The sequence below is a fragment of the Pogoniulus pusillus genome, chromosome Z, assembly GCF_015220805.1.
Source record: "Pogoniulus pusillus isolate bPogPus1 chromosome Z, bPogPus1.pri, whole genome shotgun sequence".
NCBI lineage: Eukaryota > Metazoa > Chordata > Aves > Piciformes > Lybiidae > Pogoniulus > Pogoniulus pusillus.
This window is the reverse complement of record NC_087309.1, coordinates 61,432,594-61,504,682: the sequence shown is the minus strand read 5'-3', so window position 1 is coordinate 61,504,682 and position 72,089 is coordinate 61,432,594. Positions and strand designations below refer to the sequence as shown.

Here is a 72,089-nt window from a genome sequence, read left to right as displayed (position 1 = left end):
TAGTATTAAATGGTAATAGGATTATTTATTAAGATAAGGCTTTGTTATTAGTATTGAACTAACATAAAATGAAACTACCATACATGGTGGTAGAACATAGATCATGGAGAAAATTACTTATGAGAATATGTCTGCTTCCTTTATTCTCTTCTGAGGGTATTGTTGAAGAGAGTGTTCTAGACAGATAAGCTATACATCTTACAAGAAATGGAGTTGCCCTTGCTCCTTTATTAGATGGCTATCAACAAAAAGCTATTACATCAATAAATAACTTTTGATTTTCCCCTGAGTTAAGATGAACAGCTTTCATAAGATGTCCTCTAAAATATTATTTATCTCATCTTAAGTATGTTTATTAAACTTAGAACAAATTGGCAGCAAAAGTTTTGTTGTTCCTTGCCAGTGTGTCAGTAGGAAACAGAAATATTTGTCTCTGTGGAAGCCAAGGTAGCTGATAACATAAAGAATTATTTCTATACTGTTTATCATCTCATTCTGCATAAGATTTTTATTTATTGGAGAGACAGATAAAGGAAATGTGACACCAATCCAATTAAGAGAAACAGAGCAAAGATAAACCTTGGGGGGGAAAAGAAACACACAAGACTGCATTATATACTTCTGTGTCCACTCCCTGGTGTAAAATGACCTTGCTTAAAATCATGGCTTTCAACAGATTAATAAACTCCTAGATAGGACCTTGAAAAGTAATGTATCTTATTTGTTTAGTTTCTTCACCTGCTACTAGGTTGCCAGCTTTTGATAATCATTAATTGGTGGAAATGTCTCCCTAATGCTCCCTGAAAAACAGCTGTGATAGCAGCCTCATGAGATCACCATTCTCTGCCAATCCTGTCTGCTTTCAGTGTTCTTGTTTGTAAGTAAAGATCTGGTCTACTGCCTTGAATAACTGTAGAATTAAATATCAGAGAATAGATAGAGTAAAATGAAACTGTAGAATCAAATATCATAGTTTATTATTTTGAAGCCAATGAGAAGAACATCTGAAGCCACAGCCAAATAGAAATACAATATTAATTCACTATGTTATTCATTCCTTCCCTTTACATTGTAAAATTAAAATTATCTATGGCTTTAAACCCAATATATTTTAACAGCAATTCAATAACTCTTAATAGTGTTAGAAAAAAAATTACTGTCTTCTAGTCCAAACTGTTATAAAGAGAAAACCTTATAATATAAATATACCAAAAGAGGATTAGAAACACAAACTTTTAGATAAAACATCCATACTAATGGAAAATATGTAATGATTTGTTTTTAATGTGCCTTGGCCTTGAACTATTGCCTTTCAGAACATTTTTTTTTTCAATTGAGCAATTTAGAAATGGATTAAAAGAATTATACACAAAACTGATTTATCAAGACTAGTTCACACGCAGAGAATCACACAGAATGTCAGGGGCTGTAAGTGACCTCGGAAGATCATCTAATCCAAACATCCTGCAGAGCAGGATCACCTATACTAGACCACACAGGAACGTGTCTAGACAGGTTTTGAATATCCCCAGAGAGGGAAACTCCACAACCCCCTTGGACAGCCTGTTCCAGTGCTCCATCACTCTCATTGTGAAAAAATTCCTCCTCATGTGTACATGAAACTTCCTGTACCTTGTGTGGCCATTTGAGCTAGATTTCAAGCTCAGATATCACCAACATGATCTCCTTTTATGATCAAGTTACCCACCTGGTGAATGTGGGGAAGGCTGTGGATGTAGTCTACTTGGACTTCAGCAAAGCCTTTGACAATGTCTGCCACAAGAAGCTCCTAGCCAAGCTGGCAGCTCATGGTTTGGACAGATTCACTCTGTGCTGGATCAAGAACTGGCTGGATGGCAGAGCTCAGAGAGTGGTGGTGAATGGTGCCACATCCAGTTGGCAGCCAGTCACTAGTGGTGTTCCCCAAGGATCAGTGCTGGGCCCAGTCCTGTTCAATATCTTTATTGATGATCTGGACGAGGGGATCGAGTCCAGCATCAGTAAGTTTGCAGATGACACCAAGCTAGGAGCAGGTGTTGATCTGTTGGAAGGTAGGAGAGCCCTGCAGAGGGAGCTGGACAGGCTGGATGGGTGGGCAGAGGCCAATGGGATGAGATTTAACAAGGCCAAGTGCAGGGTTCTGCACTTTGGACACAACAACCCCAAGCAGCACTATAGGCTGGGGACTGAGTGGCTGGAGAGCAGCCAGGAGGAAAGGGACCTGGGGGTACTGATAGACAGTAAGCTGAAGATGAGCCAGCAGTGTGCCCAGGTGGCCAAGAGAGCCAATGGCATCCTGGCCTGCATCAGGAACAGTGCGGCCAGTAGGACAAGGGAGGTTATTCTTCCCCTGTACTCAGCACTGGTCAGGCCACATCTTGAGTACTGTGTCCAGTTCTGGGCCCCTCAATTCAAGAGAGATGTTGAGGTGCTGGAACATGTCCAGAGAAGGGCAACAAAGCTGGTGAGGGTCCTGGAGCACAAATCCTATGAGGAGAGGTTGCGGGAGCTGGGCCTGTTTAGCCTGGAGATGAGGAGGCTCAGGGGTGATCTTATTACTGTCTACAACTACCTGAAGGGGCATTGTAGCTAGGTGGGGGGTGGCCTCTTCTCCCAGGTAACCAGCAATAGAACAAGGGGACACAGTCTCAAGTTGTGCCAGGGTAGGTATAGGCTGGATGTTAGGAAGAAGTTCTTCACAGAGAGAGTGATTTGCCATTGGAATGGGCTGCCCAGGGAGGTGGTGGAGTCACCGTCCCTGGGGGTCTTCAAGAAAAGCCTGGATGAGGCACTTAGTGCCATGGTCTAGTTGATTGGATAGGGCAGGGTGCTAGGTTGGACTGGATGATCTTGGAGGTCTCTTCCAACCTGGTTGATTCTATGATTCTATGATTCTATAAAAATATGCAGAACAGAGAAACTTAGAAGTAGAAGCTCTGAGTGGAGAGGTGAACATTGTAGGGATAGGCCATATAATGGCAGCAGTGGATAAGTTAATACAATTTCATTGGAGCATCAAGAGCTTTGTGTCTGGAAGCACAGCTTGTACCTTCCCCTTGTGCTTCTGCTGCGCCCTCTGCTATCTCCCCCAGCTGCTGTTTTGTCTGCTGCTGCTTTTGCCACTTCGCCCTCACCCTTGACCCCTTACTTAAGGTTATTATATTTCTGTAGTAGTTTATTCTGCTTATACTGTTATATTTAAACAGTAAGAAACACATTAATTTTCCCCTGACTTTCCAAAAATCCATGCTGTAGTGAGTTTTTTCTACCAGGGGAGGGATACACCCTTACCTGGGACACCTTGACTTCCACTCATTGTCCCTTGTCTTGTCACTGGGCATCACTGAGAAGAGCCTGGCTCCACCCTCTTGGCACTCATACTTCACATATTTATAAAGACTGATGAGTCTCCTCTACTCCAAGATAAAGAGCCCCAGCTCCCTCAGTCTCTTCTCATCAGAGAGATGTTCCATTGCATTAATCATTTTTTGTGGCTCTGCACTAGACTTCCTCAAGCAGTTCCCTGTCCTTCTTGAACTGAGGAGCCCAGAACTGGACACAATACTCCAGTTGTGGCCTCACTAGGGCAGAGCAGAGGGGCAGAAGAACCTCTCTCCACCTACTAACCAAGGCCCTTATAATACATCTCAGAATGGCATTGGTCTTCTTGGCCACAAGAGCACATTGCTGGCTAATGGTCAACCTCCCATCCACTAGGACCTCCAGATCCTTTTCCTCTACACTGCCTTCCAACAAGTCAGTCCCCAGCCTATACTGATACCTGGGGTTGTTCCTGAGTGTGAGATCCTACACTTGCCCTTGTTGAATTTCATTCAATTTCTGCCTGACCCACTTTCCAGCCTGTCTTAAGTCTCACTGAATGGCAGCACAACCCTCTGGTATGTCGGCCACTCCACCCAGTCTGATGTCATCACCAAACTTGCTGACAGTGCACTCTGTGCCCTCATCCAGGTCGTTGATGAATATATTGAATAGCACTGGTCTCAGTACTGACCCCTGTGGGACTCCACTACCTAAAAGCCTCCAGCTGGATTGCATTCATTGATCACACTCTCTGACTTCTTTCTTTCAATCACTTCTCAATCCACCTCACTACTTGATCATCCAGACCACACTGCCTTAGTTTAGCTGCAAGGATGCTGTGGGAGATGGTGTCAAATGCTTTACTGAAATCAAGAGCAAATGGCATCCTGGCCTGCATCAAGAACAGTGTGGCCAGTAGGACAACAGAGGTTATTCTTCCCCTGTACTCAACACTGTTCAGGCCATGCCTTGAGTACTGTGTCCAGTTCTGGACCCCTGAATTCAAGAGAGATGTTGAGGTGCTGGAATGTGTCCAAAGAAAGGCAATAAAGCTGGTGAGGGGCTCCATGAGGAAAGGCTGAGGGAGCTGGGGTTGTTTAGCCTGGAGAAGAGGAGGCTCAGGGGGGACATCATTGCTCTCTACAACTACCTGAAGGGATGTTGTAGCCAGGTGGGGTTGGTCTCTTCTCCCAGGCAACCAGCAACAGAACAAGGGGACACAGTCTCAAGTTGTGCCAGGGAAAGTATAGGCCAGAGAGAGTGATTTGCCATTGGAATGGGCTGCCTAGGGAGGTGGTGGAGGCACCATCCCTTGAGGTGTTCAAGAGAGGACTGGATGAGGCACTTGGTGCCATGGTCTAGTTGTCTGGGTAGGACTGGGTGATAGGTTGGACTGGATGATCTTGGAGGTCTCTTCCAACCTGCTTGATTGTATGATTGTATGATTCTATGATTCTAAGATAAACCACATCTACTTCCTTACCGTCATCTATCCACCAGGTTATGACCTTATAAAAGGTTATCAGGTTGGTCAAATATGACTTCCCCTTGGTAAAACCATGATGACTGCTCCTAATGACCCCCTTGTCCCTGATATGCCTAAATATTTATTTGTATAAGACATCCATGACAGCAGTTGCTGAAGAAAATTATTACAGAGCAGCATCTTAGTCTTCAGAAATATACTTTAGGACCTCTATTTCCCTCTACTGATAAAAAAACCTGTAATGGGTGATATAGTAGCTATTCTTGTAACAACAATGAAGGCTATCAAACATCAGAAATGTCTTAACTGTGAAGGAAAGACTCGATGGCAAATCCTTCTGGAAGTCAGTCAGGACCTGATATGGGAAAAAGGGATAGAGAACATAGGGTGTAGGAACCTAGTTAAATATTAACTGTATGAGCATTGATATAAAGCATCATCAATCAGATAAACACAAAGGAGGTGAGTTAAGCTTGAGAGGGTCTTGAAACACTCTCATGGAGAAGAATAATACTGTATTCAAAGATGAGAACATTGGAGACTCCAGCCAAGAATGTGACCCACAGCTGGTGGATGAAAGGTAGAGAGGTCAGATTGAGGAAGAGGTTGTCCTTCCTCGAAAAGACCCTAAAAGGCAACCAGCAGGTGGCAATGAGCTTGCATAAAGAGGTGGAACATTATGGAAATGAGTTCCAGGAACTGATTGCAATAACTCCACCTATTCTCAGAACTAATTGTACTAACCCTACCTCTGTACCAAATATGTATGATTTTGTAGCATAAATATTTTACCTGAACAAGGCGAAGGTGTGCAAGGGCTGTGGAGGATGGCTTCCCCTTGTCACCCAGTGCTGATTAAGCATATATTTCCTGATAACACTCTGCATGTTGTGAGGTCTCATTTTCCTTAAGTCAGTTCTTAAGGCTGTTCAAAAGCTTAAGATATGCTAAGAAGTTATCCATTTCTATGGAAATGAATAACAGTTTGGGAAGCAAACACACTATTTAGAAGAGGAAGTTGTCATCTATGCAATCCTGGAACACTCTGGATTGCTGATGCCTTGCTGTGTTGTCCCTCCAGCAGATGTCAGTGTGGTTGATAATCCCCCATGAGGACCAGGGCTTGTGACCTGGAAGCCACTTCTGTTTGCCAGTGAAGGGCCTCATCTGTTTGGTCCACAACCATGGTTTGCAAAATTGGTAAAGACTTCTGGTCCACAACATTCTGTTGCCTCACACCGAAAGTAAATCTCATACACAGGTAAGGGAACAGACTAAGCTCCAAAATACAGATTGAAACATTCACAGTTCACAAGGAAGAAATGAAAATCTAAACAACTGCATAATACTGGTGAGTTTGCACTAAAGCCATCATTTCTGTTTGGATTGAATTATAGCATATCTTTTAAAAAGACAGCTTGTGTTGATTTAATAGTTTTGTGTGGCACAGAAACCACTCTGCTGTTAATACAGTGCTTTATTTTTAGTTCACATTCACCTCCACCATCTTCCTTCTCTTCATATCTCTATAAGTTTCTTCTGCTAGAATCTATAAATCTCTTCCCAGTAGATACTTTGAAGATGAGATCAAGTTGCAGGCTAACCTCCAGTCGGATTATTAGATGGATTGATACTTAAAATCTTCCACAGTAAAAGGGTCTTAAATCTTACCCTAGATAGTCCATTATTCAGACTTCGAACCACCTCAGAAGACCTTTTTCAATTTCATATATTACTTTTAAATATGTGTCTCAGACACAGTAACAGCCCCACTGATGCTATAAAGAGTAAGAGAATTTTCCTTCTCCTAATATTCTCCAACTACTCTGTTCTTGGACTATATTTGAAATATGTTTCTCAAGTTTCTTTTTAAATCAAAGAATACTGTTTATGAAAATGTGAATCTTTTAAGAATATATGCCATCTTTGAATGAAATTTTCTCATTTGTCTTTTGACTGAATTTGTCTGTTCAAATGAAGCTCGACTGATTTTATGTTATGTTTTTAAAATCAAAATAAATGAAAGCCAAAAATATTCTTGATTGTTCTTCAATGTACAGGGAAGATATCATCTTACTGTGCAGCACTGTCTTAAGTATTAAAAAATATGGTCTTAAATCTGTAAAGGCTACTGTTACTCTGAAGCATTTCCCTCTCAAGCAGGCTATATTTCTGCAACGCCAGACTAATGTGAGCCACAGAAAGATGTCATAGCATAACACTTACTGAATACATAGTAGTCAGTCCTTTGAGGTGGAAATGAAACTGTTGAACTAGGCCACACATTGAGATTCAAACAAACAAACAGGAAAAACGAAACACTGGGTGTCATTAAGCATACCTAGCACAAACTGTTCCCTCAAACATCAATCTGTGCTAAGACAGACACAGGATTTGAAAGCACAAAGCACCGGGCCCGTGTGGTAGAAGGTCCCAAATTACTCTCAAAATACATATTCAGGACATGTCCTTATATGTCCCAAACACGTACATACCTTACCCCTCCTCTCTCCTTTCTTTGGCTGGGACAAGGCAGCAAAGAATACAAAATCCATGTCGCCTGTCAGTCTGAACAGTGACACCATGTTTAGACTTGTTTTGGAGCCTGCTTTGTGTTCTGGCAAATCATATTTTTACCTGTGAACCACTGATGCTGAATATGTGCATCTTCCATCGTTTGCATGGATGCCTATTGGCTATTTGTGGTATTTTATCTATTCCTATTGGACAAACGTTCCCTTGAAAACATACTTAAATACAGATTTGCTAAGCAAGAGCTAGCTTGCTTGTTTGCTTGGGGTTTTTGCTTGCTTCCTGCCCCTGCTGGATTGCTTTCACACCATGTGCAGCTGAGGTCCTGCCTCTGCCTGTGAATGGAAGACACTGGTACTGCCCATCTCCCAAAGTCAGGGTCTGGGACTGCTTGCATCTTTCCAGGAAAAAGCTCTCGGCCTGAGCTCAACTGAGCCTGGATCACTCCAACCCAGCTGTAGCCTGAGGGCATTGGATTGTGAAATCAGGGACCACTCCTCTTAACTGCAAATGGAGCCAGCCTCACCTGCAGAATCACAGAATCACAGAAACATCTACGCTGGAAAAGCCCCTCAGGATTACCCTATCCAACCTATAACCCTACTCTACATGATTCACCTTAAACCATATCCTTAAGCACCACATCCAAATGACCCTTTAACACATCCTGGGCAGCTCATTCCAGTGCCTGATGACTTTCTCCATGAAAATTTTGCTCCTAATGTCCAATCTAAACCTACCCAGCCTCAGCTTGAGGCCATTCTCCCTTGTTCTGTATCCAATTACCTTTGAGAAGAGACCAGCAGCAGCCACTCCACAACTTCCCTATCAGGTAGCTGTAGACAGCAGTGAAGTCTCCCCTCTTTTTCAAACTAAACAGCTCCAGTTCACTCAGTTGCTTCTCATAAGATTTATTCTCTAGGCCCTTCAACGGCTTTGTTGCCCTCCTCTGCACCCGCACCAGCACCTCCATATCTGTCTTGTATTGTGCTGCCCAAAACTGAACACAATACTCAAGGTGTGTCCCCACCAAAGCCAAGTACAAAGGGACAATCACCTCCCTACTCCTGCTGGACACAGCATTTTTAATACAAGCCAGGATCCCATTGGCCTTCATGGCTGCCTGAGCACACTGCCAGCTCATATTCAGCTGCCTGTCTTTTACAGTCCCCAGATCCCTTTCTGCCAAGCAGCTCTCCAGCCACACTCTCCCAGGCCTGTAGTGTTGCTTGCGGTTGTTTTGACCCAAGTGCAGGACCTGGAATTTGGTCTTGTTGAAACTCATCCCATTAATGTTGGCTCATTCATCAAACCTGTCCAAGTCTCTCTGAAGACTCTCTCTACCCTCATCCAGATTGACACAGACACTTAACTTGGCATCATATGCAAACTTCCTGATGACACTCATTATGCCTGAATCAAGGTCGTCCGTAAAGACGTTAAAAAAAAGTGGTCTCAACACAGGCTCCTGAAGAACACTACTAGCGAGATTCTGCCAACTGGATTTAACTCCACTGATTGCCACTCTCTGGGTCCTCCTGTCCAGACAGTGCTTTATCCAGAAGACAGCATTCACCAGACAGCCAGGGCCTGTGATCCTGGATCCTGCGCCAGGTGGCTGGCTGATATGGTAGCACTCTGAGAGCCATGGAGAGAGTTGCCCTTGTGCTGAGGATGTCTCACCATGCCTGTGGATGCTGGAGATGATGTGCTCTATTTAAACTGCACAAGCCTCTGCAGCACTCCCCACCACCACCACCACATGGAGCACCCTCCACGCACACAGAACTATCTTTCTTTGGTTTTGTGCGGGCAAATATTACTTGGATTACAAATATTGAAATCTCAGGACATTGAGTGTGAGTAAATTGACTTTTTTTTCTCTAAAGTTTATCAGGTTTATGCCTACTGTTTAACTTTAAATGGGTGAAAGTTTCTTTAAGGTTACCCTTAAGGGCAAGTGGCAGATTGCACCTCAAGAATCTTTTCAAACTGATCACCGTTTCTAAATTTTCTAATGTTGTTTAAATCATTCTGATCACACACATATATAGGTTCTACAGAGCTGTTTTTTCCAAACAGATAACCTAATCTGTGAGTGTATTGACTGTAAAGAAATTTGGAGAAGTTTAAAAAAAAATTAAAAAATAGTATTTTTACATCAGCCTCATCATAATTCATATTTAATAACAATACTACCACAGCCTGAAATTTTACAGACTTCACTGTCATAGTTGAAATGTCACAGGAAGCAGTGTGCACTCCTGTTTCCTTTGAAAAAAATGGCAGAACTAAACAAACCTTATCTTCTCATGGGTGAGAAGCAAGACTTAAAAGATTATGACTGCAGTTGTGCTTGTGCTGCATTGCTGATGTGACTAAAAGCTTCCTTCCTCTGCCTATCAGACAAAAGCCCCTCATTAAATGCACTAATATGTTTTATTTTCCAAGCCATAGTGCTTCACTGCACATGTACAACAACGCTGAAATGTCAACGAGTGTTTTCTTGAGGCCAAGAAGAGAGAAAACAATGAGGAAATTTATATGTAAATGTAACAAAAAGTGTTTTTTGAGTTTTACCACATAGTGCTTTATACACACTCTTATACATGCATAGATCACTACATTGAAGCTCTAGAGATAGAAATTCTTGTCAAAAATCTGAAAAAAGTAAGGAGAGAAGTGGTTATGCAAACATTCAAGCCTTATTCAGGGCCTTCCATTAGGAGCTGTCAGCAGAAATGTGAATTAATCAGTTGTAATTCCTTAAGAAAAAGACCATTGTCCTGGGATATTTGAAAAAAATATATCCAACATATATCTAACACACTTTGGGAAAAGAATCATTATGTTTATCTTCCATAACAAACACTTAAATCTATGATATGCAATATAGCATGTAAACCACATATCACACACAGTGAAGAACTAAGCAAAATCACATTAAGTGATTAAAAAGAGATATCTCCATTTAAGAGGAAAATGGTTACAAAACTTTCACTGCAGAATTCTTGAATCAGCAACTACATCCCACAAGATTTTCTGTAGGTGGTTGGATTTTCCCTATCTTGCCTCATTCTGGAATCAAATGTAATTTATTATTTGGTCTGACCAAACATTTTCTCTTGAAGAACTCTGTTGAAAAACACTGTAGTTTGAAGCTAGCTAGAATGTTTGGGTGAGAAGGACTAGATTACAGGCTGTGAAAGGAAAACAATGGTGATGTCTACCTCCCTCATTGGCTTGCTCAGATGTATAAGAACAAGAATCAAAACATAGATAAGGCACTTCTCCTGCTGGGGAGCTTCGAGCTGCATCTCTCTCTCTAACCTCTCTGCCGTTTTCTCTGATTAATCCACTTTGCTTCCTACCCCCCTGGCTGAACCTCCATTCTTCCTTGGGACTGAGGTAAGGTTGAGAGGGGAGGGCAGAAGGCGGAAGGGCAGTTGGAAGCCCCTCCTGGGGACTCAGGTTTCTGGGAGGGGAGTTGTGTTTCTGTATTACCTTTTACCTTGTATATTTCTGTATATATACTGTAAATATCTGCTTGTATATTGTGCTAGCTGTAAATATAAGCTTCATTCACATTCCCAGAGCTGGCTGAGCCTAGTCTGGGTGATTTCCAAAGTATGGGGGGGCGAGAAACACCCAAACCATCACACTGAAATATTTTGATTCTTTGAATTCTTGCTGAGCAGGAATTTACTTGTTTTCTGGGTTAGATTATAAAGCCACCTTGTTCCCAGCTATGTGCCACAATTGCAGCTCAGACCAGTGGGTCCTGCAAAGCAGCCAAGCAAGATTATACATTGTTGTTCTGATATTTCTGTGTCTACATAAACTTTTGCAGGATTGGTGTATTTTGGAAAACTCTGTTTCCAGATGGTCTTTGGAAAGAATTCCTAATGTATCTCCCAAACAAAAAAAAAAACAACAACAAACAACACAAAACCAAAACAAAACAAAAAAAACCAAAACAAAAAAAACCCCACCAAAACCCAGAACATGTGAGATGATAGGATAAAACAATATACAACAGTTTGCTGCCACCATACATGGAGGTGTGGAATGCTATCAATAATATATGTATGTAGTGTCTATGTACTAAGAACACACTAATATCTAACTGCCAGTAAGTAATGTCTTTCAAGGAAAAACAATATTTATTTTCCCGCAGTCCTTTTTGACGTTATTTTTGCCAGTATCTATGACACCTCTGATCAAATTTTATGGTAGCTGCTAAGAAAAGGTTTCCAAACTAGTTTTTAGAAGTACCACTTTTTATTTCCAAGTCTTTAACTTTTTGTTTTCCTCCCTTTCCTCAAATAACAAGGAAGAAAAACAAAATTAAACAAAAACCTCCACTTCCAAATAACAAAACCCCTTGTACAATAAATAAGCCTGCACTTTAAAAAAAAATATTTTCAAGCAACACTTCTGTGATGGTTTGGGTGTTACCCCCCCCCCCCCGACCCCGTACTTTTAAGAAAGTCACCCAGACTAGACTCAGACGTCTGTAAATTAAAGAATGAAGCTGTGTTTTACAGCTTAGCACAATATACAACCAGACATGCACAGATATATACAGTTATATACAAGTTAAAAGTAGTACAGAAACACAATACCCCTCCCAGAAACAGTCCCCAGGAGGGCCCTCAACCCAAGCCCTCCTTCCCCTTTCCCTCTTTCCCTCCCTTCAGAAATAACCAGGTCAACCCACGTACAGCTCATGTGATAAAACTGGAGGTCTGAGGTGAGATGTCAAAAAGCTGACAAGGAAGTCAGAGGAAAAAGGGTTAGAGTTAAGGCAAAGGCAGCCACAGAGACCAGACTGCCAGAAAGAAGGCACATAGAAGGGAGAGATGAGCAGTGTGTGAGAAGTGAGGGTGTCATCTATATTTTGACTAGTTGCATTTCTCAGCAGAAGACTGGTGATATAGGTTACTGTTGTTTTTCTTGTTTCAGTTAAGGATTTAATTTCAGTAAAATATTCCAATTAGGTTAAAGCCAGCACAATCTCAACACCTTTTTATTTAATGATGGCAACTATTCTTTGCTCATTAAGTAACTCTTTACAACATTTGGGAGAACATTTCTCTATCATTTTTGTAACAGATGGAGCAAGCACATTAGAGTCCTTCTTAACTGATTCAATCTTGGCATTGTGGTGGTTCCAAGATGGTGAATGCCCCCAGTATTCTGGGTGACTGCTGCTTCAAATTTGTGCAGACTCAGTTGTCTTGTAAGGCGGCGGCAACTTTCCTTGAGTTTATGCAGGTCTAGATAGCCAAATAGTGTCTAAACTGCACTGTCCTTTTCCAGGGTTAGATTAGAGGACTGTAACAGTTGCTTAAATATGCAGAAAAGGGAGCAGAGAAGCAGTTTTGTCTGAGAGAAACATCTATGGCAGCATAGCTTCCACAACTCAATTCATAGCTAGTCCTTCATTAACAAGAAAGTGAAACCCAGACTTGTATTTAATAGAAGTGACAACTTCCCACATTTAAAGTAAAGCCGTATCAGCCACCCCTCATTCCTTAAAAATTAACAAATCTTTTATGAGGTTAATCCTAATTTACAAAGTCTCTGCAAGTTCTGTTACTAAACTTCTTTTGATGCTTTCTCAGAGTAGCTCAGACAGCAGTGATTGTGCATTGTCTCCTCTGTTTTCAACAACAGAGTGATTATGGAGTAAATACTTTGAAGCTAGCTTTGGGATTAACTTTCCTATGGGCAAATTAAACCCTTTTGTAACACCATCTTTTTTTTCCTCCTTCTCTACATATGAACACATAGTTTTTACCTCACCAGGAACGTATACCCTGTAACTGGAATGGAAGATATCTTCATTCTTGCATTTTCAAGGATATATTTTTCAACATTGCTATTATTTTTTAAAATTAAATCATGTAATCTGTTCTCTCAAATAATTTAGATTTCTATGATGTTAATGTACAACAAAAACTTCTAGTTCATTCGTACAATGTAGTGGTTAGGATCCAAGCCTAGCAAACCTAGAATTCATGTTAATCATAGTTTCAGTCTTCTATGTCCTAGTTCTGCATTTACACTAGGACTGCACCTATGACAAGTTAGATAAATTTGAAATTCTGAAGTTCTCATATGAAGAAGTAAAATGTACATAGAAATTACTAAGATGAAGTGCATTAACACAGTTATACTTCTAAGTTCCAAAGTAATTTTATTAATCTGTATTATTCTTTTACCAGCTACCACAAGAAAGAAGTTGGGGAAACAAACAAACAAACAACAAACAAACAAACAAAACCAACAAAAAATGTGTTCAGACTTTGCTAGGAGTTGTAGTAAAAATATATTAAAAAAAAATGTTATAAGTGTCAGTTGAACCACTGAAAGGGAGAGGGTAGTGAACACAAAAGGAATTAATTTTGTGTTCTGTTTGACTTAATTTGCAAATCAATGAATTGAAACCAATAAGAAACAGACTGTAAATCAGATATTGAAAGGCTTGATATGGTAAAAAAACACTAAAGCAAGAAGAGAAATGAGAAAGATTAGAAACTTGGACTGCAAGTAAGAAAATCTAGGGGGAAAGTAACTGGAAACACAGGTATTTAGCAGCAGAGGGATTCAGCAAAAATCCCTCAGGGAGATGCTGGATAACAAATCGTAAGGGAATTTGCAAAGAAACAAAGCAACAGAGAATGAAACTGTAAGTTCAGGCTATACATGTAGAGGTGCAATACTATGGACTAGGGAGAAGATAGCTCCTGTCAAAGTAGTATAAAGAAGACCACATCACAGCTACTGCTTTTGGTTACAAGCAGTTCTGTGCCAAAACGTTTAACAAACTGGAGGGAGTTCAGAGAAAGCAGCAGAAATAAGCATGTGGTTGTTGGATCCACTGGACCCTTTCCCCTGTTCCTCTTGAACTGGGGAGCCCGAAACTGGACACAGGATTCCAGGTTTGGTCTCACCAGGGCAGAGTGAAGGGGGAGAAAAACCTCCCTAGATCTGCTGGCCACACTTTTCGTTATGCAACTCAGGATGCCATTGGGTCTCTTGGGCACAAGGGCACATTGCTGTCCCATGCAGAACGTGCTGTCCACCAGGACTCCAAGGTCTTTCTCCACCAAGCTGCTTTCCAGCAGAGCAGCCCCCAACCTGTACTGGTGCCTGTTGTTATTCCTTCCCAGATGCAGGACCCTGCACTTTTCCTTATTGAACTTCATAAAGTTTGCCTTCACTCAGCTCTCCAGCCTGCCCAGATATTGTTGGGTGGCAGCACAGCCTGACAGGCTCTCGGCCACCTTCCCCAGTTTTGTATCATCAGTGAACTTGCTGAGGGTACACTCAATGTCCTCATCCAGATCGTTGATAAAGATACTGAACAAAACTGGACCCAGTACTGATTCCTGGGGAACGCAACTGGCTACAGGCCTCCAGCTTGAATCTGTGCCACTGATGACAACACTCTCAACTCTGTTGTGGAGCCAGTTTTCAATTTGAAAAAAATGTTTTGGGTCAGAGTAAAAATTTTATCCAGCTTGAAATACTATTTTAATTTTAGTTCCCTTGACTTAGAGCAGTGTGGTGGAGGGCCTGTAGGCCCGTACAGAGGCTTCCTTATGCCTCTGCATGCCTGGACTTGTTTTTCTGCCAGGACCCATGGTAGTAAACAGGTTGTGTAACACACACACACCCAGCCCATGTATCCCTGGGGTCCACCCAGGTGATCCCCATATTTGGGAGAGTCCAGGCAAACAGCTTCTGCCCATTAAGGTAAAGTTTGGCTTACTGCCAGCCTGATTGGTCACTTTGGATGGCCAAAGGGCCACGAATCTCAGCCCACAGTCTATGAAGAGGGGTGCAAAGGTGCACCACATGTTCAGACTCAGCTGTTCAGACTCAGCTCTCGTCAGACCTGTTCAGATTAAGCTCTCTGACCCTGCCTGCAGCGCAGCTCAGCTCTCTGATCGACATCGCAGCATCCTGCTGCCCTGACTTACTTGCAAAGGCCCAGACATGGAGTCTGGCCCTCACTTGCATGCTTTCTGAGGCTCAGACCTCTTACTTTGATTTCAATTAGCAGTTAATCTGTCTGCATACCTCAGAAGTAGAGCACATTCAAGCTTGCACCTGATACATATGTGGGGAGCCGATAGCCCCTAAGTCTAGAGCCAGCTGTGCATACTGGCCAGCTACCTTGCATTTATCTACAAAGCTCAGACTCCCAGCTTTATCCTGGAGAACCAAGTCTAAAGACCTTTTGGATTGTCTGCAAACCCACAAACACAGCCTGCTAGCTGTGAAAGGACCGTGCCAGAAGCTGCACAGACAACAGGGTGCTGAGATAGCTGGCAGATGAACTGGCCAAGCCACTCTCCATCATTTTCCAGCAGTCCTGGCTCACCGGTGAGGTCCCAGGAGACTGGAAAATGGCCAACGTGGTTCCCATCCACAAGAAGGGTCGGACGGAGGAACCTGGGAACTACAGAACCATCAGCCTGACCTCAGTGCCAGGGAAACTGATGGAGCAGGTTACCTTGAGGGTGATAAGAGCGCACCTGAGGGATGGCAAAGAGCTCAGGTCCAGCCAACATGGATTTAGGAAGGGCAGATCCTGCCTCTCCAACCTGATCTCCTTCTATGATCAGGTGACCCGCTTGGTGGATGTGGGGAGGCCTGTGGATGTGGTCTATCTGGACTTCAGCAAGGCCTTTGACACTGTCCCCCACAGCAAACTGCTGGCTAAGCTGTCAGCCCATGGCTTGGATGGCAACACTCTGTGCTGGGTTAGGAACTGGCTGGAGGGCCGGACCCAGAGAGTGGTGGTGAATGGTGCCACATCCAGCTGGCGGCCAGTCACTAGCGGTGTCCCTCAGGGATCTGTGCTGGGCCCCATCCTCTTTAACATCTTCATAGATGATCTGGATGAGGGCATGGAGTCAGTCATCAGCAAGTTTGCAGATGACACCAAGCTGGGGGCAGATGTGACTGGGTTGGAGGGCAGAAGGGCTCTGCAGCGGGACCTTGACTGCCTGGACAGAAGGGCAGAGTCCAATGGGATGGTGTTCAATAGCTCCAAGTGCAGGGTGCTGCACTTTGGCCACAACAACCCCATGCAGAGATACAGGCTGGGGTCGGAGTGGCTGGAGAGCAGCCAGACAGAGAGGGAACTGCGGATGCTGATTGATACTCGCCTGAGCATGAGCCAGCAGTGTGCCCAGGTGGCCAAGAGAGCCAGTGGCATCCTGGCCTGCATCAGGAATGGTGTGGTCAGCAGGAGCAGGGACGTCATTCTGCCCCTGTACTCTGCACTGGTTAGACCACACCTCGAGTACTGTGTTCAGTTCTGGGCCCCCCAGTTAGAAGGGACATCGAGATCCTTGAGCATGTTCAGAGAAGGGTGACGAGGCTGGTGAGAGACCTCGAGCACAAGCTCTATGAGTAGAGGCTGGGGGAGCTGGGATTGTTTAGCCTGGAGAAGAGGAGGCTCAGGGGTGACCTTATTGCTGTCTACAACTACCTGAGGGGTGGTTGTGGCCAGGAGGAGGTTGCTCTCTTCTCTCAGGTGGCCAGTGCCATAACGAGAGGACACAGCCTCAGGCTGTGCCAGGGGAAATTTAGGCTCGAGGTGAGGAGAAAGTTCTTCACTGAGAGAGTCATTGGACACTGGAATGGGCTGCCCAGGGAGGTGGTGGAGTCGCCGTCCCTGGGGCTGTTCAAGGCAAGATTGGACGTGGCACTTGGTGCCATGGTCTAGCCTTGAGCTCTGTGGTAAAGGGTTGGACTTGATGATCTATGAGGTCTCTTCCAACCCTGACGATACTGTGATACTGTGAACATCCTTCTCCTGTTCCTGGAATCCTGCCAGCTGATCATCCCTGAACATGCAGCATCCAGAAGAAGCAGTAGCATCGAGGCAGAGACCATCCCATGCTAGGAGAACAAAAGGTTAGAGAAATCTGTTTACCCCAGAGATTGGGAAGATTTATCATCCCTCCTCAAGCTGGGAGGATTCACCTAGTTTCCCTCTCAAGCTGGGAAGATTCCAGCCCCTGGAAGTCCGAACACTGGGCACAGGCTGTGACACAACCCCGGGAGGTGATCAATAATTAAGAGCAACACTTCTAAGTAAGCTTCAGTTCTTCTGTAATATAAGTTATCTCTGCCTTAGAGCAGACAGTTTTCAGCCCCTGCTGGGCAAGCAGCATTAAACCTAAGGGAAATCTCTCTCTCTGCAAATAGTTTATTATTGGATGTTTTGACAGTTATTAACCAGATCCCTGTATATATCATATCCTAATTGTTTTCATAACTTTGCACAGAACTAAATATTAGTGCACAGTGATTGGGGGTGGCCAGAGTTTGTAAATATTAATTATAATAGATATATTTTTATATAAAATTAATACTGCCTCAAATTAATTTCTCACCTCCCCCAAATAAGGGAGGCATAGAGAAACCCCCTCTATAACAAGCAGGCATTAGGACAAAGATTATCTGTTTCACAGGAGAATGGCCTTAGAAGAAGCTGAGGAGATATTCTGTATGTGCACTTCAATTTATTCTGATGATATGATTCCATCTTGTACAAAATACATATCTACCTGTTGATTACAGAATTGAACTCACAAGATTGTCTTGCACTATAAAGCATGTCACTTCACAAGGACGTACCTAGAGGCTAAGTTATTGAAATCAGGAATAGAATGGATCTGAATCAGGACTTTCATATCTGAAGGGTAGGTTTCAAGAAGATAATCACAGTATCATACAGTATCACAGTATTATCAGGGTTGGAAGAGCACTCACAGATCATCAAGTCCAACCCTTTACCACAGAGCTCAAGGCTAGACCATGGCACCAAGTGCCACGTCCAGTCCTGTCTTGAACAGCCCCAAGGACGGCGACTCCACCACCTCCCCGGGCAGCCCATTCCAGTATCACAGTATCACAGTATCACCAAGGTTGGAAGAGACCTCACAGATCATCAAGTCCAACCCTTTACCACAGTGCCCAAGGCTAGACCATGGCACCAAGTGCCACATCCAACCTTGCCTTGAACTGCCCCAGGGACAACGACTCCACCACCTCCCCAGGCAGCCCATTCCAGTGCCCAATGACTGTCTCAGTGAAGACCTTTCTCCTCACCTCCAGCCTAAATTTCTCCTGGCACAGCCTGAGGCTGTGTCCTCTCGTTCTGGCGCTGGCCACTTGAGAGAAGAGAGCAACCTCCTCCTGGCCACAACCACCCCTCAGGTAGTTGTAGACAGCAGTAAGGTCACCCCTGAGCCTCCTCTTCTCCAGGCTAAGCAATGTTTGGTGGAAGAACTTCTTTCTTATCATTGTAATTTTAGTCTACTTTCTAAAGCTGGCTTGGGGACAGGATGTTCACAAAAAGTGAAGAAGAACTTAGGATTTCCAAAATAATTCTGCTTTTATTTCAACTGAAACTTTTAACTGAATTTAGGCTGAATTTATAAATTACTTTATTACAGCAAAGGTGGCATTTCTCAGTAAAGATGACTACAAAACAAGCCAGAAAACAAAAATAGTTCTCTATCATAGAACTCATTTAGACTGTAAATATGATTTGTGCAGATCTATTAATCCAACTTATTTCCATAACTTAACTGATGGTCATAAAATCCAGGTCAATTTTGTGGAGTTTAATCATTAATGAAACTGCTCAATCATTTGCACGTTTAATCGATTACTATGAAGTTAATGGGCAATCTGAATTTGCATTCTCCACTGGGGACTTAGGGCAGGTAAAAATCAATCTTTCTTAATTAATGTATCCTAAATATGGCTACAAGTCATGCAACTAGTCACAGTTAAGTAACTATCCAGAGTCACAGTAGCAGGACTCCTAAAAACCACAGCATTCCACTGAGTGGTGGACAAATATGGGAGAAGTGAGAGGCAGACACCTGTTGATCTGGCTTTGCAGTTAAGCATCAAACTGTCCCTCCAAATAAGATGTGAAATTTGGGTAACAGTTATACATCATTATTTGCCATTGTGCAGAGTGCATGAGTAGGTCTGTGGTCAAGCCATCATTCCTGGTGATCAAACTGTTGTCCCTTTGTTATTTGCAAAAGACATTTCCTATTTTTGCTGTGTCACCTCTGGTCAGCAATCTTGCAAGTGGTAAGTGGAAGAACGGAAGGCTGGGCCTCTACTTTGCCCCTCTGAATTCATTGAGGTAATTAATGAGGCAGGAATTATAAAATATGTAGTTATTTTGTTTCCAAAAAGCCCTGCCCACAAACTATATACAAACTATTTAAATTTGGCTTCTAATTCAGTAGGGAAAGTCTTCACACAGATGTTTATGGGCAATTCATTAATTTAGGAGAATCAGAAAATTAGAAAAGGTTTAGCCACAAAATGGTTCAGACCCACTTATAAATATCCAGCCTAGAGCCCTGGGGAAAGACTGTTCTACTCATGGTGGTGGAGTAGATTTCAGAGATAGTCACTAGCTCCTTTGTAGCAGTGTTGGAACTGCTTGACATCTTGATAGCCATTGAGAGGCTGCTAGATCTTCCCAGGGTCTGGCAGAGTGCTGGGAAAGAGGTAGATGACCTCTGACCTGATCTTGTTTCCTCTTGGCATGGAGGTTTACAGAGGTGCAAACAGGATCTCTTGCAAATGTGCACAGAGCATGACATCGGTTGCATTTCTCACTATGTCATGAGTCAATGTCTTCTTCTGGTAAACTTGAGGCACTTAAATTTCCACGTAGTTCAAGCCCAAAACATCAGGGCTAAGCTGATCTGATGCATGAGGCAGATCATGTTGTCTGGGCAGAGCAGCAAGGCAGGGCAGAGCAGAGCAGCACACACCGAGGCAGAGCAGTGAGGCAGAGGCAGAACAACTGCTTGCAACTTAGCTCAATTTATATTATTTGCCCGAGTGTAATGGCTTCTTTAGCCATAGAGATTTACCAATAAGAATGGCATTTGCAAAACTGACCATATTAGACGAAAACAGGGCTTGCTTACCTTTATTTGGGCAAGACACTCCCAAGTGGACAAACACCTGCAGATACCTGTTTATCACTTTGGGAGGGGACATAATGGACCAAGCCTTTGTTTTCCTCCCACCCTTGCTCCCCCCATCAGCAGGAGGGTGGGGCAAGCCAGGACGTTTTAGGTCTATTAGCCTTCCATAACACCCTCTGTTCTCCATGGTACCATGGCAACATAGACAATTGTGTCTTCACCCAGCCTCTGTGTCTGCTCTGACCACCATGTTTCTCACCAATATTTGGCTTTGTAATTTTCCACTGTATAATGCTTCCAACACATAGTTGACCAAAATCTTCACGCTTACTGGGAAGCTCAATCATTTTGGCCTGTTTTACAGAATTCAAGGACTTCTTTGTATGCATCTCACTTGTGCACTGCCTATACGTTTCCAGATAGAGAGAATTTAAAATGTTAGTACATTTCTGCTAAGATGTTGACAGTATTTTCCACGAAGTAGAAAGTGCAACTGTGATAAGCATGCATTTTCATATTGCAACGCCATGCTTTGGGAAGCAAGACCACTTCTATGCATTTCAAAACCTGTATTTACTTGCTTATTTTAGTTAACACAGTTTTAAGTTATTGACTTTTATTTTAGGACAACTTACTCAAGTTAAAGGTAAATTCTCACTGAATTCAATAGAACTAGAGAAACTGTATCTCGTAGTATTGGAAAGAACATCAATATTTTTTTTAAACTGCATTTCATAAAGATGCCTAATTCTTTAAAGTTAGCCTGACATTGCTTACCTTGGGATAAGATGGTCTCAGAGAGGAATTGATGAAATTATACTAATACTGTCAACCATAAGATAAGTGTCTACTTAGATAACTGTTTTCACAGCACTCTTATCAATGGCAAAAGGTCACAGATTCCCAATCCTAGAGGTTTGACATTGGTAACATGAGCAAAGCCCTGTAAACTGCTGTTCTGATGTTGAACTTGCCTCATTATGATATCATTAGACTGTAATAAACATACCTCCTAACTAGAGAAGCCCCTTACCCACATGAGCCACTTACCCTCTGAGCATGCACAGTGAATTTAAAAGTAACTGTATCTTTACAGCAAAGCAAGGAAGAAACTAATTTGTTTATCTGTTTCCATTGACAGTGAAGCAGATCAACAATATAACAGATACACATTAAAAAATAATTGCTTATAGCTGCACACTTTTTTGAAAGCACCAGGTTACATAATTTTGACAGACAAAATCATCAAGGGCACTATCCTGCCCTTTAAGATGGTATGATAGTTCGGTTTTCACCCTTTTTGGCCATTCAAATTTTGTTTTGTGTATCTGCACCGATATTGTTTATGATTTAGTCCTACACTTCTGTGAGATGCAGATCCAATATACTTCTGTGTTCTTCCCCAATGATTTGGAAGCTGTTTCTGTGTAATCAGCATTGAATCCTCTCGAGTCATTTTACTGCACAGCTTTTCAAAAAGAAATAAGTATAAATTGATGGATTTGTCCCAGTTTGGTGGCAAACATCCTTGCTCTTATTAGGCAGGATCAGACCCTTGTAAGCATTTAGACAGTTCTGAAAGAGCTGATGCCTCCCATAATTTTTTTCCATGAAAATATTATCATATTTTGAAAAAAATAACTGTCCTTATATTGCTTCTCCTTCCCAGTGAAAGCAACAAGCAGATTATATTTCTTTCCTTTGTTGGGCTCCAGTTCCTAAACAGAACAAAGCTCCATGTGCTCAAACATTTGAATGTACTTATATGGTTATGCCCTGGGGATGCAGTCTACCATAATAATTATTTTATTCAACAGTCATCGATGTCCCCTGCATCGGTCAATACTTATTTAATTCCACAGCCTATTATACATTTTTTTCGGTTCCTGAATTCTGCTTGGTGTAATCCATTAAATGTGATTCAGCTGACCGTTTGTTTGAATGTCCTCGAGCCAAACAATGTCCAGCAAACCAAACAAGCTTTCTCCAAACAGTCTTGCATTTCCACTTAAAACAAAATAGATACAGATTCTGTTAAGCATTAATTATATTTTTAAAAATAGGATTAAATACCTGGAACTTTCCTTGCAAGATGGTTTTCCATTTAAGAATGAACAAACAATGCACAATAGAAATTAGTTTAATCCATTAAAAAACAAAAAAAGGGCTTGGTCTCCTTGTTCTTTTCTAAGAAGACAGACAGCTCCAAGTTTAGCAACAGCTTCTGGATTTAAAATAATTAATCTGGTTATGCTGCCAGATTACAGGTTGCTTTCACCTACCAGATCTATGGTTTCTAGAAGTCACAACACACACTTGTCAGGAGAAGATATTATAACAGAAAACAATAATTTATTCCTGTCACCTTGTGGAGCTATGATTTGTTACGCTGTGTACCGTTCATTGTCAGATGTGGAGTCATCATCCCTGGAGGTGTTCAAGAAAAGACTCAACGAGGCACTTTGTGCCATGGTCTAGTTGATTGGATAGGAAGGACTGGGTGATAGACTGGACTGGATGGTCCCTTCCAATCTGGTTGATTCTATGAGATACAAGCTGTTCTACCACAGTCCCTGAGATTATTCATATAAAATCTGAGCAAACGTGTATCTGTTGACAGAAAGAGGGTTAGTCCTCAAGCATTTTTGAAGGGTGTAGTTCATGCTAAGTTCTTATTCTCATATTTTAATTTTAAATGTCATTTATTTTTATTTCCTTATCCTTAGAACTGCCAAGTCTACCTGCTTCCTGCTTGTGGGGTCTACGAGAAAACATGAAGATAGCTAGGACATATCTATCTTTATCTTCTCATTTTAAGTTAAAAAGGAAATCTACTTTTTTATTATTATTATTCATACCCAGCTCCAGAGACACTGTATGATCATTCCAATAGCATACCCTAAAAGATACATATACCCCTGCACAGTGACATTGCCTCTCTTTTATATCACTGGCTTGAAGGATACCTTCTGTTGAATTCATTTTCTCTGATAACCTCATGCCTTCATAGGCTCTTTATGTCTTTTTCCCATGGCTACCTAAGAGCTAATTTTAAATAGAGGCTTTTGTTGCTTCTTTTATGTAGGCAGACAATGGAATTAGCAGCAGTAAAAGAAGAACTAACAAAAATATAAATAATTAAAATAGTCTTCGTGTACACTCTGACCTAATTCACTACCAGTTAGCAATTCATGGAATTAGGATATAATTAAAAAAATAATAGAGATGTAGCAACACATGTCACTACATGTAGTATGATACATGTAGTATCCATGCACAGCAGTAAGAGAAATACAAATTGGCTTATCCTTTTTTCTCCTGATCTCAGTTTTTCCTGAATTAATTGTAATTACACATATAATGTCTTCAGGCATGGCACTACAGTATGTCAACACAGAAACCACATGAGTACATACTAGCAATGTGTAGGATCACTCTTTGGTGAAAGAAACAAGAACTGTAGTCTCTACTCCATGCAATAAAACAACTTCCCTCATGCTTTGAGAAAAAGCCAACCAAATTCCCAACCCAAACGAACAAGCAAATGAAACCTCCCAGAAAGCTACTGATAGTTCTTAGCCTTGTGGGATAATCTGAAGATACCTGGCAAGCTTACAAAGAAATCAGAAATTTTAAGCATTTTAAGAAAGTGCCATGACAAAAAATATCACTGATTTAGCTATGACTGAATTATTAGCATTTTCCTCTACTTTTGGTCTGATGTGTATTTTCCATTTTTTAAAGAAAGACATCTTGAAAAGTTTGCCTTAGTTTATCACACCCCTTAACACAAGTACTGGCTCTTAAAAAAAGAAAACTAATTCATCTTTTGACTAATAGAGTCTCTACTGTTTGACTAAACTTTGGCATGGTCAGTTTCAATGATGGCATTATCAGAAAATATTGCTTCGTGATGATCTCTTTAAAGATGAAGAAAGAAACAATGGAAAGTTGAACTATATTCCAGTAATGTGATGACTACAGAGGCATTTCAGAGGCAGTGAAAACAATGAACTGTGGATACCAGTTGAAACTTGGCAAAGTTTCATTTGGAAAGATTCAGTGTCTGCAGAGAGTCAGCTTTGCACAGGCTGAAAGGATAACCAGGAAGATTTAATTCCTGATTCAGCCAGGCATTTAAGGACATGAATAGTCCCACTGAAGTCAATCAGATTACTCAGTTACTTGAAGGTAACCACATACTTAAGTATCTTTCTGAAATGGATGCCTCCACTGCAGAATTGTAATAGAAAACTGGTTTGCCAGAGACTGGCTATGAATTAGTTATGTAATGTTTGTTTGGAAAGTCTGTCAGAGCTTTCATATGAAAAAGGTGCTTCTCTCCAACCCATTGAACTGCCAGAAAGCTACAAGCAAGTAGGTAAAAGAAATAAAACAGCTCTTTGCCTTGTTCTTTAAGAAGATGATGCTGGGACATAGAGTGGCTTCTTTTCCTTCTGCCTTTTGAATCAAGAAAGGCAACTTTCACTGAACTTGATTTTCTCATATATAGGAATCATAATGAGTAAGCTTATTACTATAGCAAATCCTCCTCCACCTTGGCAGCAGTTCTAAAATTAAATTAAAGAACAGGTGTTGAAAGATTTGCAGAATGTTATTAATGCTGGTTTGTTGGGTTTGTTTTTGTTGTAAAGGCCAAAATATCCCAATAGCATTACTCTAGAAATGTGAAAAGAAGTTCCCTGTCACTTTCAATAATCAGCTTTCTCATCTGGAAGGAAATAGAAGCTGAAAGGAAAAATGGTACTTAAAAAAAAATTTATTAAACTTCAGTTGCATCAATAAAAGAGAAACCAGTGTCCATGCTTTAGCTATATGAAAACCTGATGCACAAAAAATGTAAAATACTCTAAAGTATTTTAAATACCAAAAAGGATAATGAACCTATACACAGAAACAAACCTGACTAGAATGCAAAACAATGCTAAGAAATTACTATGACTTGCTCATCTGAAAAAGGAGGAGAACGTATATCGTAACAATGAAGGATAAAATACTTAGAAAACATAAGATTTATACACTATGTATATTTTTATTATTTTTCCACTTAGTGGATAAATTTCACAAACCATGTTAGAAAATGAGATATTTACAGCAGAGAGCAGTATTTTTTGGTGAGAACAGGTACTCCTTGATAAAGCTATGTAACTTCAGGTACTCTGGGCTTTATTCCAAAGTGTACTTTGAACTTCTGGCATTATCAGGAAAAAGTGACAAACCTTTGTACCTTATGGCTCCATATGAAAAAACATACGCAATTCTTCTCAAAAAAGAAACCAAAAACCCCAATCCAAAACAAACCAACCCAACAAAATAATCCAAACAACCCAAAATCCCCCCACTCGCCTCCCCCCCCCCCCAAAAAAAAAAAAAAAAAAAAAAAACCCACAAAAAGACCCCTCAGCCCACCACAAAACCAACCAACCAAAACCAAACCCCAACAGTTATGGCAAATCCTAGTTTTTGTTACTTGCTATTATGATGTTTGTATACAATAAAGCTGTATTTTCTACTCAAGCTGCTGAAACATAAGCAGAACATAGACTGTTGCTGAATTAAGGAATTACTAAATGTACCAACTTTGTCCATTCACTACTACATTTTGGCTATTAAAGCTGTGTTTACTCTACTGGTTAACACAAATCAGAAGCTGTCAAAGCCTGCAACACAATTCTGAGAACTGAATAGTGGGCAGTCCTCTGTCTGCCAGGATTCCTTCCCTGAATGTTAAAAGTTATTGACTGAGGTTCTCCCAGGTTCTTCCTGTTGTGGAGGGGGTTCTCTTGTTCCTCCTCTGTTAGAGGGAGGTGAGAAATTAACTTGAGGTGGTATTAATTTTTTTATTAAAATTAATATTTACAAATTTGTGCCACTCCCAACCACTATGAAATCTAGGTTCGTTTGCAAAGTTATGAAAACAGCTTGGGATATATTTACAGGGATTGATAATTAAATGGAAATATCAAATTATCAACAACTATAGACAGAGAGAAAGATTCCCTTAGGCTTAATGCCTCTTAACAACTGTACTGTTTTCCCAGTAGGGGCTGAAACTGTCTGCTCTTAAGGTAGAGGTAACTTATATTACAAAGGAATTAAAGCTTGCTTAAATGTGTTGCTCTTAAGTATTAATCATTAATCACCCTCCTGGGATTGTGTCACAGCGTGCCCAGTATTCGGGTCTTGGTGAAGCTGGAAATCTGTCCCGGCTTGCAGGTGAAATGATAAGGTGTTCCCAGTCTCTGGGGTAAACAGGATTTTCTGACCTTTTCTCCTGGAGTGAAGTGGTCTCTGCCTTGTTGCTATTGCTTCTCCTGGATGCCGTGTCCAGGGATGATCAGCTGGCAGGATTTCCAGATGCAGGAGAAGTATTTGTCCGTGTAGCTTCTAACACGGTCCCACAGCTAGCAGGCTGTGATTGCAGGTTAGCAGACAGTCTGAAAAGGGGTCTGCTGGGCCTAGAATTTTTCCAGACTTACAGAACAGCTGATAAGCAGTATATGCTGGGCAAGCAGGGTCTGCCGGGCTGCAGGGAGACTTGAGCTCCGTAGATAAATGCAAGGTTAGCAAGCCAGTGTGTACGGCTGCTCTTGAGCTTAGGCAGGGGGCTCTCGGCTCCCCAGATAGGTACCACATGCAGGCGTGCATGCGCTCTGCTTCTCAAAGGGTTTGCTGACAGCTTAGCTGCGCCTTGAGATCAATGCAAGAGGTCTGAGCCTCAGTAATGTCTGCAAGAGAGTAAGGCCTGATCCTGTGTCTAGGCCATGCAAGCAGGTCTGTGCTGCTATGTGGATCAGAGAGCTGAGCTTGGTCCTCTGAGTCTGGACGCTCTGAATGCTCTGAACTTCTGAACACGTGATGCATCTTTGCACCCCTCTTTATAGACTGAGCTGAGATTCGTGGCTCATTTGGCCATCTAAAGTGACCAATCAGATTGGCAGTAAGCCAAACCTTACCTTAATAGGCAGTAGATGTTTGCCTGGACCCTCCCAATAGGAGATCACCTGGGCGGACTCCAGAGGTACACAGACTGTGTGTGTGTGTGTTACACAACCTGTTTACTGCCATAGGTCCTGGCAGAAAAAACATGTCCAGGCATGTAGAGGCATAGAGAGGCCTCAGTTTTGGGGCTGCTGCCCCTCCACCACACTTCCCAAGGTGAAAATGAAAAAAAGTTTGACATGAGAGGCAAGAAAAGGCAAACAAGCTGTAGCATTATAAGAATTTAATGAAATTATACCCATTATGTATAGAAACAGACAGTGAAAAGGAATAACAGCATATGATTGCCTGTAACTGTACACAGCTATGAGATCTGCAGTGAGCTTAACATACTATGTACATCATACAACAGTGAATATACAACCTTGTTGCTCCGTACAGAGCTTAATGTAAATTGTGTTGAGCTTTGTTGCTCTGAGCCCAAATACCTGGTACTCTTTATTAAAGCCTCCCACCCCCTTGACCGGAGATGGGTGTTTGCTTGTGACTCTGGGTCAAGAAATATGTTTGCAGCTTTTCAGGATTCCCCATGTTCCACCCCCCAGATGAAGTGGGCGTGCTGTCAGTGACAGCTATTTCTCAATATTAAGTTGAGGAGACATTTGCTCTGTTGTCATCGTAGCAGCTAATCAAATGACTCAGGAACTCCTCGTCGTTTGATGCTGAAATCTGGGTAACTATCAGCGAAGTTGCTCGAGTAGTAAGCACTGGGGTACTCGTCGTCATTGTTGAGTTGAGCTTCTCTTGTGAAACGTGTGGCTAATGCCTTCAACATCCTCACGTTTACTCGCTCTATCTCAAAATTTTTTATTCCGCCGAATAAAGCAAGATCACGGAGTTCTTCAATGCAATATTCTCTCATTGGACCATTCGCTCGAAGGCAGCTTAGGAACTCCTCCTCACTCATGCTGAAATATAGAGAACTGGAGTCTAGACCGCTGAGTTGAGCTTCTATTTGGTTTATTATGGGGCTTAACTTGTCAATCGTCTCTTTATACCTGTCGTTAACCGTCTGCATCTTAATAACTAGTTGCAGAAAATCCTCCCTGGAGATGTACTCTTCTGAATGGCAGGAGTCATTGTCACTGCTGTAGTCTGGCCAGGTAGGGTCGCTGTCACTGCTGGGATCCTCGTGGTGCGATGTGCCTTCTCATCCTGCTGGTGGCCTGTTTTCCAGGTTCCAAGCACGCTGGGGACGGATTTCTGAAGCGGACCTGCTTTTTGCCTCGTGGCTTTGCCCCACGGCTCCCGCATGCGCCCCCTGCTGCTGCTGGGGCTGCAGGTTCAGCATCGTTGTGCTGTTGGGGGCTCGTGGCTTCCCCTCAGGGTTCTGCCTTAGGATTACACAGTGGAGCATCACGATTCTCACCCGCGGATCTGCGTTGCAGTTTGGGTCTGCCCTGGTATCTCTGTGGCTGCTCAGCTGACTCGCTGGACTGTGGCGCGGACCAGCGGCTGGCTCCCGGTTCCCGGTGAGGTTCCTTCGGTGCCTCGGCGCCTCTGCGGTTTGCCGAGTGTCGCTTTATTCTGCCCGCGTTTTGCAGCGGCTGTGTGGTAGCCACGTGATGTCCTCACGGCCACTGTGTTCGGTGCGGCGGCTGCGCTGTGCCCAGGGGGCGGTCTTGATGCTGTGCTCACCTTGGCGTCGGTCTGGGACTCGCTGCTCGTGGCTGCTGCGTGGCACAGGCGCTGGCTTTGTGCACGCGTAAGCTGATGCTGTGGGCCTCTACATGCTGTGTCTTTGGCTGAGGTTTGCCGGGTGTGGCTCCATTTGCAGTGAAAAGGAATCACTGCATATGATTGCCCTGTAACTGTACACAGCTATGAGATCTGCAGTATTTGGTAGTGGAAACTGGGCAAATGAGATGCCACTGTCTTGTTGGATCCTGTCTGTCATGTCTGATCCATCTTTTTGCTCTTAGTTCTCAACTACTGTCTGGAACTTAAGCAACACCAGCATCTTTTGTCACGGACTGTGTTATAATCTTTCCCTCCCTTTAGCTCCTAATCTTTAAAGTTCTCTTTGATGTCATATAAATGCCAACATCCTCTAAAGTTTTTCATCAAATAATGTGGCACTGATGGATATGTGTGTTCCTTCCCAGGACTGGTTTTGAGGAAAATTAGTAAAGCAAGCCATCAGCTTGTACTGGAAACATGGCTTCCTTCCAATAACTTGTCAAGTTCATCAAAAGTAACTGACTGACGCTCTTTATTATCACACACTGGTGAAATGTGAATTGCCTGAAGGGGAAACAGAGCATTAATAAATTGAACGAATTACACATTGTTCATGATAAACTGTAACGGTACAGTCTTTTGTGCACTGTACATTCCAGATACCACCCTGAGTCCTACCTGATCTTTATTCATCTGTGTAACAGAATCACAGAATCTTGGAATTACAGAATGATTTGGGTTGGAAGTGACCTCTAAATTTCATCTAGACCAATCCCCCTGCAGTAAGCACAGACATTGTCTACTAGATTAGGTTGCTCAAAGTGTTATTGAGCCATACGACTGAATCTGAGATTGCAGCACAAATCAGCCATTCCTAGGATATGTTGCTGAAAGTATTTCTTAGGGTAGAACACTTTTTTAACTCCTTGCCAATAACCACAATATGTTTCTCTGTCTTTCTAAAGAATTCTTACATCTTTAGAAAATAACAATACCTTAGCAGTCCAACTCTAATCATGGTATTACAGATAGTATTATTCAGTGAATGTTGTACTGGCTCTGATAAGTAAGCACTTGAACATACAGATAGAAAAAGAGAAGGTTTTTTATTTCCCAAACCACATATTAGTAGGAATGCAAGGTGTCATGGAGGGTAGCAAAGCTCTTTTGTAGGGCCTTTGCTGTGCATGTTACAATGTCTCACATTGAAGGCCAAAGCAATTGCAAAACCAAAAACAATCTTTCCAGTACCCATGAGAAGATTCCTCCCTAGGAGGGGTAAAAGGTGAGCATTGGCCAATGTTTTCCAGCTAAAGGCCTTGGTTCCCATGTTTGCTGACCACCTGTCGATGGGCCAATCTCTAGGTGGTCTTACAGGTTGTTTATGGTAAGAATTGTCCAATTGTACAAGTTGATTATAATTTGTACCGATCTGTAGAAATAACGTAAAAATCGCCTGAACTGGTTGAGCACACCCCTCTTAAACGTTATAAAAATGGTGTGTCTGCCTTGATCGGGAGCTCCAGCTTGCTTTGCTCACTCGCTCACTCTTGCTCCAGCTCCTGCGATCTCTCACCCTGCTGAACCTGCTTGCCACGATACCAGCGGACGCCCAATCCTCTGAAGCCAGGGCTTGCCTGGGCCCGATCCTGCGGAGAGGTTCGGACAACACCCTGAACTTCATAAACACTTTGAAACTCTGCTGAAACTGCTTTGAACAGTGAGTAACCAATGAACTCTTATCTAAAGACTGAGTAACTTCTCAAGACTCAAAGAACTCTTTAAAACACAGACTCTCTTTATTCGCCATTTTCTGCACCATTACCTGCGACCGCGGATCAAAAGAATTTACGTGAGATAATTTAGATAAGTTTGGGGAAGGGGATTTTCGTATCTTAGCAATAAATCATTTAATCTTTACAAGTCAGCCTCGCGTGTTTTCCCCATAAATTCTCCTAAACTGCGTTCCACGACACAAGGTTACTACCTTACCATTCAGTGAGGACCAACAAACCCCAAACACATACACACACGCAAAAAAAAAAAAAAAAAACCCACAAAAAAACCCCCCACAACACCAACACCAAAAAAAAAAAAAGAAAGGAATAAAAGAGCCCCAAACCAAAAAAACACACAGCTGCTAAACCTGTATCCAGAAGGAGGTCTCCATAAATACTGCATGAAATTTCTTGTCCTTTGGAAGGTTCACTCTTGGAAATTCATTCACATTTTAACTGCCTCCCAGGGCCATTTCTAGTGCATACTCCACTAGGATCAGTGGCCTTTTCTGTTTCTGTCTGTATTCACTCCTTCATCTGTGTATTTCAGTTTACCAAGAAAGCCTATGTTCACGTTCCTCTCTCTCTAACAAAGAAAATATATATTTTGTATAAATTCTGAATTGGAATTTATTTCAAATGTAAAAGTAAAATGATAACATTTTCTTAACATTTTTCATGGTATCTTTCACTTATGCTTCCACTCAAAGGATCATCAATAAATCACATTTTTCTTGTTACAACTTGAAACATCTTTCAGATTTCTTCAGTTGCCAAAGCAAGTTCAGCTACTTCGAATGATATGACTGAAGTCCCTAGGCTCACATGATATTAAAAAAATAAATAAATAAAAAAAAAAATCTAAAAGTCTTTCTCAGTTCTACCTTTCCTGAAGATACTGATCTGAAGGAGCAATCTGTTCTGTGAATTTTAAAACAAGTTGGTAGTTTCTCATAGAGCACTGTGAGCAATTTTGGAAATATCTGCGCTGATAGAGCATGTTGAATACCAGAAAGTGACCCAGCAATGACTTTGAGTAGCTTCATGGAATGAAGCAAATATTTACATTAATTCAGGCAATGGGGAGTTGAGGTGGCACAGTAAAAGCCACATTTGTCTTAAGCATTACATCACTATTGAAAACACAGCCTCTCCATGCAAAAAGTCAGAAGCATTTTATTTATTCTTTTCCTCCCCCATCATCAAAATATTTTTAGGATTACTTGCCTGTGCAAACTATATGAGCACCAGTTGACTGAAAACAAAAGGTACTCTAATTTTGAGGGAAACAGATGACTTTCTGAGCAACTGAATTTTTCAGAGATGCACAAATGCTCAAAAGGTTCTCTCTAGCTTGGTAATTTTTTAATATCAACTGGACGGTTAGTAACTTTGCTTAAAAAAGTTGCCTGGTAAATGCATATTTGGAGAGTCTTCTCATGATCACAGGAAAAATCTGCTTTTCAAAAGAATAAAAAACCAACTTTGGAGCAGAAATAGCTCTCAATGGTTAATGGAAAAATAAATACTCCCCTTAAATAGTACATATTCAGGTAGTACTTTAAGAGAACTGTAGCACTTTATTTTCAAAGATTTGAGCAGTCCTTTGGTAATCAGTATGTCTTAGGGCTAGAACAAATAATCTAGGAAGCTAGATCACCAAATGCTAGGCTAAGAATAGGGTTTTATCTATCTATCTAGTCCTTTGGAGTAACAAACCTTTAGAGTTCAGGAAAAGATTTGCAATGGAAAATGTGGAGGAAGCATTCAGGTTTGTTTTCTATGTGTAAAATATTTTAATTGACACTTGCAAACTTCGTCACAGGATCGCATACTTCCTTGGTATCTTGGTATGTTGAGATCCAGATATGTGGAACCAGAGCTAGGTACATTGATAAAGACTTTGTTATTATCTGTCTTCCTTTTTAATATTTTTCCCTACTGTCGTGGAGGGCCCATAGGTCCAAAATAGGCTTGTACATGCTTTGTCTTGCCTGGACGTTTTTCTGCCCACACCAGAGGTAAACACATTGAACGGACAAAAGGGGAACAACAGACCTGGCACCATAGTCTGTCATGCTCAGGGCCCAGGTTGTGTCACATGGTTGTATAAGCCCACACGCCTAGCTTATGGCCCACCAGGTGCAAGGCCTGTGCTAATTCCATATTTGGTGGAATCAGAGCTGTGGACCCTTTGTAATTTGGTGTGTTTTTGCCAACTGCCAAGGACCAATTGGACAATATCGTAGGCAAAGGACCATTAAACTCGTCCCACATCTGATAAACAGGGCAATTCAGGTAAACAAGATGCTCTCTCTGCACACCGCTCACGTCTCCCTACCTGCCCGCTGCCTGGGGCTACTACCTTTGTTGTCTTTTTATGTGCTTCTTTGTTCCATGACACTTCGCATCAATCCAACGGACAATCGAACTACCCATTCCTGGCCGGCCCACTGCTCCAGCCCGCTGTGCCAGCATGTCAGTCCAAAGGCCACCTCCTTGCTGTACACAGCACTCAATCGGACTGCTCCAGCCCACAAACCTGGAATCCTGCTTTGTCCAGGTAGCTGACCACCTGATGACGTCCTGAGAGCCACAGAAGACCTCTCTCATGCCCGTGAAACCTTCTCAGATGGCATGCCCCAATTTGAATTAAACTGTCATCTCCACATGAAATCAACCATGTGGCTTTCAACATATATATCTTGGGAACACAGATATTAAGACTTCCAACTAGTGAGTATTTGAACTCTCTTGATTTGAGTTGCTAAAAGAATTTAATTAACTTTGCCAGCAGCAGTTTATGCCACAAGACTCTCTAATCAGAAACATTTCTAAAACCTTTACCAAATTGCTTAAATAAAATATAATTAAAATAATAAAATATGATTAAATATAGACATGCTGCAAAATAGTTTTACCAATTGTATCAAAGAATTTATGTGGGTTAGCTGTATAAGTTTGGGGGAAAGTTCTCTTTGTATATATTAATAAATTATTCAATAACCTTCACATTGGCGTCATTATATCTCACCCTAAACTCAGACTCAAACCTCTCTATAACACCTACATACACTATTTTTTCATACAATATTATTTAGAAACTCATCCAATAAGATGATGGGTACATTTCTAACAGCAAAGTTTGAAGAAATAATTAAACAAATAATTTTCTACGAATACTCATTTGCTGTTCTCTTGCCCAGAGAGAACATTGTTGGTTCCTGGAAACTGACTTGGAATGCAAATAAAAACGAACTTGAAAGTAAAAAATTAGATTTTTTTTTTTCTTTTAATTAATGGTTATAGCCATACTGCCACACAGCAAAAAAACAGTTTAAAATTGACATTTCTAGAACTTAAAATCTACTTTTAAGCTGAGTATTTTAGTATATTGTTTTAAATAACAACTTTGAACAGCAGTGGGAAACTTTCACAATAATGCTAACATTCACAGAAGAGAAATGCTGTCTGAAAGAACACTAAAAAGAAATACAGTCTTCTAGAAAACAGAACTAACATGAAAGATCTTTTAATTTTATTGTGTACTTTCACAGCATTCTTTATAATTTATAGGCCTAAATTTATACTGTTCTCATAGTAATATTTTATAACAGTAAATTTAAGCAGTATCCTTTCTAAATTAAAAATGTTTTAGTGGTTTATAAAAGATGATCAATGCAGTGATCATGTGAAAGAGTACTAATGTAGCTGTTAGCTATAAAATATTAGATTCAGCATTGCTGAAAAGCTTGCACTAAGGATAAATGTGCTCTACAGTTCACAGGTAAAAGTGTAATTTCAGGCCACTGGGCTGGCTCCATATGAATGTGTAGTGGTTTAAGGCTCACTGGAATATTCTAATAAGAGAAACTACATCATTGGTTGTAAAAGAATAATAACGATAAAGTCTATATCATTCATTCAACTAATGGATTCAAGAACTTTTGCTTAGTTCTTCACCCTCTAACAGTATTTTAGGAGACATAGGCAATCTTGAGATGAATACTAGACCTAGCACTAGGCAGAGAGATTCCAATTAATTTGAAATGCTCTTTTGAAAGTGTGATAAAACTTCACCACTAGACTCTCTTGGTAGAATCTTAAAGCACCAGAGTTTTCAGATGTGAGCGATTGTTTTTTCCCGTCCTTTGTTTGTAAGCACAACATATCCATTTATTAGCTAGTTCCTATTATTAACAGGAAACTTATTTTAAAACTGAAAGCATAATGAATCAGTGCTTTTTGCCTCCCTCTTATGGCTCTGAATTACATCACTTACATAGTGGAATGTCTCTCAATGACAAAACTTCAGCAGAATTGAAATAAGCAATGACTGAGTATTGCTCAATGTGAATTCAGAAATTATCTTGAAATTGTTTCTCATTCCCAAAAGCAGGCTGACAGAAGAGGCAAGATAATACAAAATGATGGAGAATAAATGAATTATATTTGTTACTTTTTGACTTAAAAAAATTCTGCTGCTTTTGTCCACTTGAAATAGTCATAGCTCTGTAAATTGTTTTCAGATTTTCTACCTTGACCTACTGAATATTGTCTTTTAGTTCTCTAAATCAGAAAAAAAATTACAAGGAAACACAAGAGGAAACATAACCCAACTTTGCAAAATGCTCTGACACTTCATCCAGACCTCTCTTTATTGTACAAAGATTTTGAAAAACTGGGTTCAAAAAGGTCAAGAAGTTGTTGGAAGAAATATACATTTTTAAAAGCAAAATTAATTACTCAATGGTTTTAGGTTTTGGTGGTGGTTTTCATTCTAGTTTCTTTGTTCTGTTTTGTTTGTTTGGTTTTGTTTGTTTGTTTGTTTGGTTTGTTTTACATTTTCCCTTGTCTATATAGTGAAGTTGTAGTTCATTTGTAAGCTACTGGATTAATTTTAAGAGATCAAACTTCTTGGTATGCCTTAAGCAGGAAAACAGAATAAAGCATTACCTTTTGTCTACGAAGACCTATTAATGCAATTAAGGAATTTAAGTAAATATCTAAGTATTTTCAGTTTGTATGATTCAAAAATAAAAGTCAAGGTGTTGGATCACCAGATATGAGAATTATGGTAATGGCAATTACCATTATCAGATACAAGAAACACAACACCTACAAATTCTTGTGTCCTAAGAACCTCCTAGCATCTCTTGTTTTGTCATTTGTATTCTTTCTCTACTTGCAGTCCAAAGACATACAGGAATAAAAGCTTCTAATCACAGACAGTTTTTATTTCACCACTTCTAGTAGTAGGCTTTTTTCTGCCAGTTTTGATTCTCATTTAAATAAACTTTTAAACCATAATATAACAAATCTGTCACAGATACAATTACTTTTTATGCAGTACTACAGCTGTGAGTGGGTGTGTGACAGCTAAAGGCTGTGTTTTCCTCTGAGTAATTCCAGCCTATCTCTGGGTGATATTTGAGAAGGTATATTAAAGAGTATTCTAAAAATTCCTTCATAATAGAAAAAAAAATATGTGCACCTTGGCCAAATGTCCAAAATCTTATTATAACAAAATACGATGTCTGAGGGAATAAAAAAAAAAAGACCGATATCTATTGTATTGATCAGTAATGGAGCTCACCACAAATTATACGCTGACACTTCAGATTTTTGTAGTTTTTCCTTTTCTCCACATTTGAAATTGCTCAAGGCTGTACAAAGCAGATCCATGGAAACATGCTTTGAATTATTACATTACCTCAAAACACCCAAACTAACCTAAGTCAACTGCTGCATGTACTCACTTCGCTCCTTTAGAATATATAAAATATATCTTCAATAGGAATCCAGATTTATATTCAGCAAACAGTACATTTTTGGGAGGTGAATGTCATGCTTTACTGCCAGTGGGATTACAGACATGGCAAGACAGGACAGTTTTAAATTATATGTAGTTGTAGCACCTCTTTCACTACCTGTAAGCTATAAAAGATCAATGAACATGTATTTAAAGTGTCCAGTTAAATACTATTTCTTTTATTCCTATTTTTTCTTTAACATAGAAGGATAAATTTTTTTTTCTTTATAATTCTAAAGCAATCAAAAGAAAAAGTCTGGATAACAGTGTGCATACAGAAGCAGAACATGACATGCCTTCTAGCATGTTGCCTCCTATAAAATGTTTCACCAGTGTCCCCTGGATTCCCTCAAATTTAAAGGTAAAAATTGTCAAGAGTTTTTAAAATTACATTTAAAAAAAATAACTGTGCCAAGAAATTCTGGCTCAGTATCCAAACTACTGGATTGGATTTCTTTTAAAGAGAGATGCCTCTTTCACTTTTACAGATACAGACTGTGCCTATAAAAGAGCAGGTTCAGTGAAATGAAAGGTGAGAAGCACAAAATTGTAATTAACTCTTATGCAGAGCATCCAGTGTTGGAAGCTATCACTAAAAGACAGCAACCAAATATGCTTTAAAGTCACAATTAGATAGGAAGAATGAGAACATTTAAGAAGAAAGAAACTGCACACAATAAAAATTTAAGATATTTTATATTCCAAGTGAAGACAGCTTAAAAGAATCAAATTATCATTGCTTACAAAAGGAAAATTATCTTGTAGAGGTATTTGCACAATTCAGATTTAAGGCTCAATAAGAACAATGTCTTTGGAAAAGCCAAAGCTGGTAGTCAAGAATATTTACCATAGTATGTATGTATTAGAAGATATTTTATTGCCAACAAATACAAAATTGTCTTATCCCCTGAAGTCTCATTTAAAGATAAAGCTTTTCCTTCACCACTTTTAAACACCTGTAAGTAGAACACTGAAAAGAAGTTAAAACAATCTAACAAACCCCAAAACAATTGCAATAATAAATTAAGTAAAAAGTGAAAAGACGGAAAGCCCATCCACAAGGGGAAAATGTATTAGAACAAATGTAACAAAAAAAAAAAAAAAAAATCGAGTGGAACAAAAGTATCATATTTTCCTTCCAACAGAAGGTTGGAGGTTTTGCACGTGAAACAAAATAGCAGCAAAGCAAAAAGGCTAAGTGTGAGTGCACTTGTGTTCCACTGCAACTTGATTTTATTAACCAAAACAGTAGTACTCATCGGAATCAATTTGGGAAAGCTTATGAAGAGGTTGTGAGTCGTCCATGATAGAAGAATCACTGAACTGGTCCATATCTGAAGGAGTTTGGTGACCTGGGACATCATCCACTAAGGTGTCCAAATAACTTCCTACTGAAATTCCATCTAGTCCATCACTACAGTCTTGTAAACTGCTACAGCTGCCATGGAGGGAAGTCTTCTGACTCTCCAGCAAGCTGCACAGGCTGCCACTCAAACTGCTGCCTCTGCTGGCAATGGCTTTCTCTTCAATCATCCACTTGATTGATTCGATACTTTCATTGATGATGAGTAGCTGGCGCATAAGCTTCACATCAGTGGCTCGGAGATTAACCTGCAAGGTAAAATTAAGCAAAAAAATTACTCATTTTTTCAGAATTGAACTCTAAATAGCAAGGTGAAGGCAACAAATAGGTTGACACTCATCCCCCCTTTAAAAAAAAAAAAAGTCCACCTTTCACATTCAGGACAAATACATTTATTTAAATAATCAGATTTTCTATTCTTTGTTAAAAAAAAAAAAAAAGGTACAAGAATTGCTATACCAATGCTACAAATGAAGAACGAAGTTCAGCTGGGAGCCTGATCAAGCTACATATGCAGTCCATGCCAGCATTTGCATGTGTACTACTACAGTGTTATTTAGATGAGAAAAACAGCTGCTATGACAGCTCTTGGGAGACAGCTTCTATTATTTAGAGTATCAAGACACAAACACTTTTCCACTGACGCGATTGCGGTAAGCTGCTTAGCAGATCCAGGTAGCTAAGCATTCACTCCAAATTATCCTTGTTCAGGCTCCCTGAGTAACCTAACATTTTCAAATATGCTTAATTTGAAAAAAAAGTTTGTGAAGTTTTAACTTATTTTCACACATCTGAGTTTCCAACATAGTTATGATGGTTGAAGGTCGCACCTGGAAATGTTAATGGCAAATTGCAGTGCTACATTTCGCAGATGCATTTGCTAACTGACTTCAAGTTTTCCTTAACAGATTATCACTTTAACTCAAATTTCTGCAATGAAAAGATGAGGCTTAAAGCTTTTACTTCTTGCTTCTTTTATCTAAAACATCACAAGGGGGGGGGGGAAAAAAGTCATATCAGTGTGAGCTCCTTTGGTGGTTTGGCCAAAAGTCCACCAAAGCCGCTCTCTCACTCCCCTGCTTAGAAGGACAGCGGAAAATATAACAAAAGCCACTAATTATAAGCAATTTAATAAAATAATAATAAGCACAAGCAAAAGACCACGTGCAGAAATCAAAAGTGGAAAGAGATGTTATTCTCTACTTCCCGTCATCAGATGGTGATTTGCCTTGGGAAGTTGGGCTCTACACATAGCAGTTGCTCTGAAGGATAGATGCCATCGATGACTATCCCCCCACTTCCTTCTTTCACTTAGTTCTTACATCTGAGCTGATATCATATGGCATGGAATGCGCTTTTAGCCAGTTTGGGTCCCCTCCCAAGATCTTGCCCATTTCTGTTCTGGAATACTACAAATTCTTTTCTTCTCCCCCTGCCCTGTGGGTTTGAATGGGGAGAAGGTGCAAAAACTGCTTCCCCGCCCTGCCCTGCAGGCTTGAAGGGGAAACAGCAGAAGGTGCCTTTCTGCATGTGGGCTCACCCATGTGGAAGCCCACACTGGAATTAGGCTGGAATTTCTCACCCAGTATGAAATGATAAATGGACACTTTGTCTAGAAAAGAATAAATAGAGCAAGGGAGAATGGGAAAAGGTTCCTGCCTTGAGAGTTCCTGCCCAAGAGTTCCCCACCTTGAAAGAAGAGCTCCTGACAGAGTGTCCAACAGGACAGGTTCCTGCCATGACTGGACCGTCCCTGCTTTTGGATGTCTTCTACCCTTTGCACAGCTTTTGGTTTTACCCCATCCCTGCTTTTGGACAGTTCTCCCCAGTTTTGCACCCTTCTGTGCAAACTTGCAGGCTTGGCAAGCCCTGGGGTCCTCTGAGAAACAGCCATCGGCAACATCTGGACCAGCCCCTCTCAGACCATTTCAGCAGCCAACTTGCTGGCTGCCTCCCAGACTGGTGGACAGTAGCAGTTTTGGCTCTTCCCTGCCACTGTGAAGGCAGCATTGTTCCATGATCATCGCACTCATGGAAGAAGTGCTTGAGATATTTCTGAGTTTGGTGGCTCTGCCACTCACCCTGGGATTCTGCTACTTGAACATACACTACTGGATATTGTCTGCAGCATCAGGAGGCTGCTTCTGTGGAGGAATTCATGGTCTAGCCTTGAGCTCTGTGGTAAAGGGTTGGACTTGATGATCTGTGAGGTCTCTTCCAACCCTGATGATACTGTGATAATACAGTAAGGGGTCATTGCTGAGTGCCTATCTCACCTCCAGGAGTAAGACCTGCAGTTCTTTTAATCTTCTGCTCAGCCTGATTGATAGTGGGGTAAAGCCATGTTTATAGAATCATAGAACCATAGAATCAACCAGGTTGGAAGAGACCTCCAAGATCATCCAGCTTAGCCTTTTCTATTTCCTGACTTCCTCAATGTCTGTATTTGTCTATAATATCCTTTTTAAAAGAAATTCCCAATCAAACTTAATCTAACTAAACTAATTTTGTATATAGTTTGCAGGAGGAGTTCCAGGAAAATAAAATGGTAAATGGACACTTTGTTTAGAAAAGGATAAGAGCCGTGGAGAACAGGAAAAGGCTCCCGCCTTGAGAGTTCCCACCTTGAGAGCTCCCATCTTGACAGAGTGCCTGACAGGACAGGTTCCTGTCATGACAGAATTCCCATTTTGGACAGCTCCTACCTTTTTGCATGGCTCTCAGTTTTACACCGTCCTTGGTTTTGGGTGGTTCTCCCAACTTTTGCACCATTCTGTGCAAACTTGCAGGCAAGCTCTGTGGTCCTTTGAGAGAGCTGTCAGCAGCACTCGGACCAGCTAATCTCAGACCACATCAGCAGCCAACTTCCTGGCTGTGCAGTTTGGCTTTCCCCTGCTACTGCAGAGGCATCATTGCTTCCACAAATCCCTGTCTTGTGGCATTTATGTCTCAAGACATTTCTGAGTTTGGCGGCTCTGCCACTTGCCTTGGGTTTCTGCTGCACGGATCTATACTATTGGATATTTCTTACAGCATCAGGAGGCAGCTGAGAGCAGAGAAACCCACCCCCATCCCCCCCTTTCTTCATCACCCAGACTAGCCTCAGCTAGCTGGAAGTTAAGGAGCAAAGTTTTATATTCACATCTTAGCACAATACACAAGCAGGTATTTAAAACAGATTACAAATATGTGCAGCTATATACAGAAATATACAAGTTAAAAGTATTACAGAAACACAACACCCCTTTCAGAAATCAGAGTCCCCAGAAGGGGCTTCCAACTACCCTTCCACCTTCTTTCCACTCCTCTACCTTATCCCAGAGTCTGCCTTACGTGCAAGGTGAGTCACAAAGGTTGGCAAGGGAGGTTAGAAGCAGAAGAATTAGTTACACAGATCCAAGCAGAAACACACACTCCAACAAAGATACACACTGTCTCATCTATGTTTCTGCTCATAATTTCATACATCTCAAAAGCCTATGACTGAAGCAGACGTCACCACTGTTTCCTTTTCACAGCCTATATCCAATTTCTCTAATTAAAATACTCCAACTAGCCTCAAATTAGCATATATTCCTTACCCTTTATTTCTGTTTATATGTGTGTGTACATATATACACACACACGTAATCTGACTGTTTTGTAGTGGTGGTGTAAAAGTGTAAAATATTCTGTGTAAATCAACTGATAAGTCTCCCTCTGTCTTTTTATTTTTCTCTCCCTTTCTTATCTCTTGCTAAGAAGGGAGGAGGGAGAAGGGAGAAGGGGGGGAGTGGGGGCATTTTTCTTTGCTCTTACACTAAGAACATTATACCTCCTATTCACCACATAAAACAAGTGAAGCTATTGAAAAGGCAGTCTGACATGATTTCTGGGTTTGACTGTAATATCTAAGTATGCAAGGCCAGAAGGTACTTTCATCTATATTGTGGGAACTTGATGATAGCTTGTGACCTAATCAAAACTCCAGCCCTTTCCAGCAGCACCTCAGCACTACTAAATGTTTGGCATTACAACAGATCCACTTCCAATCTTGTCACTTCCACAGTAAGACCTCTTCCTAAACAAACTTTTGTCATAGTGCCAAGATGCAGCATGTGTTGTTAAAACCTTTGCAAATAGTAATTATTTACACGAGTAACATGTCTAGCATGTAATTTGTGTCAGATTTCATCATATGTTCCTAAATCCTTTAATTGTACTAACCAATCATACTACACGCAGATATGTCATGTCTAATACACATTACATGCTTTCCTTCCACAGAACACTAACATCTTAACTTTCACTTTATTAATACAAAAAGAGACAATGCACTGCATAAAAAACACTTTTTCACTCAACCTAGAAATAAGGAAAAAAAACCAAGAGTAGACTTTTTGTACTATTCTCCAAGTTCACAATCATTACAGAGAAAGACAGCACCTGCATTGTGCACCCACAATGGAATGAAGTGGAATCATTACTCTCGCAAAGAGCAAAGACTGTACCTTGATTTGCTAACAGTATAATCTGGACATGGTCCTTTCCATCTTTCTCAATATCCTAAAATACATTGACTGGTATGGTTCCAAAAGGTTATGTATTTTTATTTTTTTTAGAAACTGCAGAAGGTTGTACTGGCTCTGGATGGGATGCTTCATATCAGCCAGTATGGTGCTGTGTTCTGTTCTGCAATTAAAACAGTGCTGACATCATACAAGTGTTTCAGCTGCTGATGAACAGTGATTGCACAGGATCAAAGCCTTTTCTGTTTTTCACTGTGCATCCCTTGTAGAGTTGTCTGAGACTGGGAAAGATATCTGGAGGGGACAGAGTTGGGACAGGTGACTAGAACTGACAGAAGGGATATTCCCCATCACACAATATTGTGCTTACCAATAAAACCCTTGTGTGTGGTTTCTCCAATGCACCTGTTACTCAGTGACTGACTGGACACCAGTGTACTAGAGGCAGATAGTGGCTGACTACTTCCGCAGTCTCCAGCATTACTTCTGAATTAAATCGAACACCACAGAATTGAACATGGCCAACCTGTTGGTGAGCATAATAGCTTTGACAATCACATTTTTAACAATACTATCATTGTTTCAGATGTGAGGTTCTGAAAACAGATTGACCATTTTTAGCACTCCTGATCGAGCCTGTTCCGCACCTCTTAGCTATACATCACTACAAACCATTTGCTCAGCAACCAGCCTGTCTTGCAAGCAGTAAATTACCTGAATTCTCAAAGCAACTACATGCTTCAGCAACTTACTGAATACATGCATGCTTGGAGATAGAAAATTTCCCAAAAGGCTGATTAAGAAAATGTTTTAACAGAGCTAACACCAATATGCCTCTAATGAAACAGTCCCTTTTAAATTAGCCATTTCATACATTTCAGATTCAGTTTATGGGAACTATTTCTTGTTGTAAATATACCCACAGCTTCAGCGTTCCTACTGAACAGCCTTACTGGGAGTAATTATTTGCATTCTTGTGTACTTGAGTCCTGCTCCAAGTTACCACATTGTACCAAGTCTCTCATATTGAGAGCGTGCTTTCCCTGAAGCAAACATTAAAAGCAGTCCTCCAAGTGTCCTTTTTTTTAAAAATATGTTTTATTTCATCATCTGCTTGATAACAAAAAAATGTCACTATAACATTTCTTGCCTGTCGTGCACAATCACCTTAGTTCATACTTATGTAGCTGCAACATATGTAACTGCTGGATTAAAGAGATCATTTTCAAGACAATTCAACTAAAAGGAGTAAACACAGTAAAATCTATGCTCGAGAGCTCCACTCCTTATGCAGACTAATAGATGCATTTCAGTAATAACCTAGATGGAGTGTATCATAACTAATACAGGTATTTCAGAACAGTTTCTATAGCTGCTCTTTGAGTTAAAAGACAAGCATGGCAAAGATGTGTAAGTATGCACTAGACCTCAGTATAAACTTGTGGTATGGTCCTGAGGTACCCCAAATTCCTTTCTTCTCTCTCCCCCTCTGCAGGTTTGAATGGGAGAAGTAGGTGCGAAAACTGCTTCCCCCTGCCCTGAGGGCTTGAAGGGGGGAACAGCAAAAGGTGCCTTTTTGCATGTAGGCTCTTCTGCTCAGCCTCACAGTGGAGTAAAATTGTGTTTATAGCTTAGCCTTTTCCATTTCCTGACTTCCTAAATATCTAAACTTGTCTAGAATACCTTTTTTTTTTTTTCTGTGAAGAAATTCCTGATTGAACTGAATCTGTAAATAAACTAAATTCATTTTTGTATATAGTTTGTGGGTGGGGTTCTAAAAAAATAAAATAATTTTGTTTTTTGTTGTTTCTGACACGGCCACATTAATTCCTTGCCTCCATGGCAAGTACACAAATAAAACAGATTGTGACAATACAGCAAAAAAGAACTTCTGGTTACAGTATATCTTTTATATCTTTTTGCCTACTTTTTACAATCATAATAGTGCAGAAGCCCAAGGAACATTGCAAATGTTTAACATTAAACTGTCATAGCAAGAGAAAATAAAGTCACGGCATCCTTCAAGCAAGGCAGTCTGGTGGTGTACAAGAACTGAGCAGATTAGCATTTAGACACAACCAGACCTTCAGTCTGGAAAGAATAAACTGGCCTAACCACCTGTCTGTGCCTCTCAGGCTGGTTATTCTAACAAGATACTTCCTTACATAATTAGCGTTGTTCATGGTCTTCCCTAATAATGTGTTCAACATTGTCATAATTTATTCAAGATACTTTGTATACATAGAAATATATGTACATATTTGTTTGGTTTTGGTTGGTTTCTTTTAAAGGAATTGACCAGGTTATCGGTTTTAGAATTAAACTCTTAACGACCAGGGCTGTTAACAAAGACAATTACCACTTCCTGGCAGTCACCCAAAATAGTGCATTGGCTGTCCCTAGCCTGGTGACTTTGGTTATGGATCAAAGGTCCACTTGCATTCAGACTACAAGCAGAATGCACTTGTGTTTACCCACCGCATATTCTGTAGACATAAGTTCCAGTTGGTTCCAGTTGCCTCCAGAGTGGGCCCCATTCTCCATCAAAACCAGCAAAGCTAAAAATTGTATTCAATATATCATTTTCATATGTCAAAGCTGCCTGCAATTCCAGTTCCTTTCTGCAGATTACTTTGAGATTTCTGGGGCCCAGAGAGGATGCTTATTTTAACTACATGAAGTCAACAGGGATACATAATGATATCTGAGGAAAGATATTCATAAGTTCATTTAAAAGACACTCATTTCACTTTTTGCCCAACACCTTTATGTTGTGTGCTGTAAAAGGAATCAAAATGAAAAAGAGCAAAATGCCTAGACTGGATTCTGAATTTGAATACAGTCTTTGGCATTATATGTCAGAAAGCCAAAGAGCTTTTATATGACATTGTAAGGACACAGGTTTACTATCCTTAGCTGGAAGGAACCATTTATTTCTTCCTATTGTGGGAATTCTCCATATTCACTTCACTGCAGAATCAACTACCTTGGATTAATTCAGGCATTATAATAATTCAAGCTAATTCTCTCATTTCTTCACTATCTGCTTATGCATAAACAATGTATCTGGTGGACAAAGTCTAACAGAGATGAGACTGTCAGTGAGCTGAGGTAGATCACACTGTTCTTCACTATGCCATATGTGTCTGACAAACATTTCTTTCACACCGATTTAGGTAAATGGAAATTTCAGTAATATATGTCAAACAACAGATATACAGATTATTCCGTGTCTGGTTTCTTTCAGGGTAGACTTGTGTTATAATGTACTGACGGATAATTTTCCCATTTCATTCCTCTTGTATTTTGTGCTTATGCTAATCCTCAGCCAATGAGTGCAGATACAAAAGCTAAATATATCCTATTCCATCTTCAGTTTAGAGCTGTACTTTGCTGATCTCACTTATTTCTGCACATTGAGTAAGTTACACTGAAACTTCTCAGAACAATTAAAAAAAAACATTTTGGTGGGTTACAGAAGTTTTCATTGCTTACTTTTTGCCCTCTTTCACAAAAGATATGTATACAAAAATTGTTAAAATTCTCATGGCAGATTTTTAGGCAGAATTCATTAGAATCTCTGAAGTCTCACCTATTTAGAAAGTGAGCAGTCATAAAGACTTTAGCTTCTTGTGTCTTTAATCTTAGGAGTATAAAAAGCATCTCTATCCTAGTCAGGATCTTGTTTCAACCTGCTGCTGTTCCAGTGCCATCTTTCACCAAATGCCTATGATAAATATTTCTACAAGTCCTGCTGTAAAACTTGGCAGCAAAACAATATAGCTCTGTGAACAGTATTTTTTAAGTAGGATGGAAAAAAGACTGATGCAACATCGGCCAGAAATGATTCTGCTTTTGAAAGTAGACTTCACCAAGCACTCCTTAGCCAAAGGAAGGAAAATACTGGTCACATCTGAGCTACCACTACAATAATCAGGAGACAGAGTAATATAATGAAGGTGTAAGTTAGCTCAGTAAGCATTAAGAGTAAATAATCTCATGAGCAGGTTTGAAAGACATTTCTTGTAATTCTGCCAAAAAAATACATTATGCTAGTATGGTTACCATCTAACATAGGACGATTTACATTCATTTATATTTAAAATTATGATTTACATTTATCTTGCAACATCATGTTTTAATATGTTAATTTAACACATACTAACTGATTCCCTTCAGGCATGACAGGAAAATACAGGTCACCAAGTTATGCAACTATTTAATTGCATTATCTCCGTAATAAAACCACTAGGATCTCAAGGCCTTTTTCCACTTCCTTGAAACAAGCATGATCCTTTTCTGTGGAATACCTGTGAGAAGGCTGATATTTGTGTTAATATCTCGTAAAATATCTATGATTTGGAAGAGTTATTCACTCAATAGGATTTTTTTTTTTTTTAATTTAAATACCTGCTAAAGAGATATGATGTTGACTATCAAATAAATGCTAACCCACCTCTTCAAATACAGAAACACCACATAATTCAGAGAGAGAAAACATCCAGCCTGATAAGGATGAATGAATATAAAAGAAAGGTTCTCCTTACTTTAAAGCACAGTTGAATGAAAATAAAATGGAGCAGTGAAGAAATGTAGAGGCTTGAGAAATGCAAATATCTTCTAATAATATGGGAAGCTTTCACTGAATGTTTCCAAATATTCCATACTGCTGTCATAAAAGCAGCATCTGACCTTAAAAATGTGTCTACAATGACAGAAGTGAAACTGTCCAGAAAAATCTGTATTATGGACCAACAGAGAAGAAAATAGTACAGGAAACATTCAGGTCAATATGCAGCACTAACAATCAACTGTGGGTGTCAGAAAGTGTTACAGCAGATGGATGATCACAGCATCCTTTTAATGTGTTCTGAACACCAGCCACAACATAGGACTGTGTCTTCCCCACCAATATGAGACAGCTCTGGGGCTCAGTACCATATTGAGATTTTTTTTTCCATTGGATTTCACTCTGTGCCTTATTTATGCTTATCTTGACCCAAACACATTCTTAAAAGATGCAGTGCAAAAAATGGAAAAAAAAAGTCTGTTCATTTCTAAATTAGATTTGGTTAGTGAGCACTCCAGACCTGTTCATCCCTTTAAAAATAATTAATTTATAACACTGGCCCTTCATAAGGGATGCTCAAAAGCACAAGGTTAAACTAGAACTGAAACATCATGGGTTTGGCTTAAAGTTGTATCTAAAGTTTGAAAGCATTGCTTTTACCAAGGCAGAAGTGATCATCATCTCACTATTATTTTTTAAAGAAAAAAAAAAAAATCAAGAAAGAAACAATTATCCTGTTTCGTTAACAGGAATGGAAACATCACAATATTACTACTGGAGACAAATCTGAAATTCCTTGAAAGTCAGGTCTGCTTTTACAATACCTCTGGAGAGATAAAACGACTTAAAAAAAAAAAAAAGAAAAAAAAAACCCCATTGTCTTAATCTCCCCAGAATTCAAAATGGGATTCTGTTTGTAGTAATTCTATGGGCTTAGAGATGGGGTAGGTCCAGTTAAATGCATACATGTTATCTAAAACCCAAATCTTTTACTAATGGCAAACTCATGTCCTTTTTTACTGAAGATTTGTCTGAACAAAGAAATTCAAGACAGCTTTGTCATTAGAAGTCATCACATGTCTTCCTTGAACTGCTTTAATAAAATGGGTTGATATGCTGATCCCTGTTGTTTTTACCTTATGACAAAGTTATAAACATCACATTTCAAATTTAATGAATAAAAATGAGTCAACATCTCATCAAATATTTGTTTCTTTTCCTTTAATCTGTTCACTACTTGAAGTTGCAAGTGATCCATATTCAAACTTTAAAAACAAAACAAAACCAACAACAAAAAAAACCACAAAAAAGCAACCAAAAACTTTCTTCATATCTCTCCATCAGTGTAATTGCCATCGTGCTAAAACATGGTTCATTCACAGAATTCGTGCTCATCTGACTATAGTAGCATATTTAGTATCTTTCAGATAAAATGAAGAAAAGTTTGAGTCTTTCAACAAAAACAAGCCTTTCAAACTAATTTATCAATATAAATAGCTAACAGCTAGAAGTCAACCTGCATCACTAGTTTAAAATACTAGAAGAAAATATAAAGCTGGAACCACTTCTGAATATGAAGCTGGGACCAGCAGGCTGAAATGCTGAATTTGGCCAACACAACTAGCCAAGGAGACTGCTACAGGCTATATTAGATGCAGCTTTTAAGCCCCTTTGGCTTAAAATGTCAAGAGCTTCTTTGGTTCCAACAGAATGCACTCCAGTGTTCTGTTCTGTGATGCACAAGGCATAATTAACTGGGTAATACAGTGAAAATAAATATGAAAAATTAATTTGTTTATAGCAAAGGACATCTCATGAGAGGGTAATAGTAGTAACCAGTTATGAACTACAAACTTCAGGGCAAAATCAGGCACTCTGTGTATCAGTCTTTCAGTATTACCGTATCCCTCCTCTAACTAGAAGTCACTATTTATAATGTATGATGCAGATCTCAGCTTATTCTGTATCACATGCTCATGTCATATTGATCTTTTTCCAACATGGTTGATTCTATTCTATTCTTACACTCTTACACTTCTGGGGTAGTGTGGATGGATCCTAGCTTAGCAACAGAGAATAAGCATAACTGTCTATGCAGTTACCAGAAGTATGAGTGGAGCAGGAAGGTATCATGGTCATAGTAACATTTCCTATTTCTCTTTCTACTGAGGAAATACTAAATACTAAGCTAGAGTGCAGAAATAAGGTGCAAGATGTGCACCAGATTGCTAGGAAAGGACAAATATGGCCTTTGCCAATAACCATCCCTGACTTGGGAAGTGAGAGAACTGGATAAGACAACCTGGGAGACAACACGGAAGGAATAAAGAAGTATGGTTGTATTTGAAAAGGGCTTGCTAAAGATTTTCTGAAGTACTTTTGTTACTCAACTGCAACAGAGTACAAATTAGTAAAAGTTGAGAAACTACAAAAGCTTAAACATGATGTTGTGCTGTATTTCCTTTTCCACTGAAATGAGAGGACTGCTGCTTGCCATTGGTAAATGCATAATCAGTTGTATGAGGTGATGGCCGCTGTGAGCTATCTCATCTGCCTACAAGTTAAAGAGCAAATGTGCCTCCATTCCGTTGCTCCATCACAGCAACTAGCACTAGGTGCTAATGAAGTACAAAAATACCACAGGTGATTTTTTTGCTCTTGCATGCTAATAGTACTGTTCTTTTGCAAAGATACATTCTCCTCTACTGCTGAAAGATTTATAGTTTTCTTCTACTAGGAACCTTCCATCAAGCCAACACTTGGGGCTAAAACCTGCCACAATTCTCTTACAACACAGAGACAGCTCTTTAATGCTTACAGTGGTTTAAGGTGAAGGCAAAATGCACTTGCACTCACACATCAGGAAAAATTCTCTAAAAATTACCACTGGCTTCATGTTCAGTCTTCTCATAATTGTATAGTTTTGAGAAGACTAGACAATAGTTTAAAGTCCGAGTTTACAATGACACCTTGAATAACTTCTCAAAGTTCTTGTGTCAAATTCTGTTAGTCAGAAAATCTTCCTGACCATAGAAAGGATTCTTCAATATCAAACTACATAAAAACACTACAATGCCACTGTTTTATCATCACGTACTTTGTTTTATACATAGATTGTTTGAATCTGTGCACAGAGAAAATGGCCTGTATTAGCAGCCTACGTCAGAGAACAAATTCAGATTTGCACTATGACTGGGCCTTTTCCAGGCACCCTTCCAAACATACACATTAGTTTCATCCCAGGATGGATGCTAGACAAACCAATGCAGATTCTTCTTTTTGCTTAGCATTGTGGGTTGAGTTGAACTTGCTATCGTATTCAACAGTATGCTGCCTTCATGCCAGATTCAAAATAAAGTGCTGGCTTGAGCAGAGTATCATGGGGCTTGAAGTTCAGATTGCAACATGACAGGCTTCCTGTTCTGGTTGCTCTTTTCAGTTGCCAAGTCTGAGGTATTGTTTTTTTTCTTCTGGGCTGGCTGCTGCATGCTTGTGTGGAGGCGACCATCTTATCACTAGCTTCTGCTGCTGCTCTTTCATTTTGCTGTGCTTTTCTGCAAACAGGCTAAGGTAACTCTACATTGTACTATCTCAGTAAATTCCATATCTCAATCTAGGTAAGTTTTTTGTGTTACTTTTCCTTCCATCTGTGTGGGAAGATGAGGGCTTGGGAGAGACGGCTTTATCAACCCAGGACAGAAATGCCTCACTGTTTCCTTCTTGTTGTCAGGACTGTTTTTCCTAGTAATTTATAATTATTAGAAGGGGCAAGGTCAGACTCCGAAGCTTTATAAATTACAAAATCTTTTGAGCAAACAGTAGAGTTGTTTCCAATGTTTGCTGTCTCATAAGTACATATCTGAGTTAGGAAAAGCAGTGTAACCATTCCAAATACAACATTTCTTTAAACCAGTGGAAATTTTGTAGGAAGACAGAAGAAAATGGTAGAAAAATGCACATCAACAGAGCTGTTTTACCTTTGTTTCTACTGTGGGGTGAACATATGGGAGCTTGTAAATATTCATCAGATTTGTTAAATTAGAATATTTGGATGTGTGCTTCTTTAACTACAGAGAGGCAGTTGTCACAGCCAAAGCAGTAATGCAGTCAAATAGCTCACCTTCTGGAAGCAGCTTAGTCATGAATGCAGCTGGTGTCTAACAACAGGGAACAAAATTACAAATTAAGCTAGTAAGGTGTTTACAAAATCTGGAACCCAGTGGTTGAATAGCAATTCAGTATTGTGTTACGGGTACTAAGTGCTTTCACCTACATGGCACTGCACTCAGCTGGGCCAAGCAGTATTGTAGCACTGCAAATGAAACATTAAGGCAATTTCTAGAGCTTACACTATTTTGTGTTTTCCGTTAATTAAGAAATGTGCCATACCACCCTCCTGAACAGAATATATTAAGAAATACCAGGCTGGTCGAAAGGAGGAGGAGGATTACATTGCTGGGAGCAGAGTTGCATGCTCTGCCAGCTCTTCACGTTTATGGAAGCACTGGGAGATGCTGCGTATTCTGACAAAACAGAGTGACTAACTTCAACACTCAACACAGACTCTCTAGTGTCCTCTCCTTATCTCTTAGGAAGGAAACAAACCTCCTTTGGATCAACTTTGAGAGAGGAATCCTCAGACAAATTTTATTCCACGTGCTCATCCACAGTTAGACAGTCAGGGGGACTCACTCCAGGAACAGCACAGGACATTCTGGAAGGACCATCTGAATATGCTTCTAGATTAAAAAAAAACAAACTTGAGCTGTGTTGTTTATACCTTTCAAAGTTGTTATACAAGGTGGTCTACAGGCCCTCTGGATGTATTTTTTAGTTATTCAGGTCAATCTTCACACTAAGGTTTCATGAATATTTTCCCAACACAGTCAAGGCTCAGGCACATGACTGAGCAGGTGTTTAAGAACTTTTTGAGGAGCCTATTTCAGGATGTAGATACTGGGCCCACTAGTCGCTTTGGACACAAACTAACTCTCACTAGAGAAAATTACACACATAGAAAGACATCCATTGAAATCTAATTTATAAACTACCGATGACAAAGAACGGTACAAGTTGTGAAAAAAACAGGAAAATTATTTCAATAAGTATAATTACAATTTTTCTCCAAACCACATCGTCCAATATGGATTACTTTATAAAACAGAGTCTAGACATGTTGCAGACAATCCCTAGCAATATTTTAATTTGACAGAAGCCTGTTTTTAGCTATGAATTCAACAACTACTGAATATTCAGTGATACACCTATCTACTACAGGAAAACAAACAGCAATATCCTGTGAATTACAATATGGCTGTTTCACTGGACACATAAAAATATTGCTTGCCATTTTGTTTTGCTCCTAACTTGCTATAGACTCAAAATAAGTGCATATTTGGCTTTAGGGATACCAAGGCCATTTGTGTAACACCTGTGCAAATTAAGCTTAGAAAGCAACTTATCTTTGGGGCAACACTTACTACTTCACAATCAACATTTCTATGGTGTTTCAGTGTTAGGACTAGAGGCCTAAATTGTAAATAGAAGATTTCTAGAGAATTCAGGGAGTCCAGGGCGAGGGATTCCACTCTCTCCAAAAGGCTGAACAAAGCATAAGAGATATATTTATCCCATTCCACTAGGCTATGAAAATTCTATATAGTTTGAGTTGCATTATATTCTTTTTTTCTTTCTCTCTCCTGTTTTTCTCGAGTACTTCTCTGAACTTTGCTTTACTCCTCTGCACTGACCATTGTTTGGGTTATTGCAGGCAGGGAGGTAAGGCAACATGGCCTTCAGGCTGCTGTGTACAGGGGCATCTGAGCTATCATGCCCAGGGTGGTAGCTGGGCTGTTGTTTAGTTGTATATGTACATATGTATTTGTATGTTTATTGCCTTTTATATTTAGCCTACTTTTGTAAATAATAACTTAATTTTACTTCAAAATGCTGAGTAAGCACTGCGATTTACTTTTGAGGGGTGAATCCCAAATTCTATGTGGTGCAAAACCACATATATTTAGAACCATACAGAAGCCTTCCCAAACAAATCTGGTTTGTAGCACTCAGCTGATAAAGTAAGAGCCCCTCACAGTCACATCCTCAATTGTAGGTGTGCATTAAAGAACATCATTATTGTAATTATGAATCTCCTCCTTTGCTTTTATAGAAGCCATATATTTTGAAACAAATATTTCAACTTCTTCCTCAAACTCTGTAGCAGTCAGTCCCATCAAGCTCCTCCTCCAATCCTTGTCTATCTAGTCCTTGAACAACTTATCCTGAGACAAAAAAGCTAAAGCTTTCCTTAGGTGGTTGAAAAGACAAAGATTGCAGGTTTAAAATTATTAGTATTATGATTCCCTTTTGATTATTTAATGAGTGATTTGCCATTGGAATGGGCTACCCAGGGAGGTGGGAGTCGCCATCCCTGGAGGCGTTCAAGAAAAGACTGGATCAACCAGTCACAATCACTTAGTGCCATGGTCTAGTTGATTGGATAGGGCTAGGTGACAAGTTGGACTGGATGATCTTGGAGGTCTCTTCCAACCTGGTTGATTCTACAACATGTGAAAATCTTACAGATTTTGTTTGGGTTTTTTTAGAATGTTTTATGTTTTTTTTATATATTTGTGTTTGATTTTTTCCCCAGTTGTTTCTTTTTGTTTGGACCTTTTCTTCCCATTGTGAGATTTAGTAAACTAATCAGCACTGGTAATCTTGCTCTACAGAATTGTTGTGTTAATGGACATCCTCATATTTTAGCCTAAATTTACGTTTCTACTGTCTTCCTCCTTAATTGCTTGTAACAGATGCAATTAAAAGTTTCTTCAGCATTGTAAATAACTTTCTAACAAGCCAGCAAAAAGCCTTTTTGTTGCAGTTATTGTAGAACAATATTTGGTCAAACTACTTCTGAGTCACCACATTTTATGAAGTAATCACTTTCATAACTATCTCCTGTAGAGAATGCTTGCATTCACACAAAAAAAGGCTAAAGTTTCAAGCTGTGACTGTTACATGTGTTTCAGCAAGAATTTAAAAATATCAGTGCAAAAGATTGCAGATTGTGTAGGAGACAGATCCTTGATCTAAGGCAGCCTTAGCATTTTTATCCAAATAGTTACACACTCCTCCCTGGAGAATTCTCAAGGAGGATCTCATGACAGTATTCTAATACTTAAAGGTCAGCTACGAAGTGGACAGAGGCTCTATCTTTCACAGAGGACCACGTGGAGAAGACAAGGGGCAACAGGTGCAAGTTGCACCAGAAGAGGTTTTATATTGATATAAGAAAATTTTTTTTACAGTGAGGACAACTTCCTGAGAGACATGGTGGCTTCCTTATTGATGAAGGTTTTCAAGACACTAATGGACCGGGTGCTCAGTAACCTCACACAGGATCCCTTTCCCACGAATGGCTTAATCGGATGACCTTGAGGTCCCTTCTACCCTCGGCTAGTCTCTGAAAATCATGCTGTTCTGCTGATTTAATCATAAAATTTGTCATACACTTGCTAAAAGCTACTGACGGTCACTTAAACTGTAGAGCTCTGTGCAGAAGTGGTTTAGTCTTTTCATTACAAATTGTCAGTGGTCTGAATTTGAAAAGCAAGTTCAAAGTCAAAGCACATCCTCTACCCTTGAAACAAAGTAATCAGGAAAGAAACATTATGAAACCATAATATATATTCTTTGATATCAAGGCTGGCAAAAGATTCACTGTACATGGGCAGTGTAACTGGAAGTCTCAAATGAAGCACCTTTGACACTGATGTGACTATCCACAACTGAGACAAAAGTACTTGCAGTGATGCTGCTAGGTAAGGTGTTCGCAGTGTTTCACTGACTCTTCCTCAAATAGTAACTAGTAATGTAAGCATGTAATTCACTTGCCATTTCTGAGGACTTTCGGTGGTTGCCACACCTGATCAAGAATGGCCATCAGTACTGACTTGAGTGCAACACGTAGATTTTGTCAGGAACTCAGTGACATTTGCCAGCCAGAAAATTTAAATATGCATTAATTTAAGCAACCTTGCTCACATTCTCCCTCCAGAGTCTGAAAAGATGGAAAAACTTGGCAAAGCTATGGTACTAAAATCAGACTGTAATTATTTTTTTCTTTGCTAGATTTGATAATTTTCCTCGCTGATTATTTACTGCAGTGTGTAGCTTTTGAAGTCTTATGTATTGAATGGTGACTTCAAGACCATGACATACCAAAAAAAGGGCTGCTGCCATAATTGGCTATTATTAATCTTTCAGTTGAAGATTCTATGTAACCTACCACTAGAAGAAAGTGGTATGTTGTCACATTAACGTATTGACAGATTTCATACTGAATCAAGGGCACATGGGCTAGTAGCGGCACTCAGCACATCCTAGGCTTTGCAGAGCCCAGTGTTTTGACCTATGCTAGCAATAACATCTTGTTTCTCCTGTTACTTAATGGCTTCATGCCCCAAAGGTTTTCAGGATGCAAAATAGTCTCCATCAGGGTCTTCATGGGGAAAATTGAAAACCAAAAAATGGAAGGAGATCTGGTCAAGCAGGTCGATATTTTAGGAAAGCTACTCTGTGGTGCTTTGCATGTGATTTCAGTGACTCCCAGCAAAATCAGGCTTGAGGGGAAAACAACCATCACTGGCAGTAGCAAAAGGATCAGAAGAAAGATTCAAGTCTCAAGACCTTTAGCCAACAGACGTACAGTTGTCACACCCACAACACCAACCTGTCAGGTGCTTTAACTCAAAAGCCAAACCCAGCATTTCTAAGTCAAATATTACCAAATAATATGCTTATCTCTCAACATTCCCCTGCAGCAGATGATACAGAAGAGGTAATCACTTCTACTATTTCATTCATGCTCTTCTAGCTCAAGGCAACTTGATGGGAGTTGTCAAAGCTTCCTCCATTTCTAAAGCTTCTCTCATTTCTCTCCCTCTATAGTGTTCAGTCCAACAGATATTGCTACTTTAGAAGCACGACAAGCACAAGCTTATTATATAAAAGACAGGTGGAAGAACAACATGACAGGAAAGGAGATGGCCCTCCATTTATAAATGAGCAAAAACATCATCTTAACATGTTTCCAGCAAAATCCTCATATCCCAATAAGATCAAATTCCATATTATTTTCAAATAAGCTTTATGACAAGCTCTACAGAAAGAACTGCTACCAAGAAAGTGTCTTTTGGGACCCTGCATATCAGTTACATCCTAATACAAACAGAAGCCCGCTACATTTCCACATCTCAGTTACCCTGCATCACCAGTAGCATATCTGCTCAATGTCACTAGCTGCTTGCTCACTTGCTTCTAAAGGCTTCCTTTTCTTTTTTTTTTTTTTTCCTTGCCTTAAAAAAACGAAGCCAGTTTTACAGCATCATCAGAAAAACAAATTTATTGAGCCGATGATATACAAAGCAGGACAAGCACCTGCATGAAGGCAGCAAACAAATTAGAAGTTTTGAACTAACTACACCACAGCTCCACTGTGGACCACTGGCAATAAAAAACTCTCAGCCAAAGTATAAAATAGCTGTTTGTTCGACACTTAGAGTGCGTTTTCTGCACAGACTCTGAAGACCAATGTCCGGGAATTGAGGCCAAATTTTAAGCCCAAAAACATACAGTGTCTCTTCGGGAATTATCCATTAGCAGGAAACAGGTACGATGCAAAAAAAATCCATTTACAACAGAGATTAGTGCACCACTTTGTTTACTGATACACCACCTTTCAGTACTTTTAACGAGCTGACAGCGAAACAGAGGTCAACAGCGAGCCGATGGCGAGGTGCCACTCGGTGAGACAGAGCAAGTTACACGCCCGCAACGCCATTCAACTGAGAAGCCTTCTCCTCGCCCTCACCTGGGCAATACCTGAGGCCGTAGCCTCCCGGCTGGCACCCCGGCAGCAGCTCCCGGGAGCGGCCGGCGTCGCCTACCAGCAGCGAGGCCTGCCCAGCGCCGCCTGCCCGCGGCGGGCTGACTCAAAGCTGTCCCCGGCAGACCCTACGGGGAGCACTGCTCACTAAGAGCTGGTGCCACCAAGTGAGAGGCGGCGCTGCAAAAAGGGCCACAACCGTCCCAAGAGCTGCAGCACGGTCCCCTCGGCCGGCGGCCGGCTACTCACCATCTCCTCCTTCAGGAGGTGAAGCTTCGTCTCCAGCCTAGCCAGGGCGGCGGCGCGAGAGCGCCAGGGACCAGGAGCCGTGACGGGGCTGGAGACCGCTGCAGGGCCGCGGGCGGACGCGTCAGCGGCGGGGTGCCCCGAGAGCTCCTCTCCGCGCAACGGTCGCGCCAGGCTCTCGGGCACCTTGCGCCCCAGCTTTTGCTCCACGTCACGGAGGTCTGGCGGGGTGCCGGGGTCCATGGCTTTCCCTGGAGGGGCCTGCGGGTGCGGCGGCGATGCCGCCGGCACTACCCACGGCCGCCTGGCCGCCGCAAGGGCGCGGAGGCGCGATAATCCGCGGCAACGCCGGGGCTGGCGGCCGAGCCGCGCAAGTAACCCGCCGCAGACATGGGGATTTCCAGGGCAAACCAGCCCTGCGATCTTCCCCGGCCCTCCTTTGCCACCGGGTGGAAAGACAAAAACAGGCAGACGGGAGCGATGGAAAAACCAACCCCTAAGCCAGGACAGGGCGTGCCCCGGCCCTGCTCTGGCAGCGGGACCGCGATGAGCCCCGACAACAGCTGCCCGTCTCGGGGACCAGCATCCGAATCTTGGTGAGGCTTGGCTGTAACTTTAAAGCCCGCTGGCAGGTGGAAGAGGCGCGGCCTAGCCCTGCTACCGTAATGCCCGGAGAAGAGCCGCGGTACGGCGAGGGCAGCAGGGTGCCCTCCCACAGAGCGGAGTGCGCCCTGCAGCCGGGAGCGCCCAGTAGCGGTCGGGGAAACGGGAAGCGGGAGAGAGGTGATTAAAAATACAGAAAAGGAAAAGAGAAACGAAAAAGTGAGAACTAGGAAAAAAAAATCTGAAGACGTCTGTGACCCCAGCTCACTTTCTGAGAGGGAGAGATGTAGATGACATTTGTGAACGTTTTTCCCAGTCATCAAATAGGTTTTTATTGTAGGTAAGCTGCATATTCTTGTCAGAAAAGAAAGCCAAAAGCTTCCACATACACAATATCACATACACAATATCAGAATCCTCCTTCTTACTGTCACGACCCCTAAACGTGTCCTACAGTTGTGTTTCATTCTATGGATATTTGGAGAACAGCTTCCCTATAACCTCAATATTCATTTGTGTCGTTCTGTAAATTAGCAAGGATCATGTTCTTTCTGTATGAACTATGAACATCTTGTTAAGCAAAAGTTCAAGTTTATATTACTGTTGCTACAAGATTGAATTTACAAAACCCCACGTTGTTGCTACAATATCGAATTTGTTAAAAGTCCTTTCAAATATTCAAGATGAACAGCATTCAGGGAGTAAGCTGTATAATGTAGCATGTGCTTTCATTTTTTTATTTACTACCTGATGGCCTGATTCTCACAAGCCACAGTCTCTGCATCAGTATAACAGCATGCAAGTCAATGAATTTACAAGGACAAAACCATCTATTTATTTTAAAAAAACATCCTGTTTGGTCTTCAGAGCTACCAGATTTGGTAGACTAATCTGCATTTCAAGGAAATAGGTTTATCTTTAAGTAACTAAAAACATGTGCATCATACAGTATATAAATTCTATTTTCATCCTGTGGGACTGATGTGGAGGCTGGGAATTAATGTGGCTGAGTCAGGAATTATAAAAATAGAATTATTTTTATTTTCTTGTAACCCTGCACCCAAACTATATATATTAAAAAAAAAAAAAAGTGTGTTTGTAGATTCAGTTCATCTGGGAATTTCTTCAAAAAAGGATATTATAGACAAAGAATTTGGGAGGTACATACCACAGTGTAGCCTGTGGTTCTACTTATGTCACTGTGGGGAGAACATGTGGAAGTGGAATGGAAAACTCACTTCAGTTTTAGCTGCACAAGTTTGTGAACTGTGAGAAAACTCTTCCTGGAAGAATGCACTCCCAGTTTCCAGTGGAAAATTACCCAAAAAGAGCAGACAAGCTGATACTGCTTCTGATCCTCCTGAAGGGACTTCCGAAGCATCTATGCAAGATGCAAGTGATTCCAGTGTGAATTAGAAGGGCTCTGCCTGCAATCAGATGAAGGAGTAAGGACAGCTGGATTTATTGGACTGTGTGGATAAGGTAGTCTGGCAAGTTGAACCTACAGGAGTATAAATATTTAGTATATAGATGCACAGTGTACTTTGATGTCAAACTATGAGGGGTGGAACCCATCTGTATTTCTGGTGCGACAGGGGGATCACAGCACCTGGATGTGTTGGAAGGAGAGCATTGGAATGCAAGCCACAGTTTGCTTTCAGTTGGAGGTGTGGAAGCCCCCTGGAGTCACTGGAGTCAACCACCCCAGGGGTGGAAGCATAGTCCCACAGTTTAGACTGGTATGAACTGATCCAGACTGTACTGGAATAGTGTGGACCTGCAGAGCATTTTCAGTGAGAAGTTTTCTGTATACTGCAAAGTGATCTTAAATTTTGAGTGAGAGAGGACAGTGAATGATGTATGATGTATGTTGTCTGATGTTAATTGCTGCTGGGCATGGCATAGATGGTATAGAAGAAAGAGTGAAGAATGTCATGGGTTAAGTTGAGTCTCCTGCTGATACTCAATACCATGCTTCTATCATGCCAGCTTCAAAATGAAACTGGTGGATGGAGTAAAGTATTATGGAGCTTTACGTTCAGATTGTAATGTGAAAGGCATCCTATTCAAGTTACTGCTTCTGGTTTCTGGATTTGGCTGGGTTGGCTGCAGGTCCAGGGGTGGGGGAGTTAGATAGATGGCTTGTGCTGCTGCTTCTGCATTTTGCTGCACTTTTCTGCAAAGCAGGCTAAGATAATTGTGTGTTTTATTATCTCCTTTTGGGTAAAACTCTTTGTATTATCTTGGAGAGGTTTTTTTTTGTGTATTACTTTCCCTCCCATCTGTGTGGAGCGACTGGGGGTCAAAAAGTGGGCTGTGTTCATAGAATCATAGAACCATAGAATCAACCAGGTTGGAAGAGACCTCCAAGATCATCCAATCCAACCTAGAACCCAGCTCTATCCAATCAATTAGACCATGGCACTGTTAAACCATTACACTCATTTACTCCAGTAAGATTTGCCCTGGAGGCATTTAGCCATCTTGATCACTGTCCTCTGGACATCCTTTAATATTTTGATTTGCTTCTTATATAGAGGCACTTGAAACTGTACATAGTACTTTAGGTGAGGCCACACCAATACAGTGTAGAATGGGACAATGGCCTCCCTTGAGAAGCCAGCAATGAGTATGTTTGATGTACCTCAGGATATGGTTGATCCTTTGGGCTGCCAGGGCACACAGGATATTCAACTTGCTATTGACTCAAACCTCCTCTTTTTTTGGTGCTTCTTTTTAGTGTCTTGTCCTCCAGTTTGCATGTAAAGCCCCAAATGGAGACTCTGGCATTTGTTCTCATTCAAGTTGACATAGCTGGTGATTGCCCAACTCTGTAATCTACCCAAATCACTCTGTAAGACCTCTCTGTGTTAAAGGACACCACAGTTTTCCCCTGTTAATATTTTTGGCAGACATAGTTACTATGTACATTTAATTCCTTTGTCAAGATCATTTATAACATTAAGGAACACTGGCCCTAAAATTTACTGTAAGTCTGAGCTCAACCTTTCAGCCAATTGCTCACCCAATATATTATGGACTTGTCTATCCATATGCTGTATGTTTTATCCGTAGGAATACTGTGAAAGGCAGCATGAAAATAACTGCTAAAATAGAAACCTGCCACATATACTGTATTTGGTTGGTTGCTAGGTCACTGACCTTATCATAAAAGGAAATTAGGTTAGTTAGGCAGGACTTTCCCCTCACAGAGCCATGTTCACTATGTCTGATGACTATGTTGTTTCTCAAGGTTTTTTTTTCAGTACCTTGGGATGAATCCCTTTAGGCCCTCTAGACTTCTGTGCTTCTAGCTGAAGAAGAAAGTTTCAAACAAGTCGAGTTGGCTAGGAATTTGTCATTCTCCTGGTTGTGGTCTTCCAACACAGGGTCTAAGAGTCCCTATGCTCATCATTGGTGTTAATGACAGAGGTGAAAAAGTCATTTAATGTCTCTGCTTTGTCTACATCCCTGTTCCTGAGGTGATAAATCTCATCAAGTACTGAGCTAATGTTATCACTTGTCTTCCTTTTGCTATTAACATATTTTATGACAATTCTTTTTGTTATCCTTCACAGTGCTGGCCAGCATGATTTTTTTTTCTCTAGAGTTGTGAACAGCATCTCTCTGATCCTCCCCTGTTGCTCTTCTGTTGTTGTTGTCTTGTTCTCTTCTGCCTTGTGATGTCCAATCTTTTGGTGAGACTGTGAGCTTTTTGAATGGTGTACTTTGAATGTCTAAATAAGATAATTTACATCAGTCTTTGGTGGCTTAGACATTATTTATTTATTTAAACTCTTGGTAGACATAGACATGATTTTTGTGCCTTGTTAAATACTACTATCAACCACTTCATTCTTTCTGTACCTGGAAGTCTTGATAGTTCAGTTCAGCAACACATGGGTGCTTATGTAGACAGAAAGCCTCTTGGATAGGTTCTCTGTTGTCACACCAACTTATCTGCACCTCCTACAGGGTGTAAGAGCCATGGAATAAAAGCTAATTAAGTTGACTCTGCTAAGTGCTGCCTTAGACTTGCCTATGGTCTAAAAAGAGTCATAGAATGGTTTGGGCTGGAAGGGATGTTAAAGATCATCTAGTTCTAACATCCCTGACTTAGGCAGGAAAACCTTCCACTCAATTAGGTTTTTGAAGGACCTGCCCATCCTGGCCTTGAATACCTCCAGGGAGAGCGCGTTCAGAGCTTTGCTGGACAACCTGTTCCAGTGTCTCAGCACCTTCACTGTAAATTTTTTTTTCACAATATCTAGTTTAAATTTACCCTCTTCCAGCTTAAAGAACTGAACTTTAGTTTTGCTTAAAGAAGCAGAACTAAATCTTCTAACCTGCTGTAATAGACACTCATGGACACATCTTTGCTTTTACAGGATTTCTGAAGGGCTGTTTGTCGGCACTCTGTGACGGTCAAACCACATCCCATATAGCTGCAGTGATTGCTGCAGGACTCACAGTAAGCACACAAAGAGAGACCTATTTAGTGTATCCAGCCTGCTCCTCACAAATCTTGGAAATTCATCAGAAAGAACTGCAAATGTGCTGTTATGTCTAGCTTGTCAAACCAGCCCAGACCACATGCACTTCTCCTTTACAAAAATCCTTCATTTTAAGCCCCAAATGTTTAAGTTTTGCAAAGCTCTGCAATCTTCCTCAGACTGGGCAGTAATCTAACATTAAACATCCACAGTATAAACAAGAAAATAACCAGCACAATTGGTAAAGACTGAATATTCAAAATCTGGGTTTTTTAAAATTTATTATGCAGTCCTGTCAGCTGACAGCTCAGGCTCCAAACTTATGGGAAGCATCTAAAACTTATTATCCAAGGAACATTTCATCCTCCCTTCCTTGCAGAAGCAGACATTTATTCATACAAAGCAGCTTGAGCACTTCCCTTAAAGAAAGCTCCTCTACCCCTGCACCTTCTCCCCAGGAATTAATCTCACCTGCCACTATATGCTGTCTGCCACCCTCCCTCCTCCTAGGCCCCATCTCAAGTTTCTTTTCCTAATTGAAGATCATTTCCCTTCCCAATGAATCAAATCCAATTTAACTTCTTCCTCTCATGTCAAATCTTTAATCTTCTAATTTCCCATAAATCCCTTCCCATAACCAATCTCTGTCAGGTGGCCTCATGTTACTCTTGCTTTGCTGTGGCCAGAGCTGTGATCTTTACACTATCCATATCTTTAATAAATGAAAAAAACAGAACTCTCACTAGATTTTCTCTCTTTGAGACACAGAGGATGACTAGGTTCTTTATGACTTTCTATCTCTTCAGCTGCTCCCAGAATCATGACAGCAGCAGTTTTAGGACTTTCTTTTCCTACCTGATTTAAAAACGTTGATAACAGCACAAATACTACAAAAATACATGATTTTTCACTTAAAAAAATAGAGTAGTATTGGTATTAAGCTAAGCATTTTGAAAGTAAGCAAGTGATCCTAAAACCATTTCACTGTTTTTCCTTCACATGTTAAACCTGTGAGGTCTGGAATATGGCACTGCCTTTGTCTAGAAGAGTGAATATAGTGTAAAAAAAAAACAAAACAAAACAAACATAGTGCCATCACACAACATACTTGCATTTCCCAAAGATCACATTGTCAATCTGATTTTATGAACTCTGAGGATGTAGTTGAACCGGGTAACTACTTTCCAGCCCATAAGTTAGGATCCTTATTTTGGTAGTTTTTTGCAGATATAGCTCTTGAATGACTGCTGAGCCTAACCATATGAGAGATCACAGAGGACAAAAGGCAATCCACTGGACAACACTGGGCAGCTTGAGAAGACTGACAATTCAAGATGGAAAGGAAGAGCGAAACAATAGCTAATTTGGGTGTAGATATGTTACACTTAAGAGATGAGACATGGAAGCTTGGGTTATTTATACTATCCATTTAAAAAATAATGTATCTCTTTATAATGCATTTCTTTTCAACTTCTATGCTAAGGAGTCTTAGAGGTCAAAAATATCCTGCAACATATAAATTTGTCTGAATCCAGATCCAAAAAGGGCACAGAATCAGTCCTTCCTTTGGCTAGACTACAGTCTAAGATGAATTTTCCTCAATGATATTGGAAATATTAGCCCAATTCAGAGATTGCTCAGGGTTTCACTTAACTGAGTGAGCAATCAGACAGATCTCAAGCTTTGATCAGCATAGAATGCTTAGCCCTACTAAGCCAAGTGCTCAGGTGTGGTAATCTCTACTTTTATTTTATAGAAATAATTCTCAAAAACTATCTTGAAAAGTATCCAGCAGATACATAATTCAATACAAGTTTTCTATTTTCTCAATCTTTTGACAGTGTCAGACAGGTTTCTACAGTACAACAAAAAGATTAGTTGATATTTAACCTTACTGTGGATAAATAAGGATTTAAGAAAAAAAAATCCTGGAGGCCAGCCAGTTTTGTGGAGGTAATTCTTCATCATGTAATAAAATAGCCTTTAATTAAAGATGGAACTAATTCCAATAATGAAATATACTTCTTAAGTGTTGAACAAAGAAAACACCACATATAACGAGGAGAAAATGATCTTTGCTTTGCTTATGCCAAGGATCTGGAGGCTCTGATTAATAAATCATAGAAGATGATGCTGTAGTAACCTGGGTCCTGAAGGAATCCCAGGGTTACTGAAATAAATAAGCCTTACATAAATAAATGCTGTTAAGTGGCCCTTCCTTTGGAAGTAAAGGCTACAGGAGTGGGGCCTTTGTCTTGACTTCAAAGGCTGTGGGAACATTAAAAGAGTTTCAGGTACATGACGACACTGGGTTTGGTAGACAGGAGTCCTGCCTTTCCTGCCTTCAACAAATTGCCTTATTAATGCCAGTATTCTTTGTCAGAAGCTTCTAGGAAGCAGTTATTATTTGTTTATTCAAACCAACACCCAGGGGAGGGTGAGGCAGTTTGAGCTGGGTGTTCATTGGTCATGCTGCAGTGTCGCATTCCATGACTCCTACATGGGCAGGTTAATGGTGAACTTCAGCAGGTCCCTTAGGAGGAACGAAGATACTCTAGAACTGAAGAACTACTGCAAACCATTAAAGTCAGGCAGACTAACAGAAGGTGTTAATGATAGTCATTGAGGTAGCTATAAGGGCAGAGTGCCCTGAGGAACTATTACCTCAGAAGCAGCAAGAATACTGCTGCAGTGCATTGTCTTGTTCCCACAGGCCCATGAACAGAGGAACCTGAGCATAGTGGTGGATAAGCAGGTATTTTATTTCTGTCAGCATTTTATTTATGTCTCAGTGATGCCTTCTGAAAGTGGTTAGTCTGTTTTCCTGAGCTCCTTGCCATGGACTGCAAAAAAAGATCAGAATGAGGAGCACAAGAACAGCATTTAGGAACACAGATTAGTGATTAGTATTTTCTTGGCTTTGTTTAAAAGAAGGACAAGAGATTGCTGCACCTGCTGTTTCACGAACTTGTACAAGAACTCAGATGAATCAAACTGAAGGAATGTGGAGAAGGTCCAGTTTTATAAGGTGTTCACAGCAGTTTGTACTAACTCACTTGATTGACTTCAGAGGCACTAATCATTACACATAGAGAACACAGAAGCATATCTAAAGCACTATTATTCTTTCTCTGCCATTTTGCCCATATCCATCCATGATTTCATTAATCATTATCACAGAATCACAGAATTAACCGAGTTGGAAAAGACTGCTAGGCCTCATCCAGCCTCCTTTTAAACATCTCCAGATATGGTGACTCTACCATCTCCCTGGGAAGCCCATTCCAATGGGCCTCTTTCTGTGAAGAATTTCTTCCTAATGTCCAGCCTAAACCTGCCCTGGAACAGTTTGAGTCTGTGTTCTCTTGTTTTGTCACTGGATGCCTGGATGAAGAGACCAACCCCCGCCTGGCTACAACCCCCAAGGATTGCAGACGCAACTTATATAACTCAGCCTTTATTTTTTAAAAATACATGGAACAATAAGCTGCAGATATGGGTCAATCTTTATAAAAAATCTTTAAAAGTTGTAATAAGCATTTGTCTCACAGTTACAGCATTTCAATGGCCTAGATGAAGAGACAGAGTGTACCCTCAGCAAGTTTGCTCATGACACAAAACTGGGAGTGCTGACTCATACACCAAAATGCTGTACTGCAATGCAGTGACAGCTGGACAGGCTGGAGAGCTAGGGTTTATGAAATTTAAATAACCATATGAAGTTCAAGAACGTCAATTGTAAGGTGCTGCACCTAGAGTGGAACAGCCCCATGTATCAGTACAGGTTAGGCACTTGCTTGCTGGAAAGCAGCTCTGTGGCAAAAGACCTGGGAGTGCTGGCTGACAACACGATGACCATGAGCCTGTATGTGCAATGTGCCCTTTTGGCCAACAAGGCCAATAATAACCTGGGGTGCACCAAGAGGAGTGTGGAAAGTATATCAAAGGATGCTGTTCTTCCCCTGTGCTCTGTCCTGGTTAGGCCTTGTCTGGAATATTGTGTCTAGTTCTGGGCTATCTGCATCAAAAAGTACAGGAAACTGCTTGAGGAGATACAGCAATGGGCTACAAAGATGATTAGGAGAGTGGAAGATCTCTCTTATAAAGAAAGGCTGAGGGACTTGGGACTTTTTAGCCTAGAGAGTACTGAGGGAGGATCTTATCAATGTAAGCATAAATACGTTTCCATTGAGTTTCAAAGGGACAGAGTCTATAACTATTTATGGAATCACTGGTGGATCTCAAGAGTTAACTAAGTTGCAGGCTGAACTATGTTTAACTGGCAAAGAGTGGAAGAAACATACTATTGTAACTGGTCCTGTTGTGCCTTGAATGGGCAACAAAGAGTCACAATTAGTTTTGTACTGCCTATGGTGCACAGTTTGAGTAGCAATTGGCAGCTCCAGATCCTCTATGTCATGATGTCCCACAACTGCAGATTCATCTGAAAGTTCAGGTCTAATGTACAGTTTCAATTTATCATCCTCAGTTTCTACAGATGCTATTCCAAAAGCCCATTTGTGATCCTTAGGATCTTTAATACTCCTTAAATACTTAAGGGGTGAGGGCAGTGTTTTTTCAGTGGTGCCCAGTGAAATAACAGCAGTTAACGAGCACAAACTTGAATATAGCAAGTTCCAACTAAACATGAGGAAGAAATTCTTTATTTTGAGGGTGGTGGAACACTGGAACAGGCTGCCCAGAGAGGTGGCAAAGTCTCTATCTCTGGAGTTAATTCAAAACTTGCATGAATGCTGCCTGAGTGCAGCCTCCTCTAGGTAAATGTGCTCTGGCATGGGTTTGGTCTAGATGAACTCCAGAGGTCCCTTCCAATCCCTGTCATTCTGTGATCTTTGGTCTGTGGTTTATATAAGGCTGTAAAAAACAATGCTGCATATAGAATTCTGGGCAGCACCTAAGTTCACGTAGCTTTCTCAGCAACCTGCAAGTTCAGTGGCTAATACCTTCCTTTGCAGTTAGAAATTTCATAATGTTTTTCTTGAAACAGCTATATCACCATACAATAGATTTAAGTCTTCTGACAGCAGTTTGTGCAGTCTCCTTAGCAAACAAAGCCTAATCAAAGAAACAGGCCACAGATCTCCCAGGGTTTGTGAGCCATTGATTGAAAAGCTTCTTCAAAAAAACAGTGTTCCCATTACACTAACAGAAGAGTCCTTTAGCTGTTCCGAGATTTAGTATATCAGTTAAAAAAAAAAAAAAAAAGAAAACCGTTCAAGGCAAGAGTCTAGTCTGAAAAAATATTCAGCTGTCCAGTTTCACCTAGAGTTTCACCAGAACCATCACATTAGGTACAAGCACAGGCATAGAAGCAGTCAGTTGTGGCACACAGGAAGCAACAGGATGACAACATCCAATGAATGATGTTCATCCACTACTGATTTGACAAGTCACAGGAGAAATTAGGTGGTTGCCAAGGGGAATTTTAAAATCACAGAACAACAGAATTATTGCAGACTATATCTGGTTGGAAGAGACCTTGAACATCATCCAGTCCAACTAGTACTGAAGTTTAGGGACTAAACCATGTCCCTAATCTCCAGGTCCACACTCCAAGGATGGTGACTTCACCACTGCCTTGGGCAAACTATTCCAATGTTTGATAACCCTTTCACTGAAGAATTATTTCCTAATTATTTCCTTGGATGAGGAAAAGGCAGAGGTGCTTAACACCTTCTTTGCCTCCATCTCCAATAGTGAGACAGGTTGTCTCTAGGACAACTGGACTCCTGAAGTGGCAAATGGAGTCAGAGACTAGTATAATCCCCCTGTAATCCATGAGGAAGAAGTAAGGGACCTGCTAAGCCACTTGGATCCTCACAAGTCCATGGGACCAGACGGGATCCATTCTAGGGTGCTGAGAGATCTGGCAGCTGAGCTGGCCAAGCCACTCTCCATCATTTATCAACAATCCTGGCTCACTGGAGAGGTGCCCAAAGACTGAAAACTGGCCTATGTGATACCCATCTGTCCTGGAGTCCTGTATATCCAAAAATTCCTCCCCCTCTGTCGTTTGAATGGGAGAGGAAGAGGTGCAAAAAGACCTGTTTTCCCCTCCTGCCCTGTGAAGGGTGGGGAGCAAGGTGCCCTTCTGGCATGAGGGGTGCCCTGTGTAGATGCCCGCACTGGAATTGGGCTGGGGATTGGCTGTGGTCTTCGTGTCTAGGAAGTGCGAACTCTGCTCTTTGTCTAGGAAGAGTATAAATATTGAGGGACTTCCCGCCTTGAGGTTCCCGCCTTAATGTTCTTCCCCACACCTGGATAGATTCTGCAAGAAGGAGTCCCCTGGTGCTGAGAAGGACAAGCTCCTGAGGGACAGGGCCGTCTCTGCTTTGGACAGCTTCCCACTATTAGCACCCATTAGGCAGGCTCAATACTCCTTAATGATCCTTGGACGGCTTCTGAAAGACAGCGAGGGGACAAGCATCTGGACTGCCCTTCTTTTCAGCCAGCCTGACTCACCTGTGAGTAAACCTTTGGCTCAGGCTTATTAATAGAGGGGGACTCTATAGTTAATAGCTTGGCCTTTTCCAACTTCTGACTTCCAAAATAGTCAAATCTACCTATGGTATCCTTATAGATCTTCTCAACCTAACTGAATCTGCTAATTAAAACTAAATTTCTGTATATAGTTTTGGGGGAGGGATTTCAGGAAAATAAAATAAGTCTATTTTTTATAAAATTCCTGACTCGGCCACATTAATTCCTTGCCTCCACAACACCATCCACAAAAAGGGTCAAAAGGAGGAACGAGAAAACTACAGACCTGTCAGTCTGACCTCAGTGCCAGGCAAGGTCGTGGAAAAGGTCATCTTGAGTGCCATCACAAAGCACCTACAGGATGGCCAAGGGATCAGGCCCAGCCAGCATGGGTTTAGGAAAGGCAGGTCCTGTCTCATCAACCTGATCTCCTTTTATGATCAGGTTACCCACCTGGTGAATGTGGGGCAGGCTGTGGATGTAGTCTTACCTGGACTTTAGCAAAGCCTTTGACACCGTCTGCCACAACAAGCTCCTAGCCAAGCTGGCACCTCATGGCTTGGACAGATTCACTCTGTGCTGGGTCAAGAACTGGCTGGAAGGCTGAGCCCAGAGTGAGGTGGTGAATGGTGCCTCATCCAGTTGGCAGTCAGTCACAAGTGGTGTTCCCCAAGGATCAATGCTGGGCCCAGTCCTATTCAACATCTTTATTGATGATCTGGACGAGGGCATTGAGTCCATCATCAGTAAGTTTGCAGATGACACCAAGCTACGAGCAAGTGTTGATCTGTTGGAAGGTAGGAGAGCCCTGCAGAGGGACCTAGACAGGCTGGATGGGTAGGCAGTGCCAGTGGGATGAGATTTAACAAGGCCAAGTGCAGGGTTCTGCACTTTGGCCACAACAACCCCAAGCAGTGCTACAGGCTGGGGAGAGAGCGGCTGGGGAGCAGCCAGGAGGAAAGGGACCTGGGAGTTCTGGTGGATAGTAGGCTGAAGATGAGGCAGCAGTGTGCCCAGGTGGCCAAGACAGCCTGTGGCATCCTGGCCTGCATCAGGAACAGTGTGGCCAGTAGGACGAGGGAGGTTATTCTTCCCCTGTACTCAACATTGGTCAGGCCACACCTTGAGTCCTGTGTCCAGTTCTGGGGTCCTCAATTCAAGAGAGATGTTGAGGTGCTGGAACATGTCCAGAGAAGTACGATGAAACTGGTGAAAGGCCTGGAACACAAACCCTCTGAGGAGAGGCTGAAGAAGCTGGGATTGTTTAGCCTGGAGAAGAGGAGGCTCAGGTGAGACATCATTGCTGTTTACGACTACCGGAAGGGAGGCTGTAGCCAGGTGAGGGTCGAACACTTCTCCCAGGCAACCAGCAACAGAACAAAGGGACACAGTCTCAAGTTGTGCCGAGGGAGGTATAGGCTGGATGTTAGGAGGAAATTCTTGCCAGAGAGAGTGATTTGCCATTGGAATGGGCTGCCCAGGGAGGTGGTTGAGTCACTGCCCCTGGAGGTGTTCAAGAAAAGACTGGATGAGGCATTTAGTGCCATAGTCTAGATGACTGGACAGGGTGCTAGGTTGGACTGGATGATCTTGGAGGTCTCTTCCAACCTGGTTGATTCTATGATTCTAATATTCAGCCTAAACGTTTCATAGAAGTTATCATAGAAGTTATCATAGAAGTTATCATAGAATCAACCAGGTTGGAAGAGACCTCCAAGATCATCCAGTCCAACCTAGCACCCAGCCCTAGCCAGTCAACTAGACCATGGCACTGAGTGCCTCATCCAGTCTTTTCTTGAAGACCCCCAGGGACGGTGCCTCCACCACCTCCCTGGGCAGCCCATTCCAATGGGAAATCACTCTCTCTGGCAAGAACTTCTTCCTAACATCCAGCCTATACCTACCCTGGCACAACTTGAGACTGTGTCCCCTTGTTTTATTGCTGGTTACCTGGGAGAAGAGGCCAACCCCCACCTGGCTACAATGCCCCTTCAGGTAGTTGTAGACAGTAATAAGATCACCCCTGAGCCTCCTCTTCTCCAGGCTAAACAGGCCCAGCTCCCTCAACCTCTCCTCATAGGATTTGTGTTCCAGGCCCCTCACCAGCTTCGTTGCCCTTCTCTGGACATGCTCCAGCACCTCAACATCTTTCTTGAATTGAGGGGCCCAGAACTGGACACAGTACTCAAGGTGTGGCCTGACCAGTGCTGAGTACAGGGGAAGAATAACCTCCCTTGTCCTACTGGCCACACTGTTCCTGATGCAGGCCAGGATGCCATTGGCTCTCTTGGCCACCTGGGCACACTGCTGGCTCATCTTCAGCTTACTATCTATCAGTACCCCCAGGTCCCTTTCCTCCTGGCTGCTTTCCAGCCACTCAGTCCCCAGCCTGTAGCACTGCTTGGGGTTATTGTGGCCGAAGTGCAGAACCCTGCACTTGGCCTTGTTAAATCTCATCCCATTGGCCTCTGCCCACCCATCCAGCCTGTCCAGGTCCCTCTGCAGGGCTCTCCTACCTTCCAACAGATCAACACCTGCTCCTAGCTTGGTGTCATCTGCAAACTTACTGATGCTGGACTCAATGCCCACGTCCAGATCATCAATAAAGATATTGAACAGGACTGGGCCCAGCACTGATCCTTGGGGAACACCACTAGTGACTGGCTGCCAACTGGATGTGGCACCATTCACCACCACTCTCTGAGCTCTGCCATCCAGCCAGTTCTTGATCCAGCACAGAGTGAATCTGTCCAAACCATGATCTGCCAGCTTGGCTAGGAGCTTCTTGTGGCAGACAGTGTCAAAGGCTTTGCTGAAGTCCAAGTAGACTACATCCACAGCCTTCCCCACATTCACCAGGCGGGTAACCTGATCATAAAAGGAGATCAGGTTGGTGAGGCAGGACCTGCCCTTCCTAAACCCATGCTGGCTGGGCCTGATCCCTTGGCTATCCTGTAGGTGCTTTGTGATGGCACCCAAGATGACCTGTTCCATGACCTTGCCTGGCACTGAGGTCAGGCTCACAGGTCTGTAGTTTTCTGGCTCCTCCTTACGACCCTTCTTGTGTATGGGAATCACATTGGCCAGCTTCCAGTCTTCAGGGACCTCTCCAGTGAGCCAGGACTGCTGATAAATGATGGAGAGTGGCTTGGCCAGCTCAGCTGCCAGCTCTCTCAGCACCCTAGGGTGGATCCCATCCGGTCCCATGGACTTGTGAGGATCCAAGTGACTTAGCAGATCCCTTACTGCTTCCTCATGGATTAGAGGGGGACTGTACTGGTCC

The 72,089-nt window shown here is 41.3% G+C and overlaps 1 protein-coding gene across 1 annotated transcript; it reads right to left on the bottom strand.

Annotated features, from left to right (window-relative positions):
* Window positions 1-37,310: 37,310 nt before the first annotated feature.
* LURAP1L (leucine rich adaptor protein 1 like) lies at window positions 37,311-57,801 on the bottom strand. Its single transcript, XM_064176847.1, has 2 exons — window positions 57,213-57,801; window positions 37,311-38,244 (listed from the first exon to the last, which is right to left on the bottom strand). Exons 1-2 carry the CDS (start codon window positions 57,450-57,452, stop codon window positions 37,870-37,872), a joined length of 615 nt encoding a protein of 204 aa, XP_064032917.1. The 5' UTR covers window positions 57,453-57,801; the 3' UTR covers window positions 37,311-37,869.
* Between the last annotated feature and the right edge of the window lie 14,288 nt (window positions 57,802-72,089).

What these genes read in the sequence shown, in the direction of transcription:
- LURAP1L (XM_064176847.1), bottom strand. Translation starts at nt 57,452, where the DNA reads ATGGACCCCGGCACCCCGCCAGACCTCCGTGACGTGGAGCAAAAGCTG. An exon ending in ACCTCCTGAAGGAGGAGATG is followed by an intron (nt 38,245 to 57,212) that starts GTGAGTAGCCGG and finishes TTTACCTTGCAG; the next exon opens with GTTAATCTCCGAGCCACTGA.